This window comes from Neovison vison, chromosome 13 (genome assembly GCF_020171115.1).
Source record: "Neovison vison isolate M4711 chromosome 13, ASM_NN_V1, whole genome shotgun sequence".
NCBI classification, from domain to species: domain Eukaryota; kingdom Metazoa; phylum Chordata; class Mammalia; order Carnivora; family Mustelidae; genus Neogale; species Neogale vison.
In genome coordinates, this window is record NC_058103.1 from 95,721,789 (window position 1) to 95,793,877 (window position 72,089).

A 72,089-nucleotide genomic window follows, 5' to 3' on the forward strand; every position below is an offset into this window, starting at 1 on the left:
AGGTTGGGGTACCAGGTGGTGGGTATTATAGAGGGCACGGCTTGCATGGAGCACTGGGTGTGGTGAAAAAATAATGAATAATGATTTTCTGAAAATAAATAAATTGGAAAAAAAATAAATAAATAAAGTAAATCTTATAAATCTTTCCATGGCTGAAAAGGTCTTATTCTACTTTCATACCTGATTGATGGTTTTGTTCTGTCTAGAATTCTAGGCTGAAAATCAGATTCAGAAAATTTCTACCATATTGAAGGACCCAGTGTTATTATTGAATACTTTAGTGCTTTTTGCATTTTGTATACTTTTTGTGATCTATATTTTTGTCTTTCTCAATAACTTAATAATTTTCTCAATCTCTAAGGTAATAAAATTGCATAATAATGTGCCTTAGTTATTGTTTTCTCATCACGAGGGTGGGCACTGAGTACATCTTCTTTATCTGGAGACTTCAATCTTCCTGCTATGAGTTTTCCTTTCAATGTTTCTTTTAAATTCTTCCCCTCTGTCCTCTCTGTTCTCCTGGGACAAATATGAGTTGAATGTTTTACCTCTTGCTTAGATTTTTCATGTATTTTCTATTTTTCATTTCTTTGATTTTTAAAATTCTACTTACACGAAGAACTTCTTTTTTTTTTCCAATTTATTTATTTTCAGAAAAACAGTATTCATTATTTTTTCACCACACCCAGTGCTCCATGCAAGCCATGCCCTCTATAATACCCACCACCTGGTACCCCAACCTCCCACCCCCCCGCCACTTCAAACCCCTCAGACTGTTTTTCAGAGTCCATAGTCTCTCATGGTTCACCTCCCCTTCCAATTTACCCAAATTCCCTACTCCTCTCTAACGCCCCTCTCCTCCATGCTATTTGTTATGCTCCACAAATAAGTGAAACCATATGATAATTGACTCTCTCTGCTTGACTTATTTCACTCAGCATAATCTCTTCCAGTCCCGTCCATGTTGCTACAAAAGTTGGGTATTCATCCTTTCTGATGGAGGCATAATACTCCATAGTGTATATGGACCACATCTTCCTTATCCATTCATCCGTTGAAGGGCATCTTGGTTCTTTCCATAGTTTGGCGACTGTGGCCATTGCTGCTACAAACATTGGGGTACAGATGGCCCTTCTTTTCACTACATCTGTATCTTTGGGGTAAATACCCAGGAGTGCAATTGCAGGGTCGTAGGGAAGCTCTATTTTTAATTTCTTGAGGAATCTCCACACTGTTCTCCAAAGAGGCTGCACCAACTTGCATTCCCACCAACAGTGTAAGAGGGTTCCCCTTTCTCCACATCCTCTCCAACACATGTTGTTTCCTGTTTTGTTAATTTTGGCCATTCTAACTGGTGTAAGGTGGTATCTCAATGTGGTTTTAATTTGAATCTCCCTGAGGGCTAATGATGATGAGCATTTTTTCATGTGTCTGATAGCCATTTGTATGTCTTGATTGGAGAAGTGTCTGTTCATATCTTCTGCCCATTTTTTGATGTGTTTGTCTGTTTCGTGTGGGTTGAGTTTGAGGAGTTCATTATAGATCCTGGATATCAACCTTTTGTCTGTACTGTCATTTGCAAATATCTTCTCCCATTCCTTGGGTTGCCGAAGAACTTCTTTGACTCAATCTTTCAACCTTCTATTGATTTATCTTAATTTTATTTTTTCATTTTATTTAGTTTCCAAGGCTAATTTTTTATTGTTCATTTTTTAAAGTACCATGTTCTCATTTCATGATTGCAAATATCTCTGATCAATGTGAAGATATCAGTGGTTTCCAAAGTGAATTTTTTCTGCATCATCTCAGATTCCACCAAATTTCTTTGGGTGTTCCAAAAGTCTCACTTTTCATCCCAACTATCTTATGTCTATTAAAGAATTCAGCACCCAAATTCTTCCCAAATGCTCTGGATCAACAGAGCAGATCTTATTAATCAATAGGCTGCTGGCCATAGTTCTAGCACAAAGGCAGCCATTCTATTTGTGATGTCCAAAGGCAGAAAGTGAAAGACTTTTCTCTAAAATAATTTAACTTCTTAATGCAAAGAGGTCAATACTCTGTTTGTGAAGCATATGCCTGTGTGAACATCTGAGAGTGAAAAGAGAGGAACCATGCCTGTCTCTTAATCTCCCTGTTACTAGTCCTGAATCTCCTTTACCTTGTGTCCTGGCATTTCCAACATGTCAAGGATTCTGGAAGATAAATCTATTTCTCCTCAGTCTCCCCCTCAGCTGCTCCTTCAGTGTTAGCCTTTTCTACCCAGCCAAATCAGTTACCACACCTTTGTCTTCTCTTTTCCAAACATTTGTTGTGATCTTTTGTCTGCAGAATCTAACTTCTGTCCTATTTTCTTTGTTACTGTGAGTCTAAATGTATTTCGCCTTTGTGGTTTTTGTTGTTGTCTTACTTAGATCTTAGGAGAGAAAGGGAAAACTAACATAGACCAAAATTTTAAATATAAGTTCAATATATTTATTTTTTAAATAGGTATTTATAAGAAGGATAGTTTAATCCCTTTTCACAGAGGAAAGGTAATATGGAAAATAACCATAAGGAAATGCAACAAAATGTTAGTGGTGATCAGGTATGGAAAGCCTGAGAGACCATTTAAAGAGTTTTCAAAGTCTCACTCACCAACTACTATCAACATCATAGTATCTGCCTCCAGTGAAAAGGAGAGACTGGTAAATGTAATATTTCAGTGGGGTCAAGTCTCTGTTACTGAGGGGGAAAAAAGGAGAAACAACTACTGGGTTTACAACACATAGACTCTCACAAGAATCTATTGTGCATCAGAACTGTGCTAAATATGTGGAGTGGAAAAGAAGCAAGATACATTATATCCTTCCTTATAAGTTGTAGAAATGAGATAAAATCCATTAAAAGAATGAAACCAGGAAAAAATGTGTCTGATACCATTTTATAAACTATATGGAGGTGTGCTTAAGGTGCACAGAAAATAAACACTGGATGAAATTAATCAAGGCAGAATTCTTTATTCTTTTTAATATTTTATTTATTCATTCGACAGAGAAAGAGATCACAAGTAGGCAGAGAGACAGGCAGAGAGAAGGGGGAAGTAGGCACCTTGATATAAAGAAAGCCTGATGTGGGGATCAAGCCCAGGACCTCAAGATCACAACCCAAGCCGAAGGCAGAGGCCCAACCCACTGAGCCACCTGGGCCCCCAAGGCAGAATTCTTGAAAGATGTAAGTCAAGAAAAAAGATCTAAAAATTTCCTTAAAATAAAGTTGCCTTTTCTAAAGACAGAGGCTACCCAGCTATACTCTGATCTTACAACAAAAGGGGCACCTGGGTGGCTCAGTAGGTTAAATGTCTACCTTCCACTCAGGTCACTAACCCTGGGGTCCTGGGATCATGCCCCAAATCTGACTTCTTGCTCAGCAGGGAGCCTGCATCCCCCTCTCCCTCTGCCAGCGGCTCCCCTGCTGATGCTCGCTCTTTCTTTCTAATAAATAAATAAAATCTTGAAAAATAAGATAAATTTATTTAAAAAACACAACAAAAAAGTATCTATTTTGTCCTTTTTAAAAATTGAAAGTACTTTCAACCCAAAATTTATAATACTTCTTTTTGATTTAGTCATTTCAATAGTTCAAATGTCAATTCATTTTAATTGCTTTAATGAATCTATTCTGTGTACTGCAAAAACAAAAGTAGGATAACTTTCAGTAAAAATAATATACTACTGGGTTGATAAAGTATTCAAATTTTCCAATAAGTTCTTTAAAATATTGCTCCACACCAAAATATGTTAAATGTTCCTTTTTTCCCACTTCTACAGAGACCAAACTTTGAGCAGTTTATGGACTTAAATCTAAACTCTCAATTGTATGCAGTGTATATTTCTATGTATGCATTTCTGTATTTGTTGTATTGTGTTTTCATTATCTCTTTATGAATCCATTTCCCCTACCATATTATGTGATATTTGTGGGGAAAGACTAGGAAAGGAAGGAAAGGATAAGGGAGGAAGAGAAGGAAGGGAGAGAAGGTGGGAGGGAGCAAGGAGGCAGTTTCTGGGGAGATACACTTCTGTTTCTAAGAGAAATGGTCAGGGGCACCTAGGTGGTTCAGTTATTAAGTGGCTGCCTTCAGTTCAGGTCATGATCCTAAGGACCTGGGATCAAGCCCCACATCGGACTCCCTACTCAGTGGGAGGTCTGATTCTCCCTCTCCCTCTCCCACTCCCCCTGTGTGTGTTCGCTCTCTTGCTGTCTCTCTCTCTATGTGTCAAATAAATAAAATCTTTTTAAAAAGAGAGAGAGAGAAGTGGTCAGGTTCCTCAGAGGTATCTTTCTCTTGTAACCTCATTCTTAACCATTCATTATAGATTAAGAAAGCTTAATTTGAGTTGAAGAGGTCTATAGCAGTTAAATGAGATACTGAGATAGAGTGTTTATTCTCCTACTCTAAAAGAGAAGATAAACCTTGACAATATGGAAAGGTCTAAGTTTAGCCCACCTAAAGACAGAAAAAGAAAATAGTCTCAAATTACTGCCTGTTCAATGAAAGCTACAAGATAGTTGAATTTTAAAGCCCATTCCTTAAAATCATTAATAAATTACAGACCATTTAAGGTATCAGCTAATTCTCCAATTCTGCCATTCTGATAAGCTAGCCCTTCTGCTTTTCCTTCAAGGAGACCTTGCGGCTCCAAATCCGTTTCATGGCATTCTTTACATCCTCATTCCTCAGAGTGTAGATGAGTGGGTTTAACATTGGGGTGATGGTAGTATAGAACACAGACACAGCCTTATCCAGTGGGAAAGTAGTGGATGGACGCAGATAAATAAAGAAACAAGGGACAAAGAAGAAAGTCACTACAGTGAAATGAGACCCACAGGTAGATAGAGCCTTGCGCCGGCTCTCTGAAGACCGCTTGCGAAGACTAAATAGAATAACAGTGTAGGAGGCCAGAAGAATGAGGAAACACCCCAGAGCGATGAGACCACTGTTGACAACCACTAACATATTTACCAGGGTTGTATCAGCACAGGCAAGGTTTAGGACTGGGTGGACATCGCAAACATAGTGGTCAATGACTTGATTATTGCAGAAAGGTAGCTGAAAGGTCAGGAAGGTCTGAACAAATGAATGACCCAGAGCTCCCAACCAGGACAGTGATGCCAGCACAATACAAACATTGGCACTCATGATGGTAGTATAACGGAGAGGTTGGCAAATGGCAGCATAGCGGTCAAAAGCCATAATGGTCAAGACAAAAATCTCAGCACAACCAAAAAAGTGGAAGGTAAACATCTGAGTTACACAACCCCAGTAGGAAATGGTCTTTTTCTCAGAAATAAAGTCTGCAATCATCTTGGGTGTTGTGGCTGAGGCATAGGCAATGTCCACAAATGACAGGTTACTAAGGAAGAAATACATGGGTGTATGGAGTCGGGGATCAGAAAAGACTGTAAGCAGAATGAGCAAATTTCCCACCATGATCATGATGTAGAAGAGGAGGAATAAGGCAAAGAACATCAGTTGCATTCCAGGATCTTGGGAAAGTCCTAGGAATATAAACTCAGTGACATTGTTAGCCACTTCCGTGGGGACCCAAGTGATACTGGTTTGGTGGCTCTGGTTCCCTGAAAAAATGAATAAAAACCACAAACCACTATAAGCATGATAAAGCCTAACAGGAAGAGTCTTATGAAAATATTTAAGTGATGTTAAGTAGTAAGTGAAATTCTTCATATTTCTTGAACATAGTTAATGGGTATTTTCCTCTCCATTAATCTTTTATCACATTATTGGCTCATATAGGATTTTCTGTTACACTTAAACCTATATTTCTCAAGTGTTTAATGTGTGTAAGAATAGTGTGCCATGGGGCGCCTGGATGAACGCTGTTGGGCATCTGTGTTCTGCTCAGGTAATGATCCCAGGGTCATGGTATCAACTCCTGCATAGGGCTCCCTGCTCCCCGGGGAGCCTGCTTTTCCCTCTCACTCTGCCTGCCACTCCCCTGCTTGTGCTTGCTCTCTCTCTCTCTCTCCCCCTCTGTGTGTGTGTATCAAATGAGTAAATAAAATCTTCAAAAAAGAAAAAAAGACAAAGAATAGTACACACCATATAAGTGCTAGAAGAATCACCTGTGAAGCACTTAGGTACATGACACATTGTAAATGAATATATAATTATCGTCACCCATCTTATTGACTGGAGAACATGCTGAATGAAGACAGAGAAAGTCTGGATAAGAGTCCTCTTAGGACACTAAACTCCTTACTATGCCCATCTCCTAGTTCCCATTTTTATGTATTTCCATGCATTCCATGTTTAGAAAATATATCTACTGCTGACACCCACCCTCTCAAATACATTCTTTGATAACAGTATTACCAGAATATAGTCCATATTCTTGAATGGTTTCCCTTAAGAGTTTAGGTAGGATGACCCAAAAATGTTTGAACGGCTGCTATATTCTTCCTGAATAGTGACAATCTCAATGTCATCTGGGGTCCCCTCGGAGGCTGAGAAAATTATTCCAACTCTAAGGCCCAAGATCTTTCTACTATCTACACTGGAAGAAATATCATAGGATTTAGAGGTAGAACAACATGGCCCGACTCAACAGCTCTGCCTCTTACAGGCTGTGTGATCTTAACATAATTTTTCTCACTTCTATTAACTTCAGTGTCTTCCCCGGGAAAAAATAATGCCACCCATATGAAGATCATATTAATTAATGGACATAAAAGCAACAAGTTACCAGTAAATCTAAGTCATAACCATTTCAGTGAAAGAATTGCAGAAGCATCAGTATCAAATGTCTGAACATTGTGGACCAGGGCCTGTATGGGATGGATCATTTCCAATGGTCCATCCACATTCTTAGGTCAGATTTAGTCTCTCAGATAATGCCAAAGAATAAATACTAGCTATAATGGTGTTAAAGAAACAACTTCATAAGCCCACCTAAATTATTTCAAATCAAACAAATTACAAGACTGCAGTTCCCTAAAATCCTCTGGGAAAGAGATTTAGTCTTTAGTTTCTTCTGTGAGTGATCTGCAAGGAAGAGGGATCAAATACTCTGGATCTCTTTCCTAACATGAAGTTCCCTCCCACAGCAAGCTCTTTGTGCAATAGTGTCCTTGACTTCAATATCCCTCATAGAGACATTAAGACACATGTACATGTTTTCATGTCTCTGGTCACTTGACATCATTTTATTACCTGACAATCTTTTGAACTTATACCTATAGAAACATTTAAAGTCCCAATTTATCCTGTTCCTGTAATTGTCTACAACTGAGGGAGTAACTTACTAAATATTTGTGGAACTAAGAGATAAGGAATATTGGGACGCCTGAGTGGCTCAGTTGGTTAAGCGGCTGCCTTCGGCTCAGGTCATGATCCCAGCGTCCTGGGATCGAGTCCCACATCGGGCTCCTTGCTCAGCAGGAAGCCTGCTTCTCCCTCTGCCTCTGCCTGCCACTCTATCTGCCTGTGCTCACTCTCTCTGACAAAAAAAAAATGTTTAAAGAGTTTGAAGTGGCAGGGGGGTGGGAGGTTGGGGTACCGGTGGTGGGTATTATAGAGGGCACGGCTTGCATGGAGCACTGGGTGTGGTGAAAAAAAATGAATTATGTTTTTCTGAAAATAAATAAATTGGAAAAAATGTTATATAAAAAAATAATAAATAAATAAATACTATATTGTTTATTAGTTTAAAAAAAAGAGAGATAAGGAATATGAATAAGTAAAGTCTTGAAAAAAAACCTGGCCATGTGTACATGTAGCATAACACAGACTATTTATGGTACCATCTATATACACTTCACACAACACCAATATTTATTTATCCTTTCAACTGAAATATTTATGGAGCACATTCACCGTGTCTGGTATTGTGCTATGAACATGAAAAGATAAATAAAACCCAATACCTGGCATAAAGCCTTTCATTTTAAAGTAGTGCCTTTAAAAGATCTTCTCAAATCCTCTTTGACTGGACCATAACTTATGTAAAATCCTATACTAATACAAATGAAAAACAAAAATAAAAACAAAAAAAACCTTAGTGATCACTTGGCTTTATTTCACTCATCAAACCATTGGTGAAAGTAAAGTTCAGGGAGGAAACTGAATTATCTAGGCTGCACTGTTTAGTGTAAACCTGGAACTAAACTCCAACTGAAATAATATTGATACACTTTAAATTACAGTAGACTATTTCCTAAATTACTTAATAATTATTAGAACAGGGGAACTTGGGTGGCTCAGTTGTTTAAGCATCTGCCTTCAGCTCAGGTCATGATCCCAGGGTCCTGGGATAGAGCCCCACATCAGGCTCTCTGCTCAGAGAACAGCCAGCTTCTCCCTCTCCCTCTGACTGCTGCTCTGTGTACTTGTGCTCTCTCTATGTCAAATAAATAAATAAAATCTTTAAATTAAAAAAAAAGAATTATTAGAACATATGTTGTAATTGGTTGAAAAATTTGAAGATTCCTTTTCATCCCTGAATATGATTTGAATATGTTAAAATTGCCCTCGCCTTTCTCTCTGGTTGTTAACTTGTCATTAAAGATGGGAAACTTACTCTGGCCATCTTGAGTCTGGTCCCACGACATGGATTTGGACAATCTCAGATCTTCTTGGATCAATAAACCTTTCTGATATGAAAATGGGCTCTCCATCTAGATATTGATGCCAAAAGATTGAAAACTATATAGTGATGTTCCTCTTATGTGTTTGTTCCATTTCACAAAAGAATTATACCTATAGCCTGAGAAGGTGTTCTACATTATTTGTTCTCTCTCTCTCTTTCTCCTCTCTCAGAGTATTTTATGGCTTCTAGCTGTGCCTTGGCATTCTTACCTTGGTCTGTAATACTTTATTTCTTTATTCCTGACTTCCAAGAAAGAGATTCTGCCAGCAATCTTTATGCATCATCACAGCCCTGAGGGAATGGCTAGACAGGTGATTAGGTAGCATCTGGAGAGTACTGTTAGAGAAACTGCAAGTATAATTCCCACTAAGGTACCCCTTGTAAGACTATATTGGAGGCTACTTGGTAAATTACTTATTAAAAATATGCAGGCCATTTTTACAGTGTTGCACAATTTACTCAAAGTTGGTACAAGGGAAGGTAATTGATGCTCTGTATCACTATATTGCACCACCAGCCCAAGTACAGTAGTTTCTAAAACCATTAAACTGTTTTCATTTAAAATTTCATTTTAAAATTTCCTGAAGCTCAAGTACACAAGCAAAATCTTTTATTTTTTTTAATTACTAAACAGATTTATTTTTTTTGTTTCTTTTCAGCATGACAGTATTCATTGTTTTTGCACCACACCCAGTGCTCCATGCAATACTTGCCCTCCCTAATACCCACCAACTGGTTCCCCCAACTTCCCACACACTGCCCCTTCAAAACCCTCAGGTTGTTTTTCAGAGTCCATAATCTCTCATGGTTCACCTCCCCTTCCAATTTCCCTCAACTCCCTTCTCTCCATCTCCCCATGTCCTCCATGTTATTGTTATGCTCCACAAATAAGTGAAACCATATGATAATTGACTCTCTCTGCTTGACTTATTTCACTCAGCATAATCTCTTCCAGTCCTGTCCATGTTGCTACAAAAGTTGGGTATTCATCCTTTTTGATGGAGGCATAATACTCCATAGTGTATATGGACCACACCTTCCTTATCCATTTGTCTGTTGAAGGGCATCTTGGTTCTTTCCACAGTTTGGCAACCATGGCCATTGCTGCTACAAACATTGGGGGTACTGATAGCCCTTCTTTTCACTACATCTGTATCTTTGGGGTAAATACCCAGTAGTGCAATTGCAGGGTCATAGGGAAGCTCTATTTTTAATTTCTTGAGGAATCTCCACACTGTTCTCCAAAGTGGCTACAACAACTTGCATTCCCACCAACAGTGTAAGAGGGTTCCCCTTTCTCCACATCCTCTCTAACACATGTCATTTCCTGTCTTGCTAATTTTTGGCCATTCTAACTAGTGTAAGGTGGTGTCTCAATGTGGTTTTAATTTGAATCTTTAATTTGAATCTTTAATGGCTAGTGATGATGAACATTTTTTCATATGTCTGATAGCCATTTGTATGTCTTCATTGGAGAAGTGTCTGTTCATCAAGATGTCAAACTCTCTTTGCAGATGACATGATTCTTTATATGGGAAACCCAAAGGACTCCACCCCCAAACTGCTAGAACTCATACAGCAATTCAGTAACATGGCAGGATACAAAGTCAATGTACAGAAATCAGTGGCTTTCTTATACACTAACAATGAAAATACAGAAAGGGAAATTAGAGAATCGATTCCATATACTATAGCACCAAGAACCATAAGATACCTGGGAATAAATCTAACCAAAGAGGTAAAGGATCTGTACTCAAGGAACTACAGAACACTCATAAAAGAAACTGAAGAAGACAAAAAAAGATGGAAGACCATTCCATGCTCTTGGATCGGAAGAATAAACATTGTTAAAATGTCTAGACTGCCTAGAGCAATCTATACTTTTAATGCCATTCTGATCAAAATTCCACCAAAGAGCTGGAGCAAATAATCCTAAAATTTGTATGGAATTAAAAGAGACCTTTAATCACTAAGGAAATGTTGAAAAACAAAAATGAAACTGGAGGCATCACGTTACTGATTTCAAGCTTCACTACAAGCAGTGATCACCAAGACAGCATGGTACTGGCATAAAAACAGACACATAGACCAGTGGAACAGAGTAGAGAGCCCAGATATGGACCCTCAACTCTATGGTCAAATAATCTTCGACAAAGCAGGAAAAAATATATGGTGGAAAAAAGATAGTCTCTTCAATAAATGGTGCTGGGAAAACTGGACAGCTATATGTAGAAGAATGAAACTCAACCATTCTCTTACACCATACACAAAGATAAACTCGAAATGGATAAAAGACCTCAACGTGAGACAGGAACCCATCAAAGTCCTAGAGGAGAACACAGGCAGTAACCTCTTCAATATCAGTCACAGCAACTTCTTTCAAGATACGTCTCCAAAGACAAAGGAAACAAAACAAAAATGAACTTCTGGGACTTCATCAAGATCAAAAGCTTCTGCACAGCAAAGGAAACAGTCAACAAAACAGAGGCAAACCACACAGTGGGAGAAGATATTTGCAAATGACAGTACAGACAAAAGGTTGCTATCCAGGATCTATAAAGAACTCCTCAAACTCAACACACACAAAACAGACATATCAAAAAATGGGCAGAAGCAAAATGTTTTAAATTGGTGACACAGTAAAGATATTGTCTCAGTCATATATATATATATATATATATATATATATATATATTTATTTATTTATTTATTTAAATATATATATATTTAAACAGTGGGGAAGAGAATTTTTTTAAAAAATTTTGTTTGTTTATTTGACAGAAAGCGATCACAAGTAGGCAGAGAGGCAGGCAGAGAGAGAGAGAGGAGGAAGCAGGCTCCCCGCCGAGCAGAGAGCCCGATGCAGGACTCGATTCCAGGACCCTGAGATCATGACCTGAGCCAAAAGCAGTAGCTTAACCCACTGAGCCACCCAGGTGCCCTGTCTCGGTCTTATATTGACATGAATGAGTTTCTAAGGGACTTGGGTCGAGGGATCTTGACAAGATTTGAAGATTATACTTCTGTGATCTAGTAGAAAACTGTTACTGGATTACAGCATGAAATTCCAGGTCATACCTGAAGTTCAGTGAGTTTGAGTGGCACAACCTCAACAAAGAGAAATACAGTAACTCTAATAGCATTCATCTCAGTAAGGCAGAAAGGATTATTATGTTGCAGCACAGATGTACACTTTTGTTGCTGTTGGCAACAGTTTATTATACTATACCTCTCTAAGTTACAAATAAAGGGGCTGTTTAGACAAGGAATGGCCAACTGTGGAAGTACTGTTTTAATAAACTCCCACTCAAATTCTTTCTGAGATGAAAATCTATCAGTGCTTCTCTCTTTCTCTCTCTTATCTTTGTGCTCTTTCCTTCCTTCCTCCTTCCCTTTCCTTTTCCCTAGGTTCCTTTTTTCCTTCACTTCCTACGTTCCTTTCTTTAAAAACACATCTCATCAGACAGAGAAAGTCAAATGGGAGATTTCGTTTATATGTGGAATCTGAAACACCGAACTTATAGAAACAGAGAGTAGAATGGTAGTTACCAAGGGGGGTGGGGTGGGGTTTTAGAGATGTTGTGAAGGAGTACAAACTTGCAATTAGAAGACAAATGAACTCTAGGGATATAATGCATAGAATGGTTCTTATAGTCAATAATTACTTTAAACCTGCTAAGAGACTAGATCTTAAATGTTCTCACCACAGAAAAGAAATGATAATTTCATATGATAGAAGTGTAAACCAAAGTTATGGTTGTATCATGGTGCAATATATAAATACCAAATTAACAAGTTTTATAACTTAACATTACACATTGTTATATTGTCAATTATACCTCAATTTGGAAATAAACAAGAAAGATTTATCAAGCATTTATTCTTGGCTGGGCACTGTGCCAGAGCCTCCAGATTCAAAGACCATTGAATGATGGGGTATCCCAATTAGCAAGAAGAAAATTGCAATAAATATGCTGAGTGTTGTGCTCATTAAAGATAAGCACACCATGCTACAAGAATTCATATGAGAACCAATTAATAACACTGTACAAGAATAAGATCAGAGAAGACTTCCACGAAGACTCTTAATCTGGGTACTAAAGGCAAGAAGTGGGTAAACAACTCTAGTAAAGAAAACAACATCTTTAGCAACATAGAGATATGAGGAAACTGCAAACTATTCAAAGGCTCATACAAGGGGACAGTACTAGGGCAGTAAGTGGGCACCGGGAACAAGACTTGGTCTCAGAACAACCTTAGTCTTTAGAACTGGACCCAAGATTGAGAGTGATAACTATATCACAGTGAATAATGTGGGGACTCCTTGTTATTAACCTAGATTTCCCTATCCCCACACACACTCTTATCCCTATAGATAACCATGATAACATTTGTATCAGACTGCAGGACAAGACGGAATTTGCAGATGAGAAACCATATACCTGAAGAAAAAAATTGGAAGAGACTGATAGAAACAGGAAAAAGTTATTTACTTGAGAAGAAGTAGATTGCACTGTGTTTCCATTATAGATTTCACCATTTTTTCTAAGTAAAAGAATTTTACAAGTTGCCTTCTTTATGGTATAATTACAGAAAGCTTCCTGGAAAAATAAAGAGCATAAGGACAATAAATCAATAACTGGCAAGACTATAAATAAAAAACAGATAACCTGGATAAGCCTATTCATTAAGGAAAAACTGTTGAAATCTAATGTAATAAAAAAATCTAAATAAAATGTGGAGATAGTTAATCATAATGTATCAGCACTGGCTCACTTGTCTGAGAAATACACCACATGGTGTAAGATGCTAACAATAGGGCAAATGGCATGAGCCATACAGAAACTCAGTACTATCCCTGCAACTTTTCTCTAAATTTAAAATTGTTCTAAATATTTTTAAATTATTTAAATTAAAAATGATGGCCTCAAAAGTATGATGTTAAAGCAGACACTTTTTAAAAACACTAAAAATGTGTTTTGAGGATTCATGTATCACCTAAATGCAGTTCTTGTGTCAAGGTTGGTTTCAATATGAATGGAGGAGTTCCTAAGGATTTTACTGTCATATGGCAGGGGTCCAGAGTCAAATGCTCTAATTCATCTTTCTGCACTGCATTTCACTAGGATCAAAGAATTGCATAGCCTTTTATCAATCTTTGTTTCCCTTTTAACATAACATTTAATAATAATGGTAACATAAGCAGTCAATACTTACTGAGTTCTGACCTTATGTAGAAGTGCTTATGAGAGCTTTACAAGTATTATTTTACATAGTTTTCTTGAGAACACTATGAGGTGTGTGTTATTATTGTCCTCACTGTATACTCAAACAAGCGTCAAGAAGTTATGTTGCTTGCACCCTGGTGAGTGACGAGCTGGGCATGATGAAGCTGTCTGACTCCACAGTCCATTGCTCTATTCTCTCCTCTCTGCCCTACTCTTCCCAATTATCTGACTCAGATGTTATCTGAGAATGATTTCACATTTTCCTGGTGTTTACTAAAAGACGTTATATAAAATTAGATACTTAGGTAATCTGTTGATGCCCGGTGGAAAATCCAAATGCCAAGTTGTCTACCACATTTCCTGGCACATAATAGGCACTCAGCAAAGTTGTTGAATTAATGAATGGATAGTAAATTAATAATGAATTAATGGGTGAATGAATATTAAAAGATAAAAGCATCCCTAGGAGTTATTTATTAGAGAAACATCTCCCAGGAAATGTTTTCTATAAATTAAAAGCAAGTGTTTTGGTGGCATGCTGGCATCTCTCCAATAATAACTGCTCATTTCTAAGGTTCTTAAAGGGAGAAATTTGATAATGGGAACTTTGATTTTTTTTACCACCTTTGCCCACTCACATAATGTGTACTTTGGAGCTAGGTGATGATAAACATGTTATTTTCCATGTATTCTGGAAATATTAAGTCAGTTATCCTCAAATGATTTCATGAATAGGACTTGTCTTTGTCTCCTTTCAGTTATTTCAATACCCCTGAAAGGACGCATGAGCTGGAAAGAAGGAGCAGATCTACCTCAAATATCTGTGCTACCCAGAGCAAGAATACAAATGGACCCCATGTAACATATGTCTAAAAGCTTTAAATCAATGTAACAAAATTTGAATAAGTTTAAATTTTCATACTCAGAGAACAATGTTCTCATGTTCTCATAATTACTACAGAACCAGTTTCAATTTTACAATTTTAGGCTCCTTCATTAGGTGTAGGATATAAGTGATGAGTCACTGAACTCTACTCCCGAAAACAATATTGTACTGTATGTTAAAGAACTAGAATTTAATTAAAATTTAATTAAGTAATTAAATAAAATCCTCAAACTCTTTACATTTCTACACCAGACATGACAGTGTGAAAAGAGAAAGCCCTGCCCCTCAGTCCCCAGCCCACCTCTTCTCTTGGTTCTAAATCCCAACACAGGTGGTCTCTCATGTGTGAATATGAACTCTGCCACCCAGATTTCCAGACTCTGTCCTCTCAGTTTACATACAGTGCCTTCAGCCTAAAAGTTCCCATATAAGTGTAGGCATTGCTCTCAGAGGACAGAAATAAAGGAGAGGCTCAGGCAGGCCCTGGAAGTGCGTTCAAGGTATTTGAGAAGGCAAATCTGGAGATGATAGCAATCATGTACAATCTGACAAACAGAAATTTTAATAGCTTATTGATAAAGAATATTTTAATATAGACCATTGATAAAGCAAGATTGGAGAATTGAAATTGCCAAAGGCAATATACATAATTCTTGTTTTTTCTGAATATAATGTTACCAATCCCAGATAACAAAAGGACAATTCAAATGATATCCCAAGACTCTAAATTTTGTTATAAAAGAAGAACATTAGAAAAAGGGATGTGGCACCCTACTGCCTGTCCATTCCAAAACTGCTAGAACTCATACAGGATTTCAATAATGTGTCAGAGTATAAAATCAATGCACAGAAATCAGTCACATTTCTTTACACCAAGTATACAGATGAAAGAGAAATTAAGGAATCAACCCCCCTTACAATTGCACCCAAAACCATAAGATACCTAGGAATAAACCTAACCAAAAAGGCAAAGAACCTCTACTCAGACAACTATTAAGTACTCATGAAAGAAATTGAGGAAGACACAAAGAAATTGAAAAATATTCCACCCTCATGGATTAGAAGAACAAATATTTTGAAAATGTCTATGCTACCTAAAGCAATCTATACATTTAATGTAAATTCTATAAAATATCATCAATTTTCTTCAAAGAAATGGAACAAATAATCCTAACATTTATGTGGAATCAGCTTTGTAGTAAAGCTTGAAATCAGACCATGTGATGCCCCCAGTTTTGTTTTTCTTTTTCAATATTTCCTTACCAATTCAGGGTCTCTTCTGATTCCATACAAATTTTAGGATTGTTTGCTCCAGCTCTTTGAAAAATGCCAGTGGAATTTTGATCAAAATGGCATTGAAAATATAGATTTCTCTAGTCAGAATAGACATTTTAACAATGTTTATTCTTCTGATCCATGAACATGGAATGGTTTTCCATCTTTTTGTGTCTTCCTCAATTTCTTTCATGAGTATTCTGTACAGATCCTTCAATGGATGAATGAATAAGGAAAGTGTGGTCCATATATACTATGGAGTATTAGGCCTCCATCAGAAAAGATGAATACCCAACTTTTGTATCAACATGGACAGAACTGGAAGAGATTATGCTGAGTGAAATAAGTCAAGCAGAGACAGTCAATTATCATATGGTTTCGCTTATTTGTGGAGCATAAGGAATAACATGGAGGACATAGGGAGATGCAAAGGAGAAGGGAATTGGGGTAAATTGGTGGGGGAGATGAACCATAAGAGACTGTGGACTCTGAAAAACAATATGAGGGTTTTGGAGGGGTGGGGTGGGAAGTTGGGTGAGCCTGGTGGTGGGTATCATGGAGGGCACGTATTGCATGGAGCACTGGGTTTGGTACATAAACAATGAATTCTGGCCACTGAAAAGAAATTTAAAAAATAAATAAAAATTTTAAAAAAATTTTTAAAAATTTATATGGAATCAGAAAAGACCCCAGACAGCCAGAGGAATGTTGAAAAAGAAAACCAATCTTGGCAGCATCACAATTCCAGACTTCAGACTCTATTACAAAGTTGTAATCATCAAGACAATATGGTGTTGGCACAAAAACAGATACATAGATCAATGGAACAGAATAGAGAGCCCAGAAATGGACCCTCAACTCTATAGCCAACTGATCTTTGACAAAACAGGAAAGAATGTCCAATGGAAAAAAGACAGTGGTGTTGGGAAACAAATGGTGTTGTGAAAATTGGACAGCCAGATGCAGAAGTATGAAACTGGACCATTTCCTTACACCACACACAATAATAGACTCAAAATGGATGAAAGACCTCAATGTGAAAAAGGAATCCATCAAAATCCTGGATGAGAACACAGGCAGGAACCTCTTCAACCTCAGCCACAGCAACTTCTTCCTAGGAACATTGCCAAAGGCAAGGGAAGCAAGGGCAAAAATGAACTATTGGGATTTCATCAAGATAAAAAGCTTCTGCACAGCAAAGGAAACACTCAACAAAACCAAAAGATAACTCACAGAATGGGAGAAGATATTTGCAAATGACCTATCAGATAAAGGGCTAGTATCCAAAATTCATAAAGAATTTATCAAACTCAACCCTTAAAGAACAAATACTCCAATCAAGAAATGGGCAGAAGACATGAACAGACATTTCTGCATAGAAGACATACAAATGGCCAACAGACACATGAAAAAGTACTCAGCATCACTCAGCGTCAGGGAAATGCAAATCAAAGAACAATGAGACAGCACCTCACACCAGTCAGAATGGTTAAATAAACAAGTCAGGAAATGACAGATGCTGGTGAGGATGCAAAGAAAGGGGAACCCTCCTACACTGTTGGTGGGAATGCAAGCTGGTGCAGCCACTCTGGAAAACAGTATGGAGGTTCCTTGAAAAGTTTAAAGTAGAGCGATTCTACAACCCAGCAATCTCACTATTGGGTATTAACCCCAAAGACACAAATGTAGTGATCCAAAGGGGCAGATGCACCCAAATGTTTATAGCAGCAATGTCTATAATAGCCAGACCATGGAAAGAACCTAGATGTCCATCAACAGATGAATGGATAAAGAAGATGTGATATATAGATATAAATAGATATCTATATCTATATATAGATATGATATATAGATATTTATATCTATATATAGATATAGATAAATATTGAATACTATGCAGCCATCAAAAAGATGAAATCCTGCCATTTGCAATGACGTGGATGGAACTAGAGGGTATTATGCTAGGTGAAGTAAGTCAATCAGAGAAAGACAATTATCAGATAATCTCTCTGGATATTGACTATAGGCAAAGGACCTCTGTGGAAATTTTGTAGAGTGAAAGAGGAGAATATGATCCATACCAGGGATGGTAAGGAAAGTGTGATCCACACAGGGATGCCAAACCCTCCTCACTCATCTTAGTAAGAAATCATCCAAGCTCTTATAAGACCACAGGTATTGCAATATACCTAGTAAATCTTATTATTTGGTGGAGTTTCAAATATTCAGTTCCTGAGTTATGTGTTTCAGCTAAGTAATTTTGAATGCCTCTCCATCACAAATGATTAGGAAATAAGTGAGCAAATATAAAAAAAATAAAAATATAGAAAAAATAAAGTCCATCATTATATTATTATTTAGTGAACAGAATTAATCTTTCTTTAAATAAAAGAAGTAGTGAAGATCCTAACATCAGAAATAGATAACCTTAAATATAAATGTTTTTGTGCATGTTCTTAGTGATCTCTTAAATCTGGAGATCTTCTGTAGATAAAATAGGAAAGATGCAATTAGTCCATCTAATTGAGGCAAAGAATTTCTAGAAAGAAAAATATTAGCTTAATCTTAATTATCCAAAATTTTTAACCTTCCTGTGTGATCATATTTTTTTCTGAATAAACTAATAAAAGTCACTAAAGAAATCTGAGATTGGGGCACCTGGATAGCTCAGTGGTTGGCGGTCAGACTCAATTTTAGCTGAGGTTATGATCTCAGGGTCCTAAGGTTGAGCCCTGCATTGGCCTCTAATCTAAAATGGGAATTTGCCTAAGTTTCTCTCTTTTGTTTCCCTATGCCCCTCCCTCCACTTGCACTCTTCTCCTTCTAAAATAAATAAATAAATTTTAAAAAAATCCCCGTTCACTTGTAAAAGTGAAGAATATTCCTGATTTAGGACCCAAGATGTTTATAGAGCAATGTCTACAATAGCCAAACTATGGAAAGAACCAAGATGTCCATCAACAGATGAATGGATAAAGAAGATGTAGTATATATACACAATGGAATACTATGCAGCCATCAAAAGAAATGAAATCTTGCCATTTGCAACAACGTGGATTGAACTAGAGGGTATCATGCTTAGCGAAATAAGTCAATCGGAGAAAGACAACTATCATATGATCTCCCTGATATGAGGAAGTGGAGATGCAACATGGGGGGTTAAGGGTGTAGGAGAAGAATGAATGAAAAAAGATGGGATTGGGAGGTGGACAAACCATAAGTGACTCTTAATCTCACAAAACAAACTGAGGGTTGCTGGGGAGATGGGGTTTGGGAGAGGGTGGTGGGGTTATAGACATTGGGGAGGGTATGTGCTATGGTGAGTGCTGTGAAGTATGAAAACCTGGCAATTCACAGACCTGGACCCCTGGGGATAAAAATGCATTATATGTTTATAAAAAATAAAATTTAAAAAATAAGAAAAAAAGTGAAGAATATTATTACCTCTTTCTAAAAGTGCCTCCAAGACTTGGAATAACTACTTTAAACCATAGATCATGTCTTTCCCCTCCCCCTTTTTTCCTTTACATGTCAGAGCTCTTAAATATTATGACCAGTTAAAGAGCCAGCTTATACATTTTCCCTTTGCCATAACTCCACTTAAAGAAATAGGATGTCTCTTCTAGAGAAACCCCCAGGAGAGAAAATTGGGAGTTTCCAACACTCAGAACTCTCAGGTTTCCTTGCCTTCACATGTAAACTTCACGAAGAGCATGCTCACTTACCTGAACTGAACTCAGGTGCATTTCTAAAATTTGGCACAATATATAACACAGTCCCTAGGTAAACATTAATAGGTAGGGTGGTTAGTGCTGTTTTCAGGCTTTCATCAGAAGAGACTCTGATGGACATCAGAAGGAACCTCCTGACCTAGAAATTGTTACACCCAGATGAGGAAGACAAAAAAGGAGATAGGATACCTTCTTTCATTTGAAGAGAATTTAAAAGTGAAATGACATAAATCAAGAAAGACTAGTCATAGACAAAGGGTGGAAGGGTTGATCTTTCAAGGTGTCCTCTTGAACCTACTATTCAATTTCTGGGCCAATAAACTCCCCTTCTTAATATTTAACACCCAACAAAGTCACCATGCCTCAATAGCAATCAACACCAATGCATTAAAATTTTGATGCTGGGTTTTATGCCAAAGTCATGGAATTGGTTTCATGCATATACCCATGTATAGAATGAGTTAAGGATGTCCCCAAAAAGTTATGCTTTCTAAATCACCTCCTTCTGTTCATCCTTTAATATGGCAGAAGGATGCCACATGCTTTTTTTTCTCAGCTTCCTCATGGCTGTCTTCATTTCAGCATTTCTGAGTGTGTAGATGAGAGGGTTCAACATGGGAATGATCACTGTGTAAAAGACAGAAAACACTTTATCCACAGAGAAGCTGCAGAAAGGCCTCAGGTAGATGAATACACATGGCACAAAGATCTGGCTGACCACTGTTAAGTGGGAGGCACAGGTAGAGAATGCCTTGCGCTGGCCCTGGCCAAAGTGAGTTCTGAGCGTGATCAGGATGATGGCATAAGAGATCAGTAAGACCAAAAATCATACAAGAGATAACAGGCCACTGTTTGAGACCATCAGCACTTCTACTACATATGTATCCATGTACGATAGCTGATGACCTGTGGGACATCACAGTAGAAGTTGTCCAGTTCATTAGGGTCATAGGACAGCTGGATCATCAGTGCAACCTGTGTGATAGAGTGGATGAATCCCCCACACCAAGAGGGAAAAACCAACTGAAAGCACAGCTGGTGTTTCATGACTGTCAGGAAGTACAAAGGATTACACATGGCAACATACCTATCATAGGCCATGACTATCAGCAGAAACATCCCTCTGGCTCCCAGAAAGAGCCAAGCATCCCTAAAAAGAGATTATCTTGCCTTACTTTAGAAAATCTCCTAATATCTTGGGAATGGTAACACAGCTCAGGCATTGGTCAATAAGGGACAGATGGCCCCAAAAATATTACATAGGAAATTGGAGCAGACAGGCATCAGCTCACAGCGTTACCATTATCAAGAGAATTCCTAGAAAAATGTCATGTAAAATAAAGAAAATATTAAGAAAAGAAAGAGTTGTAGCTCCCAGGAAGATGAAAAGTCCAGAAGAACAAATTCTGTCACCTTAGAATCATTTTTTTAATCAAGTCAAGAATATCAAGTGACCTAGAGAAAAAAGAATGAAATTGAAACAAGTAAAATTCAACTAAGAAAAAATGCAACAAATAAATGAATGAATGAATAAAATAAAAATAAAATATATTTATTTATTATATATTTATACATATATATGTGTATATATGAATTAAAAAATACCGAGTTTATATGTTTATATCATATTATAAGATGAAAAACACAAGTTCTGTGAGGTGGGAAATATACAATCCTGTATAAATAGAATGAGGAATACTTTGCATAACTTTCAACTCCTCATTCCTATAATGTTTTCAAGTTGCATTTACAACAAACTAGGGATGGAGGGAGGGAGACAATGAACCAGATATGAGGTGATCAGAACATGAAAATCATTACACCAATGCATTGACCTCAGGCAAGCTATCAGACCTGAGTTTTATTCTTTGTTTATTCAATCTAATATGAAGATAATAATATCTTCCAAGGCTGCTTCAAGAATCATATATAATCTGATTATGAACAAAATACACTTACATTAAAAAATCACTCATAGGTAGGATTTAAGAAACAAAACAGATGAACATAGAGGAAGGAAGGAAAAATAAAGTGAGATGAAAAAAAGAGTGAGGCAAACCATAAGAGATACTGAACTCTAGTGAATAAACTGAGGATTGCTGGAGGGGAGGGGTAGGGGATGGGGTAACTGGGTGATGGGCATTAAGGAACGCACTTGCTGTAATGAGCACTGGGTGTTATATACAACTGATGAATCACTAAATTCTACCCATGAAACTAATAACACAGTACATGTTAGCTACGTTGAATTTTTTTAATGTATAGTTGGCTTTGAATTTAATAACATATAGTTATTATTGTTATACATTGTAATTATTGCTATGATTTTAAATAAACTACACTGAATTTAAATAAAAAATTTTTAATGACTTAAGTCCCTCAAAGTGAGACAATATTTTTTTATTTTATTTTTTAAAAGATTGATTATTTATTTATTTATTTAAGAGAGAGAGTAGTGGGAGAGGGAGAGGGAGAAGACTCCTCACTGAGGAGATAGCCCAAAGCAGGACTTGGTATCACGACCTGCACTGAAGGCAAACACTTAACCGACTGAGCCCCCCCAGGCTCCCCTGCTTCTTTTTTTTTTTTTTAAGATATAGAGAAAGAGTGTGGGGTTGTGGGAACAGGCAGAGGAAGAGGGAGGGAGAGAGAGAGAATCTCCAGCAGACACCCTCCGGAGTGCAGAATCTGACTTCAGGACCTGCAGATCCTGACCTGAGCCAAAATCAAAAGTCAGAGGCTTAACCAGCTGAGCCAACCAGGTGTCCCACCATGTCCATTTCATAGGAGAACACAGTATGGGAAATCAAAATTATGCTGTTTTTGGACTTTCAACAACCATAGGTACACTTAAAAGAAGTAAAGTTTATATTAAGATATTGTTTTGTCAATTTCCTCCTGCTCTACATTTATATTCATTCCTGATATTGGGCAGGTATATCTCAGATTTTAAATAAAATATTAGAGAACATTGGCACATTCCTTCCCTTGAAGCAGTGAAGAAATAGATGTTTCTCTGTCTAGCTCAGTATATTTTCAATCTACACCTAGCTCTTGGTAAAATATTGAATGAGACAAAATCTGCATTTTTCTCAAGTCAGTCAGGGAAAGTTATATGATAGTTATTCAGATATTCCAAAAAGGGGTGGGAGGTTGGGGTACCAGGTGGTGGGTATTATAGAGGGCACAGCTTGCATGGAGCACTGGGTGTGGTGAAAAAATAATGAATACTGTTTTTCTGAAAATAAATAAATTGGGGGAAAAAAAAAGAAAAATTCTTAATACCAAGAAATTTCACATTACACGGTATTTCAAGAAGAACATGTGATAGAGAGATCAGGGGCCCAAGGAACTTTTGGATGTCTTAATAACACCGCATATGTGACCATCCTCTTCACCTGCCTAAAGACGCAGGTGCCCAGGTACATCTAAAGCTACAATCTGATAAATATGAAAGAAACCACCTCAATGTCTAAATCATTTTGAAAAGAAAAGAAAAGCAAAAAAGACAGGAAACCATTTGCTGTCATATGTACAGCCCTACTTGAGCTCTGAAACAATGGAAATTTTCTAATCTCCTTTGGATATATCAAGGATTGTGAATTTTCATATGGAGATTACATTCTGGTGTTCTTTTCAATGATCTATGATATCTAATTAGATGACATCAAGCTCTTATGTAAAAGAACTTAGGACATACAGAAAATGCTAATACAGTCAACACATTATAAAAATATTTTATAAACAAATGCATCCCAGAATGAAATTGATTATTACATTATTATCATGGGCACTTATTTCATGGGAAGGAACTAGAACTTGATAATCAGATTTCTACTTTTAATAGTTTATTGCATAATACCTATAGTTTGCTGAATACAATCTAAGATCATATACATTTTTTAACAATTTTATTTTTTTCTGTGTTCCAAGACTCCTTGTTTATTCACCACATCCAGTGCTCCATGCAATAGGTGCCCTCCTTAATACCCACCAACAGGCTCAGCCATCCCCCCATCCCCCTCCCCTCTAAAACCCTCAGTTTGTTTCTCTGAATCCACAGTTTTCATGCTTCATCTCCCCCTCTGACTTATCCCAATTCACTTTTCTTTTCCTTCTCCTAATATCCTTCATGTTATTCCTTATGCTCTACAAATAAGTGAAACCATATGATAATTGACTCTCTCTGCTTGACTTATTTCATTCAGCATAATCTCCTCCAGTCCCATCCATGTTGATACAAAAGTTGGGTATTCATCCTTTCTGATGGCTGTTTAATATTTCATTGTATATATGTACCATATTTTCTGTATCCATTAATCTATCGAAGGGCATCTTGGCTCTTTCCACAGTTTGGCAACTGTAGACATTGCTGTTATGAACACTGGGGTACATATGGCCCTTCTTTTCACTACATCTGTATCTTTGGGGTAAATACCAAGTAGTGCAATTACAGGGTCTAAGATAGCTCTATTTTTAATTTATGGAAGAATCTCCGCATCGTTTTCCAGCTGGCTGCACCAAGCTGCATTCCCACCAACAGTGTAAGAGGGTTCCTCTTTCTTTACATCCTCTTCAACACTTGTGTTTCCTGTCCTGTTAATTTTGACCATTCTAACTGGTGTAAGGTGGTATCTCAATGTGGTTTTGATTTGAATTTCCCTTATAGCTAATGATGATGAAAGAAATGGGTGAAAGATCTCAACATGAGGCAGGAATCTACCAAAATCCTAGAGGAGAACATAGGCAGTAACCTCTTTGACATTGGACACAGCAACTTCTCTCAAGACACATCTCCAAAGGCAAAGGAAACAAAAGCAAAAATGAACTTTCAAGATTTCATCAAGATAAAAAGATTCTTCACAGCAAAGGAAACAGTCAACAAAACCAAGAGGCAATACACGGAATAGGAGAAGATATTTGCAAATGACACTACAGACAAAGAATTGATATCCAAGATCTATAAAGAACTCCTCAAACTGAACACCAAAAAACACAGATAATCATGTCAAAAATGGGCAGAAGACATGAACAGACACTTCTCCAAAGAAGACATACAAATGACTAACAGACACATGAAAAGATCATATACATTTCTTGTTTTAATGTATAGGTCGGTCTTTCACACATAATGAGTTCTTTTTCTTCTTCAAATTTCTAATTAATCTCTCCACTTAAAGTATTTCTACATATCATTGATTCTCAACTCAGAGTATATATCAAAATCAATAGGCCAGGCCCTTTTTACAAATTGCTCTTGCTTGAACCCTATCAATTCTAGGTTCTCAGAAGATGAATGATGGGTCTTAAGCATGTCAATTCTGTAACAAAATCTCTATAGATGAGTCATATTTGCACACTCATATGAATATTACTGGGCCATCAAAAAGAATGAAATCTTTCAATTTGCAATTATGAGGATGGAACTAGAGGGTAGTATGCTAAGCAAAATAAGCCAGTCAGAGAAAGACAAATAACATATGATTTCATTCATATATATGGAATTTGAGGAAAGAAACACATGAACATAATGAAAAGAGAAGGAAAAATAAAATAAGATGAAAACAGAGAGGAAGGTAAGCCATAAGATCGTCTTAACTATGGGAAACAAACGGGATTGCTGGTGGGAAAGTGGGTGGGAGGATGGAATAACTGGGTGATGGGCATTAAGAGGGCACTTCAAGTAATAAGAACTGGGTGTTGCATGCAATTATGAATTACTTAATTTTACCTCTGAGACTAATAATAAAGTATATGTTAATTAAATTGATTTTAAACAATTAAAAAACCTCAACTGAACATAATCTCTTCATTTATTAATGATGGACAATTAAAATCAAATTAAATGATAATTATTTGTTTTCCTTGCTTTCATGTCGTCTTCTTATCAACAATATTGTAGAATAAATACCTGGACAATAATATGAGAAGAAAATCCTGTAAGTCTGGGCAGACTTAATTAAGGCAAAGCATATTAGAGGATGAAGAAAAGGAACTAATTGCAGTAAGTGTAGGTAGAGAGTTTATTAATATTTAAGCTAGTCTTCTAGTGTTTCAGGAACTCGGAAGAAATGCAGAATGCCAGCACTGCAGGAATGGATCTTGAAAAAATATATATTTTATAGAGTGACATTGCTTGTTAATTTGATGGGTCTCTAGCCTGCCTATTTCTCTTTCATTCTCTGATGGAATAGAGTGGTGGAATGGATTAAAACAAACAAACAAACAAAAAAAAAGACCCATTTATATGATGCCTATAAGAGACTCACCTCAGATCCAATGACACAAATAGGCTGAAAGTGAAGAGATAATAAAATATTCGCCATGTAAATGAAAGTGGGGGAAAAAAAAGCTTCAGTAGCAATGCTTACATCAGAAAAAATAGACTTTAAAACAAAGACTGTAACAAGAGATAAAGAAAGATATTACATAATGATAAAAGAATCAATCCAACAAAAGAATACACTGTTTTTTCCTTTTTTAAAATTTAAATTCAATTAGCCAACATATAGTACATTATTAATGTCACATGTAGTATTCAATAATATACCAGTTGTATATAACACCCAGTGCTCATCACATCACATGACCTTCTTAATGCTCGTCACCCAATTATCCTATCTCCTCACCACTCTCTCCTCCAGCAACCATCAGTTTGTATTCTACAGTTAAGGATTTCTCATGGTTTGTCTCCCTCTCTGATGACTTCCCATTCAGTTTTTCCTCCATTCCTCCATGATCCTCTGTGATGATTCTTATATGCCACATATGAGTGAAACCATATGATAGTTTTTTTTCTCTGACTGACTTATTTCACTCAACATAATACCCTCCAGTTCCATCCATGTCAATGTAAATGGTAAGTATTCATCCTTTCTAATGGTCGAGTAATATTCCATTGTGTGTGTATATATATAATATATATATACATACACATATATGTAAAATATATATCTCACATCATTTTTACCTGTTCATCTGTTGATATTGTAAATATTTCTGAACACAACAGTGTGACACCTAAATATATAAAATAAATATTAATAGACAGAGAATAAAAGAGAAACTGATGGTAATACAATAATGTTAGGAGGTTTTAACACTCCACTTACATTAATTAGAGATCAGCCAGACACAAAGTAAATAAGGAAACAATGTCTTTGAATGACACATGGACCAGATACATAGAGAATATTCCAACCAAAAACAATAGAATATATATTCTTTTCAAGTACACATGGACATTCTCCAGAATAGATCACATTAGGACATAAAACAAGCCTTAAAAGACTGAAATCATACCATGCATCTTTTATGTACACAGTGGTTTGAAACTAGAAATAAACACACACACAAAAAAAAAAAACAGCTGGGGAAAACATAAATGGAAACTAAATGATACTAAACAACCAATGGATCAATGAAATAATCAAAGATGAAATCAAAAAATACATGGAGACAAATGAAAATAAAAACTCAATGTTCCAAAATCATTAAAACAACAAAAGGAAAGATGGCAGAAGAGTAGAAGACCTAAATTTTGTCTGGTCCCAGGAATTCAGCTAGACAGTTACCAAACCATTATGAATACCTACAAACTCAAAGGAGATCGAAGAGAAGAATAGCATAAACTCTATGAACAGAGAAGCAACCACTCCCCGGAAGGTAGGACATAGGGAGGAGTAAATCCAAGGCAATATACAGGAAGATATATCACAGGAAGAGAGGCAGGCTCCTGGCAAGCAATAGTGCAACAGTGCACAAAATGAGCTTAGAAATAGTGCAGAAGTGCACAAAATGAGCTTAGAAGTCTGGTCCACTGAGGGATGTCACTGCAGAGACTAAGCAGGGGGCAGGGGGAGGCCTCCCTGGACACTGTGGTCTCAGGACCTGCAGGGTCACAGAAAAACCAGGTGTGCTGGAATGCAGCAGAGCTCCCAGGTATCAGAGTAGGGAAGCTGGTTTAAACACAGAGCTGAGGAGGGGAGTCTCAGCTCAGAGTTACTATAATCCAGGATCCAAGGCACAGTTGGGCCACTACTCTTCAAGCAAGGACCTCACAAGTGGCAGATACAAGGAGACACCCCCCTTCTTCCACTGGGAGAAGCAGTCAGAAGTGTGCTGCAGGAAACTTCTGGGTTTGGAAACTCCAAACAGAGCCATGCGCCAGAGATAGAAACAGATGATCACAGGCTGGGTGAACTCAGAGAGAAGCCAGACACCAGAGAGACAGGTGTGATTGACTGCTTTTCTCTGAGGGCTCATTGAAGAGGGGGGACCCCAAACTCTCAGCTTCTCTGGAGCTAGAGATTGGGAGGCTGCCATCTTCATTCTCCTCCTCCAAAGCTGTATGGAAAGCTTTCAGAGAACAACAGCTACCTAGAGCAAACCTGAGCAGATTACATAGCCTGGCACCTGGTAAGGGTGGTGCAATTCTGTCTCAGGGAAAGACATTTGAGAATCACTACAACAGGTCCCTCCCCCAGAAGATCAGCTAGAACATCCAGCCAAGACCAAGTCTACGGATCAAAGAGAACTGCAAAACACCAGTGCTAGGAGAATACAGCACATAGAATTCATGGCTTTTTCCCCACAATTCTTTAGTCTTTCAAAGTTAATTTTTTTTTAATTTTAGTATTTTTTTCTTTTCCTATTTTTTAAAATTTATTCCTCCTACCTATTTTAACCTATTTTAACTATTTCATCTCATCAATATCTTTTTTAAAATATTTTTAAATTTTCATTTTATAGTTATTTTCTATCCCATCATTGTAATTAACCTTATTTTCTGTATACAAATAAGTTTTTCTTTCATTAAAATTTTGGGATACCGTTTCTTCTAACTGAACAAAATATACCCTAAGTCTAGTGCATGGCTTTGTTCTAGTCTCCAGCCTGATCACTTTCCTCTTTTTTTTTTTTTTTCTTTACTCGTCCAACCAGTTGCTTATATTATCAATTCCTTTTTTAAAATCTTTCTTAATTTTCTCTTTACAATCATATTCCTCCATTGTGTTTACCCATATATATGTAATTTTAATTTTAAATAAATAATAGAATAATTTAAATAATTAAATAATTTTAAAGAAAGAATAATATATATTTTAAGAAAATATATTTTAAGGACAAGATGGCGGGGGAGTAGGAGGAGGCGCCTTTTCAGCCTGTACCCCAAAGTGAGCTGATTACCTACCAAAGAACCCCAATCACCCATGAAATCAGCCTGAGATCAGAATTATACACGTCTGGATCTCTACAGGGGCAGAAGATGCCAGTGGGCAGGTAAAGCAGAGTGGGAAGGCGGACTGATATCAGAAGATAAACAAAAGGGGGAGGGAGCCACCAGAGGCGACCGGTTGGAAAGTAATACCCCAATACGAGCGAGAGTGCCTTGCGTCTGGGGACAAACAATAACTTGGAGACTGGTTGAAAGCACTCCAAAAGAGCAAAGGATCGCGGGGCGGGGGTGGAATTGTGGGAATTGGGGTGGCTAGGGACAGGGACTTAAGTCCCCGGTCCCAGGACAGCCTCCCTGGTGCTGAGGTAGAGAGAGTGCGGTGGAGAAACCAGCTTCTTATGAACCCTAAGCCGCCAGCGTGCCCGAGAATGCGTGGGTTCTGGCTCCTGAGAGGGGATGGGAGCCCCGCCGGTCGGTAGAACGCGCGCTATCCCTACCACAAAGCTTGAGATACGCGCACACTTCCCTCATGCTCCCCTGAGTTACAAAGGCCCGGCCGGTGCTCTTTGACCCGCGCCATTGTTTCAAAGCCTAAACCGCATGCCCGAAACTCTTCCCCCGACAGAGGTGTGCAAAAGCCCAGCCTAGGGCTTACGGACCAGCGCCCCATTCTCAGTGCCCAAGACGCGCGCCCGACCCATAGCCGCCTCTGAAAAGAGGTGCGCGCAAGCCAGGCACTCCCTGCCCCAGCCAGTGGCAAAATCTCAGTGTGAAATTGCTGCTTGGAACCTCTCTGGCAGTCGGGAGCTCCCAGACAGCAGCCACTGCCTTGGCTTTGGGTGTGAGCAAAAGATCCTGTGCCCCCAGGGTCTGCAACTTGGAACCTGCTCTGCCAGCGGCCAAGGGGGAATTTATTCAGCTTCTGCACCCAGACTGAGGCTTCTCTCTGAGAGGGAGATCAGAGTGCGGTTTGATTTTTTCTAATATTACAAAAACCATCAAAGGCGGTCAAGGTGAGAGGAAAAAAAAGTGAACAATCATAAAAACTGCCAGAGAGGGCGCCTGGGTGGCTCAGTGGGTTGAGCCGCTGCCTTCAGCTCAGGTCATGATCTCAGGGTCCTGGGATCGAGGCCCGCATCGGGCTCTCTGCTCAGCGGGGAGCCTGCTTCCTCCTCTCTCTCTGCCTGCCTCTCAGCCTGCTTGTGATCTCTCTCTGTCAAATAAATAAATAAAATCTTTTAAAAAAAAAAAAAAACTGCCAGAGAACAAAAGCCTAAAAAAAAGCCAGTTTCCTCAGAGCCCACCCCCTTGAGGGGGGCGGGAGGACTTAACTCAGGAAACATCATTGACTGACAACCCATGTGGCAGCCCCCCCCCCAGAAAACAAACCAAGAAAGAAAAAAAAAAAAAAGGACTACAAGAGAACAACCACTACTTCATAGGAAAACTTGTATTGTTCACTCCTTCCCACTATTCCGGTATATATATATATATATATATATTTTTACACATAGGTAATCTTTTAACCTATTTACCATCACAGCGAGTTGTACAGTACATCAAATTCCATAATACCTTTCTAACCTGAACTTTTTGATACATACACCTATGTTATTCTTCTGCATTTTTATTTTTCTAATTCCTTTTTTAAAATTTTAGTTTAGTTTAGTCTAGTTTATTCCTTTTTATTTTTATCCTCTAATATTCATATAGAGTTAAACTTCAAAGTAATCAATCCCCTTTCCCCAATCAATACTACCCCTATAGGTAAACCAATTTTTTTTAATTTTTTTATTTATTTTCAGTATAATAGTATTCATTGTTTTTATACCACACCCAGTGCTCCATGCAATCTGAGCCCTCTCTAATACCCACCACCTGGTTCCCTTAACCTCCCACACCCCACCATGTAAAACCCATCAGATTATTTTACAGAGTCCATAGTCTTTGTTTCACCTCCTCTTCCAATTTCCCCCAACTCCCTTCTCTTAACTCCCCATTTCCACCATGCTATTTGTTATGCTCCACAAATAAGTGAAACCATATGATAATTGACTCTCTCTGCTTGACTTACTTCACTCAGCATAATCTTCTCCAGTCCATGTTGCTACAAAAGCTGGGTATTCATCCTTTATGATGGAGGCATAATACTCCATAGTGTATATGGACCACATCTTCCTTATCCATTCATGCGTTGAAGGGCATCTAATTTTTTTTTATTTTTTTTTCAATTTATTTATTTTCAGAAAAACATTATTCATTATTTTATCACCACACCCAGTGCTCCATGCAAGCCGTGCCCTCTATAATACCCACCACCTGGTACCCCAACCTCCCACCCCCCCGCCACTTCAAGAGGTAAACCAATTTTTAATCCCCGTTATCTTAGGAAAGTTGAGTCCTTTAACAAAGATATCAAGATACATTAAGGAAGAATCAAAACAACCTTCCTTGCACACACTGAGAATTTATAAGAACTCTCCCATCTTCTTCCACCAGTGTTTCTGTGTTTTTTGTGTTTGTCCTGATAGTATATAAATTTTACACTTGTGGTTCTTTTTGACGAGGTTCTTTCTTTATTTGCATATATATATATTTTCTCTTGTCATATACTTGTATCAGTCTTTTTATCTCTATTTGTTTGTCTACTTCATAAATCTTTCCTTGGGGTCCATCTGGGCTGAACCTTCTTTTTTTTCATCTTCCTTTTCTTTCCTCTCTCTCTCTCTCTCTCTTTTTTTCTTTTTCTTTTTCTTCTTTTCTTTTTCTTTTTCTTTTCTTTTGTCTCTTGTTTGGGTGGGGAATCCCAAATGCTCAGAAGTGTTCCAGGGTGCACCTTGACTGCACCAGAGTTGATAAATACAGCTACATCTGTTCAGACTTCTCCCACCAAAATGACTAGGAGGAGGAATGCCCAACAGAGGAAAAATACAGAGGATGGAACTTCTGCAACAGAGCTAATAGCTATCAACATAGACAATATGTCGGAAAGAGAATTCAGGCTAACAATTATCCAGGCAATAGCTAGGTTGGAGAAAGCCATGGATGACCAAGCAGAATTGATTAGGGCCGAATTGAAAGCGACCAGACAGGATGTTCACAATGTTAGGGCGGAGCTTAAAGCTACCAGGGAGGAGGTTCACAATGCTCTCAATGAGTTCCAATTTAATCTAAACTCTCTCAAAGCTAGGGTAACTGAGAAAGAAGATAGAATTTGTGATCTGGAAGACAAACATATAGAGAGAAAGGATCAGGAGGAAGCCTGGAACAAACAGCTTAGAAACCCCGAAAACAGAATCAGGGAAATAAATGATGCCATGAAGCATTCCAACGTCAGAATTATTAGAATCCCTGAAGGGGAGGAGAAAGAAAGAAGTCTAGAAGATATAGTGGAACAAGTCCTTGATGAAAATTTTCCCAATCTCGTGAATGGAACCAGCGTTCATGTACTAGAGGCTGAAAGGTCTCCACCCAAGATTATACATTCTAAAAAAACATCACGACACCTGATAGCCCAAAAAAAATGAGGAATTATAATTGTAGGTATAATCTCTTGAAAGCCGCCAGGGCAAAGAGGCTCCTTACTTACAGAGGGAAGCCCATCAGAATAACGTCAGACCTGTCCACAGAGACCTGGCAAGCCAGAAAAGGCTGGCAAGATATATTCAGGGCACTAAATGAGAAGAACATGCAGCCAAGAATACTTTATCCAGCAAGATTGACATTCAAAATGGATGGAGAGATAAAGAGTTTCCAAGACCGGCAAGGCTTAAAAGACTATGCAACCACCAAGCCGACAATGCAGGAAATATTAAGGGGGTTCTATAAAAGAGGAAAAATCCCAAGAATAGCATTGAACAGAAATATAGAGACAGTCTACAGAAAGAAAGACTTCAAAGGTAACTCGATGTCAATAAAAACGTATCTATCAATAATCACTCTCAATGTGAATGGCCTAAATGCACCCATAAAATGGCACAGGGTTGCAGATTGGATAAAATGACAGGACCCATCCATATTTTGTCAACAAGAGACCCATTTCGAACCTAAAGATACACGCAGACTGAAAGTAAAGGGGTGGAGAAGTATCTTTCATGCCAATGGGCCTCAAAAGAAGGCTGGGGTAGCGATTCTCATAGGAGATAAATTGGATTTCAAACTAAAGACTGTAGTCAGAGATACAGAAGGACACTACATACTCCATAAAGGGACTATCCACCAAGAGGATCTAACAATTGTAAATATCTATGCTCCCAATATGGGAGCATCCAATTACTTAAGAAAGCTGTTAATCAAGATAAAGAGTCATATTGATATGAATACACTAATCGTAGGAGATCTTAACACGCCTCTCTCAGAATTAGACAGATCATCGAAGCAGAAAATCAATAAAAAAACAAGAGCATTGAATGACATATTGGACCAGATGGACCTCATAGATATATACAGAACATTCCACCCTAAAACAACAGAATACTCATTCCTCTCAGGTGCACACGGAACCTTCTGCAGAATAGACCACATACTGGGTCAAAAATCAGGACTCAACCGATACCAAAAGACTGAGATGATTCCCTGCATATTCTCAGATCACAATGCTTTGAAACTGGAGCTCAATCACAAGGAAAAGTTCCGAAGGAACTCAAACACCTGGAAGCTAAAGACCACCTTGCTTAAGAATGCTTGGATCAATCAGGAGATCAAAGAAGAATTGAAACAATTCATGGAAACCAATGAGAATGAAGACACTTTGGTCCAAAACCTATGGGATACGGCAAAGGCAGTCCTAAGGGGAAAATACATAGCCATCCAAGCCTCCCTCAAAAAAATTGAAAAATCTAGAACACACCAGCTCTCTCTACACCTTAAAGAACTGGAGAATCAACAACAAATCAAACCAACTCCACACATAAGAAGTGAAATCATCAAGATTAGAGCTGAGATCAATGAGGGAGAAACCAGAGATATAGTAGAACGTATCAATGAAACTAGAAGCTGGTTTTTTGAAAGAATCAATAAGATCGATAAGCCACTGGCCACACTAATCCAAAAGAAAAGAGAGAAAGCCCAAATTCATAAAATTATGAATGAAAAGGGAGAGATCACAGCTAACACCAAGGAAGTAGAAACAATCATCAGAAGTTATTACGAACAGTTATATGCCAATAAGCTTAGCAACCTAGATGAAATGGATGCATTCCTGGAAAAATATAAACTCCCAACATTGAACCAGGAGGAAATCGACAACCTGAATAGACCGATATCTAATAACGAGATTGAATCAGTGATCAAAAACCTCCCAAAAAACAAGAGCCCAGGACCTGACGGATTCCCTGGGGAATTCTACCAAACAATCAAAGAAGAAATCACACCTATTCTCCTGAAGCTGTTTCAAAAAACTGAAGCAGAAGGAAAACTTCCAGACTCTTTCTATGAAGCCAGCATTACCCTGATCCCCAAACCAGGCAAGGACCCTACCAAAAAGGAGAATTTCAGACCAATATCACTGATGAATATGGATGCTAAGATTCTCAACAGGATCCTAGCCAACAGGATCCAACAGCACATTAAAAAGATTATCCACCATGATCAGGTGGGATTCATCCCTGGGCTACAAGGATGGTCAACATTCGCAAATCAAACAATGTGATACAACAAATTAATATGAGAAGAGAGAAGAACCACATGGTCCTCTCAATTGATGCAGAAAAAGCATTTGACAAAATCCAGCATCCGTTCCTGATTAAAACGCTTCAAAGTATAGGGATAGAGGGAACATTCCTGAACCTCATCAAACCTATCTATGAAAGACCCACAGCAAATATCATCCTCAATGGGAAAAAGCTTGCAGCCTTCCCATTGAGATCAGGAACAAGACAAGGATGCCCACTTTCACAACTCTTGTTCAACATAGTATTAGAAGTCCTAGCAACAGCAATCAGACAACAAAGAGAAATAAAAGGTATCCAAATTGGAAATGAAGAAGTCAAACTCTCTCTCTTCACAGATGGCATGATTCTTTATATGGAAAACTCAAAAGACTCCACCCCCAAACTACTAGAACTCATACAGCAATTCAGCAACGTGGCAGGATACAAAGTTAATGTGCAGAAATCAGTGGCTTTCTTATACACTAACAATGAAAATACAGAAAGGGAAATTAGAGAATCGATTCCATTTACTATAGTACCAAGAACCATAAGATACCTGGGAATAAACCTAACCAAAGAGGTAAAGGATCGGTACTTGAGGAACTACAGAACACTCATGAAAGAAATTGAAGAAGACACAAATAGATGGAAGACCATTCCATGCTCCTGGATCGGAAGAATAAACATTGTTAAAATGTCTATACTGCCTAGAGCAATCTATACTTTTAATGCCATTCCGATCAAAATTCCACGGGCATTCTTCAAAGAGCTGGAGCAAATAATCCTAAAATTTGTATGGAATCAGAAGAGACCCCAAATCGCTAAGGAAATGTTGAAAAACAAAAATAAAGCTGGTGGCATCACCTTACCTGATTTCAAGCTTTATTGCAAAGCTGTGATCACCAAGACAGCATGGTACTGGCATAAAAACAGACACATAGACCAGTGGAACAGAGTAGAGAGCCCAGATATGGACCCTCAACTCTATGATCAATTAATCTTCGACAAAACAGGAAAAAATATACAGTGGAAAAAAGACAGTCTCTTCAATAAATGATGCTGGGACAATTGGACAGCTATATGTAGAAGAATGAAACTCGACCACCATTCTCTTACACTGTACACAAAGATAAACTCAAAATGGATAAACGACCTCAACGTGAGACAGGAATCCATCAGAATCCTAGAGGAGAACATAGGCAGTAATCTCTTTGATATCAGCCACAGCAACTTCTTTCAATATATGTCTCCAAAGGCAAAGGAATCAAAAGCGAAAATAAACTTTTGGGACTTCATCAAAATCAAAAGCTTCTGCACAGCAAAGGAAACAGTCAAAAAAAAAAAAAAAAAAAGAGGCAACCCGCGGAATGGGAGAACATAGTTGCAAATGGCAGTACAGACAAAAGGGTGATATCCAGGATTTATAATAAACTCCTCAAACTCAACCCACAAAAAAAAAAAAACTCAACCCACACAAAACAGGCAAACACATCAAAAAATGGGCAGAAGATATGAACAGACACTTCTCCAATCAAGACATACAAATGGCTATCAGACACATGAAAAAATGTTCATCATCATTAGCCCTAAGGGAGATTCAAATTAAAACCACATTGAGATATCACCTTACACCAGTTAGAATGGCCAAAATTAACAGAACAGGAAACAACATGTGTTGGAGAGGATGTGGAGAAAGGGGAACCCTCTTCCACTGTTGGTGGGAATGCAGGTTGGTGCAGCCTCTTTGGAGAACAGTGTGGAGATTCCTCAAGAAATTAAAAATAGAGCTTCCCTACGACCCTGCAATTGCACTCCTGGGTATTTACCCCAAAGACACAGATGTCATGAAAAGAAGGGCCATCTGTACCCCAATGTTTAGAGCAGCAATGGCCACGGTCGCCAAACTATGGAAAGAACCAAGATGCCCTTCAATGGATGAATGGATAAGGAAGATGTGGTCCATATACACTATGGAGTATTATGCCTCCATCAGAAAGGATGAATACCCAACTTTTGTAGCAACATGGATGGGACTGGAAGAGATTATGCTGAGTGAAATCAGTCAAGCAGAGAGAGTCAATTATCATATGGTTTCACTCATTTGTGGAGCATAACCAATAGCATGGAGGACAAGGGGCATTAGGGAGGAGAAGGGAATTTGGGTAAATTGGAAGGGGAGGTGAACCACGAGAGACTATGGACTCTGAAAAACAATCTGAGGGGTTTGAAGTGGCGGGGGGTGGGAGGTTGGGGTACTTGGTGGTGGGTGTTATAGAGGGCACGGCTTGCATGGAGCACTTGATGTGGTGAAAAAATAATGAATACTGTTTTTCTGAAAATAAATAAATTGAAAAAAATAATAAAAGCTTAAAAACAAGGATTCTTCTACTACCCACTTAAGCCCCCATGTTGCATCACCACTCCCTCATATCAGGGAGATCATATGGTAGTTGTCTTTCTCCGCTTGACTTATTTCGCTAAGCATGATACGCTCTAGTTCCATTCATGTTGTCGCAAATGGCAAGATTTCGATTCTTTTGATGGCTGCATAGTATTCCATTGTGTATATATACCACATCTTCTTGATCCATTCATCTGTTGATGAACATCTAGGTTCTTTCCATAGTTTGGCTATTGTGGACATTGCTGCTATAAACATTCGGGTGCACGTGCCCCTTTGGATCACTACGTTTGTATCTTAGGGTAAATACCCAGTAGTGCAATTGCTGGGTCATAGGGCAGTTCTATTTTCAACATTTTGAGGAACCTCCATGCTGTTTTCCAGAGTGGTTGCACCAGCTTGCATTCCCACCAACAGTGTAGGAGGGTTCCCCTTTCTCTGCATCCTCGCCAGCATCTGTCATTTCCTGACTTTTTGATTTTAGCCATTCTGACTGGTGTGAGGTGATATCTCATTGTGGTTTTGATTTGTATTTCCCTGATGCCGAGTGATATGGAGCACTTTTTCATGTGTCTATTGGCCATCTGGATGTCTTGGGATAGGGAGGGAGACAAACCATAAGTGACCCTTAATTTCACGAAACAAACTGTGGGTTGCTGGGGGGAGGGGGGTTGGGAGAAGGGGGGTAGGGTTATGGACATTGGGGAGGGTATGTGCTTTTGGATAAATTGGAAGGGGAGATGAACCATGAGAGACTATGGACTCTGAAAAACAATCTGAGGGGTTTGAAGTGGCGGAGGGGTGGGAGGTTGGGGTACCAGGTGGTGGGTATTATAGAGGGCACAGCTTGCATGGAGACTGGGTGTGGTGAAAAAATAATGAATACTGTTTTTCTGAAAATAAATAAATTGGGGAAAAAAAAGAAAAAAAAATAAGTAAATAAAAATCTTTTTAAAAAAAAAAAGCTTAAAAACAAAAAAGAAAAGACTTATTTGTGGAGCATAACCAATAGCATGGAGGACAAGGGGCGTTAGAGAGGAGTAGGGAATTTGGGTAAATTGGAAGGGGAGGTGAACCATGAGAGACTATGGACTCTGAAAAACAGCCTGAGGGGTTTGAAGTGGCGGGGGGTGGGAGGTTGGGGTACCAGGTGGTGGGTATTATAGAGGGCACGACTTGCATGGAGCACTGGGTGTGGTGAAAAAAATAATGAATACTGTTTTTCTGAAAATAAATAAATTGGATAAAAAAGAGTACATTTATCATGATGAGCACTGAATAATGTAGAGAATTATTGAATCACCATATTGTATACTTGAATCAAATATAACTCTGTATGTTAACTATATTGAAATTACTATTAAAAAAATAAAATAATATGAATAGGAAAAAAAAAGAAATAAAAAAGAAAAAAAATAGGACTACCCAATGATCCAGAAATTTTAATACGAGGTATTTATCTAAAGAATACAAAAATATAGGTTTGAAGGGATATACATGCTCTGATGTTTATAGCAGCCTTATCAACAAGAGCCAAACTACAAAGACAGTCCAAATACCCATCAACTGATGAATAGATAGAGAAGACGTGGAGTATAATATACAATGGTATGTTATTCGGCCATCAAAAAGAATTAAATCTTGCCATTTGCAATAACATGGATGGAACTAAGTGTATATTATATGTGTTATGCTAAACAAGCCAGTCAGAAAGGACAAATACCATATGATTTCACTCATGTGTAACACTTAAGAAAGAAAACAGATTATCATATGGGAAGGGGGGAAAGGACAAAAGGAGAGAGGTGAAAAAAGCTATAGGGGACTCTTAATGATAAAGAACAAACTGGGGGGTAATGGAGGGAGCTGGGTAGGGAATGGGCTAGATGGGAGATAGGTATTAAGGAGGGCACTTATGATGAGCACTGGGTGTTGCATGTAAGTGATGAACCACTGAAATCTACTCCAGAAATCAATATTGCACCATATGTTAACTACCTAAAAATTAAATTAAAATATTAAAAAAAGAAATGTTTCTGAACTTCAAAACTTTGGGTGACTTGTACTTTATTTTTCCTCAAATTGTGTCTTCTGGAAACTTTCTGGAATCCATATTCCAGACAAGGAAACTCTGTAATAATGGTGCCTCAAAAGTTATTACTCTTTACTAGTTCCTCAGAGAACATGCAATCATTAACTTTTTAAAGATTCATTGCCTTGGAGGAGAAGAACTTTCCTAATGCTATAGAGGCCAATTCCCACAAGAACATGTGATAAAGTACATTCTTAATTTTGTAAGGCAATAAAACTCTTTATCCAGCTGGACAAAGAAGTATATGGTTCATCAAACATGTTCTTTAGAGATTTGGTAGTTATCAAAATAATGATATCTTTACCTTTTGAGCACTCAGAAGGTCATAACACCTCTGCGTCAATCCCTTTAATTCCAAAATTTCTCAATGTTGATTTATGAATGCTCCTGGTTTAGAATATTTAAAAAATATATACATACTACAAAAAGAAGCACAAAGCTTCCACCAAATCATTCTAAAAGACTTTTCCAAGTGCTGGTGTGGACAATAGGTTGGAAGAAAAATTGCTTTTGAAAATTTCGTGTTTGTGCCCCAAATGTAAGCCTTCATAATTTTCAGAACTCACATCCCTACTTATCACCACACACACAAACAAATAAAAAAATCAGGGAACTCAGATCCCTCACATCTTTTCCATGAGCATGTGAATGAAGTACATTTACTTATAACAATGACAGCAAAAAAAAAAAAGTATTTGGCTTCTGTTTTCTGGTTAAAATTTTTAACTTAAACAATGATATATTTTTAAAAATGCCAAATCTTATGGGAGGGGAAGTCTTCAAAAAATAAACTCCCACACCTAGCTGTTATTTTGCAAACTGTTGCAGGTAAAAGATTAAGTGAAAACTTAAAGCCACTGCTTCCAACAGAAGACACTGCAACGCAGCAATATTAAAAGTCAGTGCTGGTAAGTAACATTGTGGTATGACATTTTATGATGCTTAAGCTAACAGCAATAGCAATAGAAATGAGGCATGTTGGCCTTAAAATTACTTGCTATACAACATGTCTATTTATTTTTCATAATTAAATGATATATTTAAATACTATATATATATCTTTATATATATATATATGGGAAGGAAAAAAGGAGATATATATATATAGAGAGAGAGAGAGAGGTATATATATATAATATAATATATAATACTATATATATACTATATATATCTAGCTTCTTTTTGTAGTATGTATATATTTTTTAAATATTCCAAACCAGGAGCATTAATGAACCAACATTGAGAAATTTCGGAATTAAAGGGATTGACACAGAGGTGTTATGACCTTCTGCAGTGCTCAAAAGTTAAAGATATAAATAGTATTTAAATATAAATAAATGATATATTTAAAAATACTATTAACTGAGATGTAAATAGTAAAATCAAAACCTTCTTTACTGAGTCTATTGCCCTATAAGATGGGTTTAGGATACAAAACTAGTAATGTATTAAGTGTTAACTTTATGTTTTATGCTATCCAGAAACTATCACACATAGTCCCTGCTCCAAAATAATAAGCTTTACAAAATGTGTTTAAGTTGGGGTGCCTGGGTGGCTCAGTTGATTAAATGTCCAACTCTTGATTTCAGCTTAGGTCATGATCTCAGGGTCATGAGATCTAGCCCTGCATTGCACTCCATGCTCAGTGTGGAACCTGCTTAAGATTCTCTCCCTTTCCCTCAGCCCCCTCCTCCATATCTCTCTCTCTCTCTTTCTCTCTCTCTCTCTCTCTTTCTAAAAGAAAAAAAGAATTTAACTTTACTTAGTTCTATCATGGTACCATAATGAGGAAGAGATTCAGAAGCACTCAGATTCTGTGCAGTCAGCTGCCTACTATACCCAAAACTCAGAGTACATAACCAAGAACAAGTAGACTACACTCTCTTCCTAACTGATGATTCTTCTGAAAAATGACCCCATGTTCATTGTCTTTTCTTCATTCTAAAAAGGAGCACATTTAAAACTAGTCCTGACTAGTATTGACTGATAGCAATATGTCTCTTGACCTTGCAGGTTACTGACCCAATGAATGTTTCTGAGTCATACTCCAGCTTTGCTTCTGTAAGAGAATTTATACTCCTAGGTTTTTCTTGTGAGTGGAAGATTCAGATCCTCCTCTTCTCACTCTTCACTACAACATATGTCTTAACTGTAACAGGGAATGGGGCCATTGTTTGTGCTTTGTGGTGCGAATGCCGACTCCATGTCCCCATGTACATTTTCCTGGGAAATTTCTCCTTTCTAGAGATTTGGTATGTCTCTTCTACAGTTCCCAAGATGTTGGTCAATTTCCTCTCATATAAAAAGACTATCTCCTTTACTGGATGTTTCCTCCAATTTTATTTCTTTTTCTCTTTGGGAACATCTGAATGTTTCCTCTTGGCTGTCATGGCCCTTGATCGGTACCTTGCTATCTGCCATCCCTTGCACTACCCTAATGTCATGACTGGACACTTCTGTACCAAACTGGTCATTATCTGTTGGGTTTGTGGATTTCTGTGGTTCCTGATCCCCATTGTATTCATCTCTCAGATGCCCTTCTGTGGTCCAAACATTATTGACCATGTTGTATGTGACCCAGGGCCACTGTTTGCATTGGCATGTACCTCTGCTCCAACAATCCAACAGCTTTGCTATACTTTAAGCTCATTAATTATCTTTGGTAACTTCCTTTTTATCCTTGGGTCCTATACACTTGTCCTATTAGCTGTGTTGCGTATGCCTTCAGCCACTGGGAGACACAAGGCCTTCTCAACCTGTGGGTCTCATTTGGCTGTGGTATCACTATTCTATGGCTCTCTGATGATCATGTATGTGAGCCCAGGACTTGGGCATTCTGCTGGTATACAGAAAGTTGCAACTTTGTTCTATGCTATGGTAACTCCATTCTTCAACCCCCTCATCTATAGCCTTCGGAATAAGGAGATAAAAGCAGCCCTGAGGAAAGTTCTGGGGCATTTCAGTATCAACCAAACTATACTGGATAATCCCCCCATTATCAGGTAAGGATAGTATTACAAAAAGCAATCAGGATTGTATAGTTATTCAAATCTTCAAATATAAGTCTAGTTATGTTAACTCTATCAGCTTATGAAATAAAACATCTATGTGGCCACTTATAATCATAAAGTGGCTGGATTATACAGATAAATGGAAGTACTAGGTTCTTCTTTGGCACTTAGAGTGTACATGAACTAGGCAATGTACACATCTGGGCGTTTTCTGGGTAGTTCATATGGTTCTTCTGTGACAAAAATTTCTGTGTCCTATTTGATGATTTAGATTAATAGTTCTGGGATCAATTATATTATCTCATTTTGTTTTAGTTATTTATAAATAAAAGGAAAATGTATTTATTTCTGTTTGTGGTTCTTTTCTTATTTGACTCTATTAGGATACCCCTGATAAATAAACCCTTAAAGCAATTAGCCAAAATTTCTATGGGACCATAATGTTATGCTAGCCTAATGACATTCAGATATATGTTGTTTGTTTCCTTACACATTATCCATTTCTAAGCTCCTTAAGGGGCTAATTCTTTTTTTTCTCTCTCTCTTTTTTTTAATTTTTTAATTTATTTTCAGTGTAACAGTATTCATTGTTTTTGCACCACACGCAGTGCTTCATGCAATCCGTGCCCTCTCCAATACCCACCACCTGGTTCCTCCAACCTCCCATCCCCCACCCCTTCAAAACCCTCAGATTGTTTTTCAGAGTCCATAGTCTCTCATGGTTCACCTCCCCTTCCAATCTCCCTCAACTCCCTTCTCCTCTCTAACTCCCCTTGTCCTCCATGCTATTTGTTATGCTCCACAAAAAAGTGAAACCATATGATAGTTGAATCTCTCTGCTTGACTTATTTCACTCAGCATAATCTCTTCCAGTTTAAGGGGCTAATTCTAATTCTAACAACATCGTCAAAATATTCAGATATACAGGATTCTGAGTGTCAATATTTTTACCTAAACAAAGGTTCATTAGAGCATGCATGTTTTAGTGAACAAAGGTTCACTAAAAGCTTAATTGGTCATTTAATTGTGATTTAGATAATAGAGTGTCTCTTCCTAAAAAGTGGAGAGGGAAATGATCTACTTTATAATAAATTACTTAAGTTCAAAAAAATAAGTTGACAGTTCATTGCTATTTGTTGCTGCAACAGTATTAAAAGAACAGTAAGAAAATTGTTAAGAAATTGTTACAGTGATACAATACACTTTACATTTTCATTTATATGTATATTTATTTGATATGACATCAAATTTGTTCCTATATTATACCAAGTTTTTATGACCATTGCTTTTTAGGAACTTTTAGGACTTTAATATTCCATTCAACCAGTATGATATGGATTGTAAATTTTTATGTGGTGAGATCAATATTTTCCTAGAAGGAGGACTGTTCTTCCAAGTACCTTGAAACTTACTTTTGCAGGATGAAAGAAAGGGACTTTCCAGAAGGTGGATTAGGAGAAAAATGCATGCCACCAACTACATAATAATGATTGCTTAGAATTATTATCCAAGGATTCAGAAACTCTTCCACCCAACAGCCATCATTTTGTTATACAGTAACTTCCATTTTTTATTGCAAAAATTAATATCTCAATTAAATCTTCATAAAGTTCTATCATGATGATGCTTTGCTAACTAGAATAGGACTCATCATATAATCTAAAACTGCCTCTGGAAAATCCAGGATGTAAGACTACTATATGCATGTATCAATTTTCCCACTGGGGTTTCTATCTTAGAACAGTTTCTTGAGAAAGAAAAGGATTGCTCAGTTTAAAATATAAGGCTGCACTTGTGATTTTTGAAATGGACACACTCTGATTAATATCATGCTTGACTTGACTGAAACTCTTTTTGAATTTTTTTTGCCTCCTTTTGGAGCAACAATTACATAAATTTGATTATGAAGACATTAAAATATTTTTCATTATCACATTCATTCATTTTTCTTAAGTACCACATGAGGTGCTTTGTTGAAGTTTGGGAAACAAATCTATATTTAATTTTTCCATACACGCTTACAAGTTTTGACTAAAATCTTTGGCTTTGTAGTGCTTCATTTTTTTGTTTTCTTGTCCTTTGTTTTTGTCTTTCAAGGATTTTCTAGCCACTGACTCAGTCTCTCTTGTTGTTTATTTGGATATAAATATTTGCTTGAATATCAATCTCCTAGTCTAGTTCTTAATTTCCACCACTGTATTCATTTTCTTATTTTACACTCAACACATGCATGGCAGAGTGTGTTACCTGCATACTTACTATCCATTTTTCTTATCTTACTTTTTTTTTCTCATTGAAATAAAATTTCAAAAAATCATTTTTATTTAATTATGGAAGGAATGTAACATTTTTTCAACTTGAATTTCTGACTTAGATTTTATCAGGTATGTATGATTCAAAAAGAAATCACAGCCCACCACAAAGTCAGTTTAAGGAATCATCATCATTGTTGGATAAACTAACTTGTGGATATAATTGGAGATACAACTGGGAATAATCTGAATGACATCTACGTGTAACTTTATGAAAATCATGTTAAATTTCAATCTATGGTGGGTTTTTTATTGTTGTTTGTTTTTGTTTGTTTGTTTTAGGTAATTGAGCCAATTCTCAGAAAGTAAAATAGAATATAGCCATAGAGTGTCAGTCAGAATAAGCAGAGAATACTTGTTCATAGGATATCAAAACGTCTTAGAGTCTACAGAGATCTTCCTGGCAGTTGCTCAAAAGGCCATTTTCTTTTTTTTTTTTTAATTAAATTGATTTATTTATTTTCAGAAAAACAGTATTCATTATTTTTTCACCACACCCAGTGTTACATGCAGTCCCTGCCCCCTATATTACCCACCACCTGGTACCCCAACCTCCCACCCCCCCCACCATTTCAAACCCTTCAGATTGTTTTTCAGAGTCCATAGTCTCTCATGATTCACCTCCCCTTCCAATTTACCCCAACTTCCTTCCCCTAACACCCTTTGTCCTCCATGGTATTTGTTATGCTCCACAAATAAGTGAAACCATATGATAATTGACTCTCTCTGCTTGACTTATTTCACTCAGCATAATCTCTTCTAGTCCCATCCATGTTGCTACAAAAGTTGGGTATTCGTCCTTTCTGATGGAGGCATAATATTCCATAGTGTATATGGACCACATCTTCCTTATCTTCCTTCTTAATACAATCTCAATTCTATTCTGGTGGCAACATACCCAGTTTGAAAAATCAAATGTAGTGTCCCTTATATAAGAATAATTCTGTGGATGAATTGAGAGAGTATGCCAAAGTGTTCTGCAAGTGATAAAGAGCTTTCCAAGTGAAAAATATTAACTGAAATCAATTGTGTACATACTATGTATAAGATTCTATTCTGATTATCACAGAGATTCTGTGAGGAAGGTATTATCATTAGCTCTAGTTTAAAGATTTAAAAGGCAAACAAGGGGGTTCCCCTTTCTCCACATCCTCTCCAACACATGTTGTTTCCTGTCTTGCTAATTTTAGCCATTTTAATTGGTATAAGGTGGTATCTCAAAGTGGTTTTAATTTAAATCTCCCTGATGGCTAGTGATGATGAACATTTTTTCATGTGTCTGATAGCCATTTGTATGTCTTCATATACTGTTACACTGAAAAGAAATTAAAAAAAAAAAAGAAAAAAAAAGACAGGCAAGAAAGGATAACTTGTCCATGCTTAAGAAAAATTAATGATTTGGATGATGAAAAAATATTTTAATATCTTTATAATCAAATTTGTATAATTGCTACTCCAAAAACCAGCAAAAGTTTTTCAAATAGAGTTTCAATCATGTCAAGCATGATATGAATCAGAGTGTGGGGAACCTTTCCATCTTTGGAATACTAAATTATCCAAACTCAGCCCTGCCTCTGATTTCATGATTTTCTTCCATGAGTTAATGGCTCATATTCTCTGGAAAAGAAGATCTTACCATTCAGATAGAAATCTACCATTTTTTGATGTGTTTGTCTGTTTCGTGTGTTGAGTTTGAGGAGTTCATTATAGATCCTGGATATCAACCTTTTATCTGTACTGTCATTTGCAAATATCTTCTCCCATTCCGTGGGTTGCCTCTTTGTTTTTTTGACTGTTTCCTTTGCTGTGCAGAAGCTTTTGATTTTGACACACGAAACAGGCAAACATATCAAAAAAAGGGCAGAAGATATGAACAGACACTTCTCCAATCAAGACATACAAATGGCTATCAGACACATGAAAAAATGTTCATCATCATTAGCCCTAAGGGAGATTCAAATTAAAACCACATTGAGATATCACCTTACACCAGTTAGAATGGCCAAAATTAACAAAACAGGAAACAGCATGTGTTGGAGAGGATGTGGAGAAAGGGGAACCCTCTTCCACTGTTGGTGGGAATGCAAGTTGGTGCAGCCTCTTTGGAGAACAGTGTGGAGATTCCTCAAGGAATTAAAAATAGAACTTCCCTATGACCCTGCAATTGCACTCCTGGGTATTTACCCCAAAGATACAGATGTAGTGAAAAGAAGGGCCATCTGTACCCCAATGTTTATAGCAGCAATGGCCACGGTCGCCAAACTATGGAAAGAACCAAGATGCCCTTCAACGGACGAATGGATAAGGAAGATGTGGACCATATACACTATGGAGTATTATGCCTCCATCAGAAAGGATGAATACCCAACTTTTGTAGCAACATGGACGGGATTGGAAGAGATTATGCTGAGTGAAATAAGTCAAGCAGAGAGAGTCAATTATCATATGGTTTCACTTATTTGTGGAGCATAACAAATAGCATGGAGGACAAGGGGTGTTAGAGAGCAGAAGGGAGTTGGGGTAAATTGGATGGGGAGGTGAACCACGAGAGACTATGGACTCTGAAAAACAATCTGAGGGGTTTGAAGTGGCAGGGGAGTGGGAGGTTGGGGTACCAGGTGGTGGGTATTATAGAGGGCACGGCTTGCATGGAGCACTGGGTGTGGTGAAAAAATAATGAATACTATTTTTCTGAAAATAAATAAATTGGAAAAAAAAAGAAATCTACCATTCTCTTTCTTCTTCTTTTTCCTCTATGCCCCCAGCCTTCGTTTGAAGGTCAGATTCCCTCTGGTAAGATTATGGGCTCTTTTCCAGTCTTCCTGCTATAGAGAACCTTAATATTAAGACTACCAGGAAGATGGAGAGGGAAGTCATGGAAATGATGGAGCTAGTGGGTTGCTCTTATTGCAAAGAAGAAAGAAACTCTGCTGAAAAATGGAGAAGAGTCTTATTCTTTCAAGTATCAGAAGAATATGGTACAGAAGTAGTGAGAACCAAAATCCCCAAACCAGAATAGGAAATAAGAAATCATGAAGTAGAAAAAGTTGTTAAGGGGGAAAAGAGAGAAAAAATCATGCAGATTTGGGAGAAGTTACAAAGTTAACAAAGCACTCTCCTCTTTGCCCTAGCTCTTCCCAACTTTAGTTTAAGAGGGTGTCACATCTATGTTTGAGGGAGGGCATAGGCCATTGTGGAGAAAAGAATCACAGAAGAAAGGCATTTATATCCTTGTTGCAGGAGATGAGAAAGAACTCTTTCTGAGAAACTTCAACTCTGTCTTATTTCCTCTGCTCAAAAGTAAACTAACTGCTACCCCAATACCAGGTAAGCTTTGTGGACAAGATAGAACAAGTAGCAGAAACTGATAAGGAAGAAAGCAAAAACAGAGAATCCCCCCTACATAGAAATGATGGCCCCCTGTAGGGGAAGCCAGAGGCCTCATGATAGTTAGGCAGTGGCACAGATTAAGGGAAACATTTGGCTAAAACTTTAATTTAACTGGCCAAATGAGGAAATGCCATTTGTGGACAATCTGAGTGATGGCTCAGGTAATTCCATCAAATGCAAATTTCCTAAGGACAAAGGATACTCACTCTGCAGTCCAGAATAGTTCTGTATTCCTAGGATCTCTGCCCAAGTGATGTTATGTCTCCTTGGTCTGAGATCTATTTCAGACTTTGAAATCTCCTAGATACTAGAATAGAAAAGGAATATCAAGAATAACAGGGCATTCTATTTTTTTAAAGATTTTATTTATTTATTTGACAGAGAGAAAGACCACAATTTTAGGCAGAGAAGCAGGCAGAGAGAGGGGGAAGCAGGCTTCCTGCTGAGCAGATAACCTGATGCAGGACTCGATCCCAGGACCCTGAGATCATGACCTGAGACAAAGGCAGAGGCTTTAACTCACTGAGCCACCCAGGTGCCCCACAGGGCATTCTATTTGACACAGTGAGAGACTATAGTGTAAGCACAAGAAACAGCCTTTCTAAAATACAAGGGGGTTACTGAGGAGCCCAAGGAAGAAGGCAGCAGTGGTTGTAGTGACTGAGCAGAGCACAGTGACAGGATGCTTCCTACATCAAAACATCAACTATGTACTTTGATCCATATCTGAAGGAATCCCTCCCTAAAGATGAAGATTGTTCTCTCTCCAGCTGGTGTTGGTATGGAGACCTGTTCAGCCCACCCTGGTGAAACAGTTTGCTGACTGAATTTTAAAAACCACTGGTACCAGTGGACTCATGATCTCTGAAAAGCAATCTGAGGGTTTTGCGGGGGGGGGGGGGGGGGAGGGAGGTTGGGGGAACCAGGTGGTAGGTATTGGAGAGGGCATGGATTGCATGGAGCACTGGGTGTGGTGCAAAAATAATAAATACTGTTACGCTGAAAAAATTTAAAAATTAAAAAAAAAAAGAAAAAGAGAAATCTCAAGTCATCCACAAAAAAAAAAAAAAAAAAAACCCCACTGGTACCTGGAAAGATTCAGCACATTCTCTGTACTGGAAAACTTTGCACCAAAGAGAGGTGTGACTGTCTCAAGACTCTGACCAGTGATGTTCATATAGTAACAGGAGTCTTTCATGAGAATCTGAATTATACAGAACAAAAAGTTGTGACTGCTGGGCAATTCAAATTTGGTTTGATCCATAGGCAACAAGTTATTGCATAGGAGACATGACCAGCTTAGCCCTGTTGTAAGGCAGTTTGATGAGGACATTCTTAACTCAAGATACACATACAAATTTGAAGCATTTGAGCATGAAAAAAATTTTTACATTAACCCAGGTTCCGGCACTGAAGCATTTAATTTCTTAGCAACAAACATTACTCCTTCATTTGTATCAATGGATATTCAATGGATTCAATGGATTGTCCTTTACATGTATCAGCTAATTGGAGATGATGTAAAAGTAAAAGGAATTGAATACAAAAACATCTTAAAGGCAGGCCTGTCCTGCTGGGTTTTTTTTTTTATTCCCCTGTTCAAATCAAGTAATTAAGCATTTATGAACCACAAGATCATGTCATTTTTATGATATTTTATAGCAAAATATAATTTTGCTTTCTGTTAATACAATGTTCTAAGCTTCTTATAAACTATGAAAATATATGACACGTCTTATTTTATTTCTATGAAAAAAATGTCCACCATACAGGAAATGGTCATGTGCTAAGAAAAACGTACTCTTGCAAATACCCTCAGAGTTGATATTTGGAACTTCACTACAAAAATGTAGTGCATGGGGAAAAAGAATCTAGATCTTCTTGTATACATTTTTCTCTTTGGTAATAAACAATTACCTTTCATTTATAAAAATAAACAAATAAAACATAAAATGCAAAGTCAATATACAGAAGTCAGTGGCTTTCTTATACACTAACAATGAAAATACAGAAAGGGAAATTAGAGAATCAATTCCATTTACTATAGCACTAAGAACCATAAGATACCTGGGAATAAACCTAACCAAAGAAGTAAAGGATCTGTACTTGAGAAACTACAGAAAACTCATGAAAGAAATTAAAGAAGACACAAAATGATGGAAGACCATTCCATGCTCTTGGATCAGAAGAATAAACATGGTTAAAATGTCTCTACTGCCTAGAGCAACCTATACTTTTAATTCCATTCTGATCAAAATTCCACCTGTATTTTTCAAAGAGCTGGAGCAAATAATCCAAAACTTTGTATGAAATCAGAAGAGACCCCAAATCACTAAGGAAATCTTGAAAAACAAAAATAAAACTGGGATCATCATGTTACCTGATTTCAAGCTTTACTACAAAGCTGTGATCACCAAGACAACATGGTACTGGCATAAAAACAGACAATAGACAGTGGAACAGAGAAAAGAGCCCAGATATGGACCCTCTACTCAATGGTCCAATAATCTTCGACGAAGCAGGCAAAAATATACATTGGAAAAAAGTCTCTTCAATAAATGGTGGGAATGCTGGGAAATGCTGGGAAAACTGGACAGCTATATGTAGAAGAATGAAATTCAACCATTCTCTTACACCATACACAAAGATAAACTCGAAATAGATAAAAGGCCTCAACATGAGACAGGAATCCATAAGAATCCTAGAGGAGAACATAGCAGTAACCTATTTGATATCAGCCACAGCAACTTCTTTCAAGATATGTCTCCGAAGGCAAAGGAAACAAAAGTGAAAATGAACTTCTGGGACTTCATCAAAATCAAAAGCATCTGCACAGCAAAGGGAACAGTCAAGAAAAACAAAGAGGCAACCCACGGAATGGGAGAAGATATTTGCAAATGACAGTGCAGACAAAAGGCTGATATCCAGGATCTATAAAGAACATCTCAACCTCAACACACACAAAACAGACAATCATATCAAAGAATGGGCAGAAGATATGAACAGACACTTCTCCAATGAAGACATACAAATGGCTATCAGACACATGAAAAAATATTCATCATCACTAGCCATCAGGGAGATTCAAATTAAAACCACATGGAGGTACCACCTTATACCTGTTAGAATGGCCAAAATTAGCAAAACAGGAAACAACATGTGTTGGAGGGGATGTGGAGAAAGGGGAACCCTCTTCCACTGTTGGTGGGAATGCAAGTTGGTGCAGCCTCTTTGGAGAACAGTGTGGAGATTCCTCAAGGAATTAAAAATAGAGCTTCCCTATGACCCTGCAATTGCACTCCTGGGTATTTACCCCAAAGACACAGATGTCATGAAAAGAAGGGCCATCTGTACCCCAATGTTTATAGCAGCAATGGCCACGGTCGCCAAACTGTGGAAAGAAGCAAGATGCCATTCAACGGACGAATGGATAAGGAAGATGTGGACCATATACACTATGGAGTATTATGCCTCCACCAGAAAGGACGAATACCCAACTTTTGTAGCAACATGGATGGGACTGGAAGAGATTATGCTGAGTGAAATAAGTCAGGCAGAGAGAGTCAATTATCATATGGTTTCACTTATTTGTGGAGCATAACAAATAGCATAGAGGACATGGGGAGTTAGAGAGGAGAAGAGAGTTGGGGGAAATTGGAAAAGGAGGTGAACCATGAGAGACTATGGACTCTGAAAAACAATCTGAAGGTTTTGAAGGGGTGGGGGAGTGGGAAGTCAGGGTACCAGGTGGTGGGTATTATAGAGGGCACGGACTGCATGGAGCACTGAGTGTGGTGCAAAAATAATGAATACTGTTATGCTGAAAATAAAAAATAAACTTTAAAAAAATAAAATAAAATATTTTTTAAAAAGTATGAAGATTTCATTTTTTGTTTTACTGCTTTTCCTATGTTTCATTCTCCAATTCACTTTTTCCACTTCCTTTATATTTTACCTAAACTAACTTTTGAGGCTATCTTCATAAACTTGACACAAACAGCAATAAAACTTCACTTCAAATGTTTTCTTAGTCCTACCTGAGAACTTCTGTAGTGGAAAGACCACCATACTTGGAAGCAGGAAACCCAGACTATCAACTAACTCTGTCACTTTTATTTGTGACAATAGTAAGTCACCTAACTTTATTGACATTCCATTCTCTCATGAGTATAATAGGGATAAGAATACATTATCCCACATATATCACAGAGATCACATGGCTAAGGATCAAACAAGAGTGAATGTTCAAGTCTTATGATGTCTGTATCATTACTATTTTTTCTTCTCCAATCTGCCTTGTAATAAGACAAATCAATCTGCTACCTGATCTTGGAAGTAGCCATTCACAGCTGAGGGCTCCCATCAGCTTAGACATTTGAAATCTGCAGCTTAGAACTTAGCCATAGACAGCTTTTATGATATTGAGGTAAAGCATCCTCTATCCCTATATACTGTGGAGAGTTTTAATCAAGACGGGATGCTGTATTTTGCCAAATCCTTTTTCCATTTATTGAGAGGATCATATGCTTCTTGTCTCTTCTTCTATTAATGTGATCTATCAATCACATTGATTGATTTATGAATTTGAACCACCCTTCCAGCCCAGGAATAAATCAGCACTTGGTTGTGGTGAATAATCCTTTTAATGTATTGTTGGATCCTATTGGCTAATATCTTGGTGAGTATTTTAGCATCCATGTCCATCAGGGATATTGGTCTGTAATTCTCTTTTTTGATAGGATCTTTCTCTGGTTTTCAGATCAAGGCAATGCTGCCCTTATAGAATGAGTTTGGAAGTTTTCCTTCCATTTCTATTTTTGGAAACAGCTTTAGTAGAATAGATATTATTTCTTCTATAAATATTTGGTAGAGTTCTCTTGGGAAGCCACCTGGACTCTTGTTTTTTGGGGAGTTTTTTAAATTACTGTTCAATTTCTCTTCTTGTTATTGGTCTGTTCAGATTTTCTATTTCTTCCTGTTTCACTTTTGGTAGTTTATAAGTTTCTAGGAATGCATCCATTTCTTCCAGATTGTCAAATTTGGTGGCATATAGTTGCTCATAATGTGTTCTTAAAGTTCTTGTATTTACTTGGTGTTCGTCATGATCTTTCCCCTTGCATTAATGATTTTTATTGATTTGGGTGTTTTCTCTTTTTTGGATAAGTGTGGCCAGAGGTTTATGAATCCTATGAATTCTTTCAAAGAACCATCTTCTAATTTTGTTGATCTGTTCTACTGTTCTTGTGGTTTGTATTTCTTTATTATTATTATTATTTCTTTTCAGCGTAACAGAATTCATTGTTTTTGCACCACATCCAGTGCTCCATTCAATACTTGCCCTCCTTAATACCCACCACCTGGTTCCCCCAACCTCCCACCTCCCGCCCCTTCAAGGCCCTCAAGTTGTTTTTTAGAGTCCATAGTCTCTCATGGTTCACCTCCCCTTCCAATTTCCCTCAACTCCCTTCTCCTCTCTAACTCCCCATGTCCTCCATGTTGTTTGTTATGCTCCACAAATAAGTGAAACCATATGCTACTTGACTCACTCTGCTTGACTTATTTCACTCAGCATAATCTCTTCCAGTCCCGTCCATGTTGCTACAAAAGTTGAGTATTCATCCTTTCTGATGGAGGCATAATACTCCATAGTGTATATGGACCACATCTTCCTTATCCATTTGCCTGTTGAAAGGCATCTTGGTTCTTTTTGTGGTTTGTATTTCATTGATTTCTGCTCTAATCTTTATTATTTCTCTTCTCCTGCTTGGTTCAGATTTTATTTGCTGCTCCTTCTCCAGGTTGTTTAGGTATTCTTAGAATAGTAGACATTGTTAAGATATCCATGCTATCCAGATCAATCTACACTTTCAATGCAATCCCTATCAAAATGGCATTGACATTTTTCACAAATCTGGAACAAAAAATCCTAAAATTTGTATGAAACCAGAAAGACCCTGAATGGCCAGGGAAATGTTGAAAAAGAAAACCAAAGCTGGGGAGACATCATAATGCCTGACCTCAAGCTATATTACAAAGTCATATCCATCAAGACAGCATGGTACTAGCACTCTTTATCTTGATTAACAGACATATAGATCAGTGGAACAGAAGAGAGACCTTAGAAATGGACTCTCAACTCATGATCAACTAATCTTTAACAAAGCAGGAAAGAATATCCAATAGAAAAAAGACAATAAATAGTGCTAGGAAAATTGGATAGTCACATACAGAAGAATGAAACTGGACCATTCTGGACTTATACCATACACAAAGATAAACTCAAAATGGATGAAGGACTGAAATGTGAGAGAGGAATCCATCAAAATCATAAAGGAATCCATCAGGTCCTGGGCTCTTGGTTTTTGGGAGGCTTTTTTTTTTTAAGATTTTATTTATTTAACAGAGAGAGGTCACAAGTAGGCAGAGAGGCAGACAGAGAGAGAGGAGGAAGCAGGCTCCCTGCTGAGCAGAGAGCCCGATGCGGGACTCGATCCCAGTACCCTGAGATCATGACCTGAGCCGAAGGCAGCGGCTCAACCCACTGAGCCACCCAGGCACCCCTTTGGGAGGTTTTTGATCACTGCTTCATCTAATTACTAGATATTGGTCTATTCAGGTTGTCAATTTCTTCCTGGCTCAATTTTGGGAGTTTATAGTTTTCAAGGAATGCATCCATTTCATCTAGGTTGCTTAGCTTATTGGCATATAACTGTTGATAATAACTTCTGATTATTGTTTCTACTTCCTTGGTGTTCATTGTGATCTCTCCCTTTGCATTCATAATTTTATGTATTTGAGCTTTCTCTCTTTTCTTTTGGATTAGTGTCGCCAATGGTTTATCGATCTTATTGATTCTTTCAAAAAACCAGCTTCTAGTTTCATTGATACATTCTACTGTATCTCTTGTTTCTACCTCATCGATCTCAGCTCAAATCTTGATGATTTCCCTTCTTATGTGTGGAGTTCGTTTGATTTGTTGTTGATTCTCCAGTTCTTTAAGGTGTAGAGACAGCGTCTGTGTTCTGGATTTTTCAATTTTTTTGAGGGAGGCTTGGATGGCTATGTATTTCCCCCTAGGACCGCCTTTGCTGTATCCCATAGGTTTTGGACCAAAGTGTCTTCATTCTCATTGGTTTCCATGAATTGTTTCAATTCTTCTTTGATCTCCTGGTTGATCCAAGCATTCTTAAGCAAGGTGGTCTTTAGATTCCAGGTGTTTGAGTTCCTTCTGAACTTTTCCTTGTGATTGAGCTCCAGTTTCAAAGCATTGTGATCTGAGAATGTGCAGGGAATAATCTCGGTCTTTTGGTATCAGTTGAGTCCTGATTTGTGACCCAGTATGTGGTCTATTCTGGAGAAAGTTCCATGTGCACTTGAGAAGAATGAGTATTCAGTTGTTTTAGGGTGGAATGTTCTTTATATATCTATGAGGTCCATCTGGTCCAATGTGCCATTCAATGCTCTTGTTTCTTTATTGATTTTCTGCTTCGATGATCTGTCTATTTCTGAGAGAGGCGTGTTAAGATCTCCTATGATTAGTGTATCCATATCAATATGACTCTTTATCTTGATTAACAGTTTTCTTATGTAATTGGCTGCTCCCATATTGGGGGCATAGAAATTTACAATTGTTAGATCATCTTGGTGGATAGTCCCTTTAAGAATGATGTAGTGTCCTTCTGTATCTCTAACTACAGTCTTTAGTTTAAAATCTACTTTGCCTGATATGAGAATCGCTACCCCGGCCTTCTTTTGAGGCCCATTGGCATGAAAGATGCTTCTCCATCCCTTCACTTTCAGTCTGCGTGTATCTTTAGGTTCAAAATGGGTCTCTTGTAGACAACATGAGGATGGGTCCTGTTGTTTTATCCAGTCTGCAACCCTGTGCCATTTTATGGGTGCATTTAGACCATTCACATTGTGGGTGATTATTGATAGATATGTTTTTATTGACATCATGTTACCTTTAAAGTCTTTCTTTCTGTAGATTGTCTCTATATTTCTGTTCAATGCTATTCTTGGGATTTTTCCTCTTTTATAGAACCTCCCTTAATATTTCCTGCAGTATCGGCTTGGTGGTTGCATAGTCTTTTGAGCCTTGCCAGTCTTGGAAACTCTTTATCTCTCCATCCATTTTGAATGTCAATCTTGCTGGATAAAGTATTCTTGGCTACATGTTCTTCTCATTCAGTGCCCTGAATATATCTTGCCAGCCCTTTCTGGCTTGCCAGGTCTCTGTGGACAGGTCTGATGTTATTCTGATGGGCTTTCCTCTGTGTGTAAGGATCTTCTTTGTCCTAGCTGCTTTCAAGAGGTTCTGCCTACAATTATAATTCTTCATTCTTACTATTAGGTGTCTCGAGGACTTTTGAGAATCTGTAATCTTGGGGGGAAACCGTTCAGCCTCTAGTACATGAACGCTGGTTCCATTCACGAGATTCAGAAAATTTTCATGAAGAACTTGTTCCACTATATCTTCTAGACTTCTTTCTTTCTCCTCCCCTTCAGGGATTCCAATAATTCTGATGTTGGAACGTTTCATGGTATCATTTATTTCCCTGATTCTGTTTTTGTGGCTTCTAAGCTGTTTGTTCCAGGCTTCCTCCTGATTTTTTCTCTCTATCTGTTTGTCCTCCAGATCACTAATTCTATCTTCTGTCTCAATTACTCTAGCTTTGAGAGAAGATATGAACAGACACTTCTCCAATGAAGACATACAAATGGCTATCAGACACATGAAAAAATGTTTATCATCACTAGCCATCATGGAGATTCAAATTAAAGCCACATTGAGATATCACCTTACACCAGTTAAAATGGCCAAAATTAGCAAGACAGGAAACAACATGTGTTGGAGAGGATGTGGAGAAAGGGGAACCCTCTTCCACTGTTGGTGGAATGCAAGTTGGTGCAGGCACATTGGAGAACAGTGTGGAGATTCCTCAAGAAATTAAAAATAGAACTTCCCTATGACCCTGCAATTGCACTCCTGGGTATTTACCCCAAAGATACAGATGTAGTGAAAAGAAGGGTCATCTGTACCCCAATGTTTATAGCAGCAATGGCCACGGTCACCAAACTGTTTAAAGAACCAAGATGCCCTTCAACGGACGAATGGATAAGGAAGATGTGGTCCATATACACTATGGAGTACTGTGCCTCCATCAGAAAGGATGAATACCCAACTTTTGTAGCAACATGGACGGGACTGGAAGAGATTATGCTGAGTGAAATAAGTCAAGCAGAGTGAGTCAATTATCATATGGTTTCACTTATTTGTGGAGCATAACAAATAGCATGGAGGACATGGGGAGTTAGAGAGGAGAAGGGAGTCGGGGGAAATTGGAAGGGGAAGTGAACCATGAGAAACTATGGACTCTGAAAAACAATCTGAGGATTTTGAAGGGGTGGGGGGTGGGAGGTTGGGGTACCTCCCACCAATCTGAGGTGGTGGGTATTATAGAGGGCACGGATTGCATGGAGCACTGGGTGTGGTACAAAAACAATTAATACTGTTATGCTGAAAAAAAATTTTTTTAAATCATAAAGGAGAACACGGGCAGTAACCTCTTTGACCTCAGTCACAGAACTTGTTGCAAGACACATCTCTAAAGACAAGGGAAGCAAAAGCAAAAATGAACTTTTGGGTCTTCATCAAGATAATAACCTTCTGCACAGCAAAGAAAACAGTCAACAAAACAAAGGCAACCCACAAGATGGGAGACGATACTTGCAAGTGACATAACAGATAAAGGGCTGGCATCCAAGATGTATAACTTCTCAAACTCAACACCCAAAAAACAAACTATCCAGTCAAGAATGGGCAGAAGACATAAAGGGGTACTTCTCTAAAGAAGTCATACAAATGGCCAACAGACACATGAGAAAATGTTCCACATCACTTGTCATCAGGGAAATACAAGCAAAACCAAAATGAGATACCACCTTACACCAGTTACAATGGCTAAAATTAATAAGACAAGGAACAAGTGTTGGTGAGGATGTGGAGAAAGGGGAATCCTCTTCCACTGTTGGGAATGCAACTGGTACAGCCACTCTGGAAAACAGTATGGAGGTTCCTCAAAAAGTTAAAAATAAATAAATTGGAAAAAAAAAGTTAAAAATAGAGCTACTCTATGAACCAGCAATTGCACTACTGGGTATTTACACCAAATATATAGATGTAGTAAAAAGAAGCAGCATGTGCACCCCAATGTTTGTAGCAGCAACATTCACAATAGTCAAACTGTGGAAGGAACAAAGATATCCTTCAACAGATGAATGGATAAAGAAGATGCAGTTCGTATATACAATTGAATATTATTCGGCCATCAGAGAGGATGAATTCCTACCATTTACACTGACATGGATGGAACTGGAGGGTATTATGCTAAATGAAAGAAGTCAATAAGAGAAAGACAATTAGATGGTTTCATGCATAAGAAATCTATAAGAAATAGTTGAGAGGACAAAAACTGAATGGGAAGAAATCAGAGAGAGAGAGACAAACCACATAAGATTATAGACTCTGGAAAACAAACTGACCCTTGCAGAAAGGGAGGTGGGTGGAGGGATGGGGTAACTGGGTGATGGGCATTAAGGAGGGCACGTAGTGTGATGAGCACTGGGTTTTATATGCAACTAATGAATCACTGAAACTCATCAAAAACTCATGATGTACTATATGTTGGCTATTGAATTTTTAAAAATTTAAAAAAGACTTGGAAACAAGGTATTCATTCAGAAAACAATTCTGATTCCTACTGGTCCTCTCAACACTAGGCATCCTTTTATTTTTAAAATTTTATTTATTTGAGAAAGTGAGTGAGAGAGCATGGCCCAGGGGAGAGGCAGAGAAGCAGACTCTCCACTGAGCAGGGAGCCTGATATGGGACTCTGGGGCTATGACCTGAGCTATAGGCAGAAGCTTAACCCACTGAGCCACCCCGGTACCCACAAGGCATCCTTTAAAAAAGAATACACAAAAATGTTTTCTAGAATTACAGCTGCATTTTTCATAATGAATTTATCCTGCCTGCTGAAAGTGATGTTTTTACTTGTTTGCTTTTAAAAAAAAATCTACTTTATTCTAGCAGAATGGGGCAAGAATCTATGAGATCTTTGTTAGTTCTCTGAAACTACACTGAAAAAAAAAAAACCATGTTTGCAATTTATCAGAGGTCAAAACATTCAAAGAGTTTCCCTAACTCATGAGGCTCTGACAAGATTACATGGGGAATCTAAGCACATAAATGTTAAATGGTTTATCACCCTGGCACAGCTAGAATATCATAAAGTTTGGCCCAAGGACTTCTGAATCACAGACCAGTGCTGTCTTCCAGTTATCTCCAACCCATGACAATTTACCTTGCTGCAAAGTTAAAATAGGCAAGTAAGTGTGTGCCAAACCTCTTAAAAATACACATACATATGATCTAGTTCCAATACTTTTTCTAAAGAAAATAAATTCTCAGAAAATTTGCATTAAATTTTAAGTTCCCCAGCCAAAGCAATCTTAAAAAAGAAGAACAAAGCTAAAGGCATTATAAGTCCAGATTTCAAGATAAACTAAAATGTATTAGTAATCAAAATAATATGGTACTACCACAAAAATAGGCACATAAATCAATAGAACAGAATAGAGAGCCTAGAAATAAACTCATGATAATATGGCCAATTCACCCATTAGGTAAGAATATACAATAGGGAAAAGACAGTTTCCTCAAAAAGATGATGCTCAGAAAACTTGACAGTTACATGGAAAAGAATGACATTGGAACACTTTCTTATACCATACATAAAAATAAAGTCAAAATGGTTTAAAAACCTAAATGTGAGACCTAAAGTCATAAGACTTCTAGAAGAAAATATAGGCAGTAGTTTCTTTGACATCAGCTTTAGCCACATTTTTCTAGATAGGTCTCCTCGGGCAACTGAAACAGAAGCAAAAATAAATTATTGGGACTACATCAAAATAAAAAGCTTATACACAGAAAATCATCCACAAATCAAAAAGGCAAACTACTGAATGGGAGAAGACATTTGCAAATGATATATCTGATAAGAGGTTAATGTCCAAAATATATAGAGAACTTACATAATTCAACACCAAAAAACCCCCCATACAATCAGATTTTAAAATGGGCAGAAGACCTGAATATACATTTTTCTAAAGAAGACACATAGATGACCAACAGAGACATGAAAAGATGCTCAACATCACTAATCATCAGGATAATGCAAATGAAAAGCACAATGAAATGTCACCTTACACCTGTTAGAATGACTAGCATCAAAAAATAAGAAATAAGCATTAGTGAGGATGTGGGGGGAAAAGAACACATTCTTGTTCTTTGTGGGAATGTAAATTGGTGGGAATGTAAATCGGTGGAGTCATTGTGAAAAACACTATAGAGGTCCCTCAAAAAAATAAAGATAGAACTACCATATGATCCAGTAATTCTACCAACAAAGAAAACAAAAACACTATTTCAATTTACCTATGTCAATTGCAGCATTATGCACACCTATGTCAATTGCAGCATTATGTATAATAGCCAGGATACGGAAGGAACCCGTGTCCATCCATAGATGAATGGATAAAGAAGAAGTGGTATGCATGTGTGTATATACATATATATGTGTACACATATACATGAAAGCATGTAGAGAAAGCATGAATTCTGAAGTCTGAATAAACACAGAAAATAGAGTAAAAAGCCATCACAATCTATTTCAAAGCCCATCTGTTATATAAATGAGCCAATGTTGGCTTCCGTACCTTGGCCCCTACATTGTTTACTTCTTTACCTGGTAGCTCAAAGCCCACAGGTACTAAAATTTTCACATACCTAATTATTTTACATATAGCCCGAAGATATAGATTTTTAGCCATCCAGAGCCCGCCCACCTTGCATATCCCAGGAAACTGTACCCAATATCTGCTAGCCATAGATAAGATAACTTCTGCCTGCTATAGGTAGAGAAAAACCCCCAAGTTATTGCTGCCCTTTGGAACTTTCTGACATAGAGTCCTCGCCCCTCTCCAAGCTAACTCATAGCACCTAGTCAAGTAAGCTTACTCTCTGATCCCCTTCTTTTTCCTGGGTGTTAGCCCTTACTCCTCCTTCCCTTCTGAGTAATGGCCTGTAAGCCAATAACCTCTGAAATGTCTCCTGAAAGGTGAGGGATTTCCCCAGCAAGCTGTTCCAAGCAGTGTCCCCAGATAAAAGTTGTTGAAGCTACTGCCACCTCATGGTCATATCTTTTACTTCAGAACCACCAGAACCACGTCCTCCTACACCATTCTGGCAGAATAGCCTGTGGCCAAACTAAAGAACAATTCAAATTTTTGCTCAGAGAGTAAGTGTCCTACACACATTTTTTTTCCAGGAAAAAAAAATAACAATTTCTTCAATTAATAGAATCGGATTATTTGTAGTTTCACAACATAACTCTGGGGTCTTACTGACTACAATACAGTCCAGAATTCCCTTTTTTGCCCCCTTTGTCTAATGTCAACTTATGACCTTTAGAAAATACTATTCATATTTACCAGTGTTAATGAAAACTTCAAGTTCTCACTAACCTTTGTACTTCCCATTACACCTTTTTTTATGTCATTGAGGTTACGTGGGCAAGTTCTTTTTTTCCTTGACATATCTTAAATGCTTATCACAGAGTTTCAGAATTGAAAAAAAAATCGCTTTTGATGCTTACTTAAATCCCTTCTACCACTTTCTCAGCCTACATCTGACAAAATCCATGATAGAAAGTATTCTTCTAAAAAAAAAAAGAAAGAAAGAAAGAATTCTTCTGAAGTAGCTTGGTCCATCACTGGACAGGTTTCTTTTTTTTTTAAGATTTTATTTATTTATTTGACAGACAGAGATCACAAGTAGGCAGAGAGGCAGGCAGAGAGAGAGGGGGAAGCAGGCTCCCCGCTGAGCAGAGAGCCTGATGCGGGACTCGATCCCAGGACCCTGGGATCATGACCTGAGCCGAAGGCAGAGGCTTAACCCACTGAGACACCCAGGCACCCCTACTGGACAGGTTTCTCTGTTAGAAAGCTATTCTCCATATTCAATTGTAATGTATCTCCCTATAACTTTTAACTATTATTTTTAATTCTGTATTTTGGAGACAAATGGGACAAACTGAATTGCTGTGTTAAATGATCACCTTCTCTTTTCCTCTGATACAGTCTTTGTCTTCCAATTTAAATATGCAATCTCCTTCCACTGTTACTCATTTTTCATAATTCCAAGCCCTTCTAAATTGTTTCCTTCAAAATCACTGCCATTTGCCCATGTACTTCTTAAATTATGGGACGAGAATTTATGAAGGACTCTTTATCTGACCTCTGCAGAGTCAAACAGGATTAGAGTATTACCTCCATTATACATTCCAAAGTCACAATGTTAGTTGTAGCAATTATAATGTTGATGTAATGTTGATGTAAATTTTTAATTTACTTTACCCAGGCTAAAGTGAGACTTTAGACCAGTAGGACAATACTTAACAGTCAAGTAATAATGGAACAGTTGTTACTGATCTAAAAATCCCAGCATTCCCAGCTTGTACATGTACTCAATTATAGAGAGAAAGGAATAGATCAAATAAGCCTTTGAAGGGTTTTGTAAATTCTTTACTAAAATTAAACTCTGTCTTTATATCCTTTGGCTTTATAGAACCCTTTGCTCTTACATTTTCATCCTAAATCCAGGTCGTCTCTTTTGTGGAAAAACACAGCTGCATTACTATAAAAATATATGCAGATGCTTCTGGTTATATGTAACATTCTGATCCAAGGCTTAAAACCAACTTATTCTTCAGCTTAGATCCAGGACTCACCATCTTTCCCTTTTCCCCTAGAGGCTGGACCAATTTAAGCTTCAGTTAAAGAAATACTTTCTGAGATCTAGCCAAAACTTTCTCATTGTTATTCCTAGATGAGGCCACTGGGAAAAGTCAGATAATCCAGGAGGGTCAGAAGCAAACCTTGACACATTTATTTAAAAACATACAAGGGACTGGAACTCAGCAGTAAGGCCTGTGTAGATAGAGTGCTCTGGATCACCACACTTCCAAAATGGACTGTCAAGAACAGAAAAATCATGATTCAGAGTGTGTTTGCTACATACCCTCTTTTAGAGGCAGGGCTGTAATCAGTTGTTCCCAAATCAGGAGAAACTATGGTGCCCTGTATAACTTCATGTAACCAGCATGAAAGGTCAATATAGTCATTGTGTGGGCTTCAAATAATTTCTATCCTTGATAATATTACTCTTCCAACACTCAACCCCTTACAGAAGCGTGAATTGGAGAACAACTTTGTTTGACATGGCTACACATTTTTTCCTGCTGAAATGAGAGAACAAGGAGATCAAGGCTGACTCCAGGAGAGAGAAACCTATACTTGGATGTCTGGCCTCTATTGGATTCTACAATCCTCACATAATAGCGTTAGGTAAGGTACAGCTCAGATTTTCTTGGTAATGTCTTTTTTACTTTCCTCTAACCCTTTATTGTATTTTTTCCATATGAAAATGTAATTTAAAATAGTTTCCTCCTAATGGAAATTGGTTATACTCTCAAACATATAACATGGCCTACAACATCAGAACTGTTCTAAATAAACATTGTCATATGTATTTTATTTATAAATATATTAATAAATATATTTAATAAAATAATAGTATTTTACTTAAATTGAAATGTTAGCTGAACTCCCAAAAATATGCACCAAGAATAAATTGTGGAATGACAACTTCATTCTATACCTTATTACTTATTCAAATCCCATATACCAGATTTCCTGACCCTGAATATGGGGTAGAAGAAAACATTCGGTCGTAAGAGAAGGACATTTTTCTGTTAAAGGATATTGACTAACTACATAGAGAATATATATCAGCTATGGACTATAAACACATTTTCTTCAAGAGGGAATAACCTAAAACAGTTCACTTATCTATTTAAAATAAGAGGGAACAATTATAAAAGCCATTTAATAAAGATATGGACAATTAGAAACAGAAGACAGCAAGAAACAGTGTACACACACATACACACACACACAACTTTAGAGAAGATTAGAACTTAGTGACAATAAGAAAGACCACAGCACAAAGCAGCATGGATGAAAGAGACAAAAAGAAAGATGAAATGATTTAAACAGTATTGTATTGAGCAGGTTCCTGCCATGGATATCCTCCTGTTTTCCGGGACTAATGATGTATCCCTATGAAAAACAAAATCTTTGTTGCCTTGCTTTTGTTTTTAGCAAAGTGGAGTTTCCACTCTTCACATTTTTCCACTCTTTTTTCCTCTGGCTACAAGCAATTATTTCCCTAACTGGTTACTATTAGGGCATGTTCATTAATTGAGATAACAAATATTTAGTAAGCACTTATAATAAACCAGATAGTGTCCTAGATTCTACAAATACATTTGTGAGCAAAATAATGTCTTCCTCTTACATTCAGACTGTTGAGACAGAAAATACACACTAAGTATATAATACAATGCCAGGTAGCTATAGGCACTTTGAAGAAAACTAAAGTGGGATTGGAAAACAGAGTAGCAAAGATGGGCTAAAGTAGGGAAAGGCCTCTGTGAGTTTCTGATTTTTACCAGAAATCTGAATAAAGTAATAGATTAAGACATGTGAATACTGGCCAGGTGGAGAGAGGGATAGAGTGAGGGGTGATCCAGGCCTGTATATGGGCCACCCCTGGCATAGTCAAGAATCAGCACAGCTGGAGTGAGCCCAGTAGGGGGAAGAGTGGTAGGAAATGAGGACATGGAAGAAGGCCTCATTGGCTTTCCTAGCTATGGTAAGAAACTTTTTTTGTTTGTTTGTTGTTTGTTTTTGTTTTTGTTTTTTTAGATTTTATTTATTTATTTGACAGAGACCACAAGGAGGCAGAGAGGCAGGCAGAGAGAGGGAACCGGGCTCCCTGCCAAGCAGAGAGCCTAATGTGGAACTTCATCCCAGCACCCTGAGATCATGACCTGAGCCGAAGGGAGCAACTTAACCCACTGAGCCACCCACGCGCCCCAGGAACTGGAGGGTTTTAAGTATATATAAAAGATTGAAAGCTAGTAGTTGACATGGTCAGATTTTCTAAAAACTGTCATCTAGCTACTATATGGGTAAGTCTCTAGGCATATAAAAATGGAAACAGGCAATTTAAAAGGCTTTTGTAGTGGTCAAAATGGGAATAACATGCACCGGGTGAAAGCTGATAGGAACGCTAAAAATTGTTCAGATTCTGCATGTTTTGAGGCCTAGAACACTTGTTGATGTAGAGTATTGAGAGGAGTGGTAAAGATGTGGCCAAAGTGTATAGTCTGAACAGCTGAGTGATTGGTGGTGCAATTTAGTGGTATGGCAGTAAAGGAAGGATTGGCCAGTTTGAGGGGAGAAAAATCAAAAAAAGTTTAATCATAAGCATGTTTCATTAGATATCAAATGGAGATGCTGAGAAAGAAATTGAGCAGATAAATCCAGGTTATGAAAGAGACTTCACAGCTAGGGAGAGAAAAATATGGCTTCATCTTGCATAGATGGTTGGCTTTTATATCAAGGGGCTAACTGGCAGGTCACATGCAGAAAGAGGATCAGTGAAGAAGGAAAAATATCAGGGATTAGGTCCTGGGGACAACATGTACAGATCAAGTCAGTCAGGAGAAACTCTGACATAGAAGCTTGAGATAATATATAGAGAGAAATGAGAATGACTAGTCTATGCACAGATCTCCAATTAATATAATTCAAGTCTCACAATGCTTTCAGTGATATAATACCATAGTTATTTTTACTTTACATGACAAAATGTATATAGAATACTATCATGAGGTACTTTCCCTGCATGTGATAAATTTCAACTGAAGACTGAAGCCTGTGTACTCCAGTTAGGGTAAATCTCAGTTAAAAGAGATCGTTAGTGTTTAGTCTAAACCTCATTCGATTAGGGACACCTGGATGGCTCAGTTAGTTAAGTGTCTGCCTTTGGCTCAGGTCATGATCCCAGGCTCCTGAGATCAAGCCTTGCATCAGACTTTCTGCTCAGTGGAGAGTCCGCTTCTCCCTCTCCCTTTGTGATCTCTCTCACTTGCTCTCTCTCAAATAAAGTCTTTAAAAAAATAAAAAAAGAAAATGGGAGAAGATACTTGCAAATGATAGTACAGACAAAAGGTTGATATCCAGGATCTATAAAGAACCCCTCAACCTCAACACACAAAACAGATAATCATATCAAAAAAAAAATGGGCAGAAGACATGAACAGACACTTCTCCAATGAAGACATACAAATGGCTATCAGACACATGAAAAAATGTTCATCATCACTAGCCATCAGGGAGAATCAAATTAAAACCACATTGAGATATCACCTTACACCAGTTAGAATGGCCAAAATTAGCAAGACAGGAAACAACATGTGTTGGAGGGGATGTGGAGAAAGGGGAACCCTCTTCCACTGTTGGTGGGAATGCAAGTTGGTGCAGCCTCTTTGGAGAACTGTGTGGAGATTCCTCAAGAAATTAAAAATAGAACTTCACTTTGACCCTGCAATTGCACTCCTGGGGATTTACCCCAAAGATACAGATGTAGTGAAAAGAAGGGCCATCTGTACCCCAATGTTTATAGCAGCAATGGCCACAGTCGCCAAACTGTGGAAAGAACCAAGATACCCTTCAACGGATGAATGGATAAGGAAGATGTGGTCCATATACACTATGGAGTATTATTATGCCTCCATCAGAAAGGATGAATACCTAACTTTTGTAGCAACATGGATGGGACTGGAAGAGATTATGCTGAGTGAAATAAGTCAAGCAGAGAGAGTCAATTATCATATGGTTTCACTTATTTGTGGAGCATAACAAATAGCATGGAGGACATGGGGAGTTAGAGAGGAGAAGGGAGTTGGGAGAAATTGGAAGGGGAGGTGAACCATGAGAGACTATGGACTCTGAAAAACAATCTGAGGGGTTTGAAGTGGCAGGAACAACAGTGGGAGGTTGGAGGAACAAGGTGGTGGTTATTAGAGAGGGCACGGATTGCATGGAGCACTGAGTGTGGTGCAAAAATAATGAATACTGTTATGCTGAAAATAAATAAAAAATAAATTTAAAAAGTGGTGGGTATTATAGAGGGCACGGCTTGCATGGAGCACTGGGTGTGGTGAAAAAATAATGAATAATGTTTTTCTGAAAATAAATAAATTGGAAAAAAAACATGAAAAAATAAATGCAAAATAATTTTTTATTTTTTATTTATTTTATTTTTATTTAAAATGTTCATTCAAGGTGACAGAACAAGAAGCTTACTCCTCTTCAGCAACAAAATTTTAACTGTAAAAGGAACAAATCTAAAAATAAAGAATACTTTAAAGAATTGTGCCTATCACCAAACCCTGAGAGGAAGTAACATTGCAAATTGTGTGATTTCAGGAGATCTTCAAAAATAAGAGGTCACAGGTGGCCTCACTGATAGCAATGGTTGACTCTAAGTTGATGTTTCTGAACTTGGTTGAAATCCTCTGAATGACAAGAAGCATCTATCTTAATTTTATGCAGTGCTGAGGACACATAAAAAGGCAGGGGTTTAATGGCCCATGATGAGCATGTTAATCATGATGGTAAAGCTGTAACAAGCACCCACAGCCCCAACTTCCTTATTTCCTCCCAATATCACTGGGGCAAAGAGCACTAAATATCTTCAAGTAATCTAAAACTGTGCTGTCAATTGAATCATAAAGAAAATTGAAAGACATCTCAAGATGTAGTCATTTGTTACATGGTGATGTCTTACTATTGCAGTTTGAAGAGAAAAAAAAAAATGAAAACCCCAGTTGAAAATAACCACTCTGACCCTGTGAGTGAATTCATTCTTCTTGGATTCCCTTGTTCCTGGGAGATTCAGATCCTCCTCTTCTCATTCTTCTTTGCAATCTATGTCCTGACACTAACTGGAAACCTGTGCATTATCTCTGCAGTGTGGTGGGACAACCATCTCCACACCCCCATGTACATCCTGCTGGCCAATTTTTCCTTCCTGGAGATCTGGTATGTCACTTCTACTGTCCCCAATATGCTAGCCAACTTGCTCTCTGAGACCAGCACCATCTCCTTCTATGGCTGCTTCCTCCAGTTCTACTTCTTCTTCTCCATGGGTACCACTGAGACCTTCTTCTTGTCTGCCATGGCCTTTGACAGGTACCTTGCTATCTGCAGGCCCCTGCACTATCCCACAGTAATGACTGTTCAGCACTGCATCAGAATAGGAGCTGGGTGCTGGGTGTGTGGCTTCTCCTGTTTTCTCCTCCCAGTTTACCTCATCTCCCAACTTCCTTTTTGTGGTCCCAATATAATCGATCATTTTTTATGTGACCCAGGGCCCCTTATGAAGCTGTCCTGTGTGCCAGCTCCTACTACTGAGATCATCTGTGCCATTTTTAACTCAGTCCTCATTTTCTCCACCTTCCTCTTCATTACCAGCTCCTATACTCTGGTGATCAGATCTGTGCTGAGGGTCCCCTCAGCAGAAGGTCGGCATAAGGCCTTCTCCACGTGTGGCTCCCATCTTGCTGTGGTGTCCCTATTCTATGGCTCTATCATGGTGATGTACGTGAGCCCAACAGCAGGAAATCCAGCAGGGATCCAGAAAATTGTGACTTTATTTTATTCTGTGATGACTCCATTTTTCAATCCCTTGATCTATAGCCTCCGGAATAAGGAGATGAAGAAGGCCCTGAGAAAACTGTTTCAGATTATGAGATTTGGTCAAAGACAGCCTCTCAAGAACTAGAATCCATATGTGTATAGGACATATAGTGATATAAAATTACAGGAGGTTAATGGTCTTAAGCAAATTTGAGAGGCAAATATGTCTCCCATATTCCCTGGAATATTTTTAGAAATGTATATCAATGAGGCAAATAGCAAATGAGGTCTTATAAGAACTTGCATAAATCATTTGTACTAGACTTTATTATATTAGTACTACTGTGTGTCTTATATGCAAACAGGAAAATGTGAAACGTTCTCAGACCTCTGCAGAAAAACCATATATAACCCAGATATCACCTGGTCAGCTTCTATCTTTTACATATATAGGTAAATTTGTCTCTGATCCCGTTTCTCAGTGATCACCTGTTTAAAGTACCCACTGCTATCTCCCTACATATCATACAAACATGTTCATGTGTGCTTCTTTTCTCCCACTCTTGAATCTACCTTGTGTCTTGTTTTGATTACATCAATCTGCATGTGAGACTCACCCCTTCAACATTTTATCCAAAAACAAAGAAAATCCAGTTTTGTGTGGGTTTATTAACCTGACTAGAGGTTGGGGTTAGGGAGAGTTACAGGAAAGGCCACTGTGCTGAACACCCAGTCAATCTTTCATATTATACCTGGTCTGCCTCTTTCTCTTCTTTCCTCATCCTCTTCCCCACCACCTACCAGAACAACCAGAACATCTTTCTCTTTCTATTCAGAATAATTATTTTACACATGTGGCCCCTTGCAATTTTCAGTTGTTCCTCAAACTGGGCTTGCCAAAAAGTTTCTCCTCAGCAAATCTAATTCTTAAATAGGATTTTGTGAAAATAATGTTTTTCTCCCCAAGTGTTTACTTTTTGGGTTGTTATAGGTTCTTATAACTTATCGTATTCCTTATTGTACTATCCCTAGTATCACTCAATAAAAAAGAATAAATGTACTGAAACAGAGATGAGACCAGGTAACAAGATTACTTGGGAAAAACTTAATGAAAAATAATGATTCATAATTTTAATTTTTCTAATGATTCATATTTTAAGTGCTTTATGATTTTAAAGGGTTTTTCTCACTTTTAGTATTAGAATTAATACTAACCATGCAGCAATGATAGTGTGTATGAGTCTGAGGATAGAAATAAGATAGTATTTTAAAAAAAAGAAAGAAAGAAGATACTATGGCTACTCTTCAACAGATCGTGTTGGGAAAACTGGACAGCCACATGCAAAAGAATGAAACTGGACTACTTTCTTACACCATACACAAAAATACTCGAGATGGATTAAAGACATAAATGAGAGACCTGAAGCCATAAAACTCCTAGAAGAAAACATTGACAGTAATTCTTTGATGTCAGCCTTAGCAACATACCTTCTAGATAGGTCCCCCACAGGCAAGGGAAACAAAGGCAAAAAGAAAGTACGGGGCCTATACCAACATAAAAAACTTACACACAGCAAAGGAAGCCATCAGCAAGGGGAAAATACAACCTAGTGAATGAGAGAAGATATTTTTGAATTATATATCCAGGAAGGGTTTAATATCCAAAATACATAAAGAACTTAAAGAATTCAACATACACAAACAACCAATCTGATTTTATAAATGGGCAGAGGACCTGAATAGATATTTTTCCAAAGAAGACATACAAATGGCCAAAAGATACGTGAAAAGATGTCACCATCACTCATCATCAGGGAAACGAAAATCAAAACTATGATGAGATATGTCACCTCACATCTGTCACAGTGATGTAAAAATCAAATAGACAAGAAATTTACACGTGTTGGCAAAGATGAGGGGGAAAAAAGAAGCCTTGTGCACCATTGATAGGGAACATTCCTGAACCTCATTGATAGGAAATGTAATTGATATAGCCACTATGGAAAAGAGTATGGAGGTTCCTCAAAAAATTTAAAAATAGAAATACCAAAGATCCAGTAATTCCACTTGCCAAAGGAAAAAGCAGTAAATGGACATGCAAAATTGATGAAGGGAAGTGGGAGATACAGGTTTCTAATTATGGAATGAATAAGTCACAGGGATAAAAGTTACATCATAGAGAATAAAGCCTATAGAATTGCAATAATGTTGTATGGTAACTGATGGTAGGTACACTTGTGGTAAGCACATCATAATGTATAGAGTCACTGAATCACTATGTTACACACCTGAAACTAATGTAACACAGTGTGTCAACTATACTTTAATAAAATAAAAATAAACCAATTTTTTAAATTTTTTATAAAGATAGGCAAAAAATTGCTATAGTATGATTAGAAATAAATTAGGAATGGGGAAAATGGGAAAATGCAACACAGATTAATAACAATTTGATTTAGAGGGACTCATAGTGCCATTAATAATTTTTCTATATTTTATCATATTTGACAATTTTTTCTTAGATTTTCTGAAATAGTGATTTTAATTGTATATAATTTACTAGCACAGTGTATATCCTCGTAACCAAACAAAGAGCAAATTTCCTATGTGGTATGCAACTTAAAATAATAAAAAGAAAATCTTTATGTAAGTGCAAAAGCTATTAAAGGTGCTTCATCCAGGATAAGAGTGCATGAAAAGAGATATTTTGGGAGAGATTTAGGCAAGTGAGTCTCAGGCCTTCAAAGTTGTCTCCCTAAAACAAATGAACAGTGTTCTTTTTTTTTTTAAGATTTTATTTATTTATTTTAGAGAAGGAAAGAGAGAGAGACAGACAGAGCATGAGAGGTATGGAAAGGAAGAGGGAGAGGGAGAAGCAGACTCGCCACTTAGCAGGAAGCCCGACACTGGGCTTGATCCTGGGGCCCTGAGATCATGACCTGAGCCAAAGGCACGTGCTTAACCAACTAAGCCACCCAGGCACCCTTCCTCCCCAGGGTTCTAATTATCTGCCCTGTGTGTGGGAAAATGACCTGATCTGTATACTCTGATAAGCTTAATTTCTTCAGTAGTTCTGTCTTTAGTTTTCCCCATATCCTTTTGGGCCTCTCTATCAATATACCCAGGATATTTTCCGAATTTCCCCTTGAATTTCATCCCCCAATGCAACGTGCCTTAGACTGTTTTTAAGATCTTAGGTTCAAATGCATGGTTTTATCAATCCTGAAACCACATCCCACCCTGGAAACAAAATTCTGTTCACATTATTCTTACAGGAACTCCCCCAGGCCATGGGCTTACTACTGACAAATGTACATTATTTCCCCATCCCAAACACACTCAATGGTGCTAAAATTAAATTGTCAGTATCTATTATTTGGATATTGTACTATGATGTGTTTTCTCTTTCCCACATTTTTCTTTTCCTGCTCTGAAACATTCCTTCACTCATTTATTCATTTTTTGATATACTCATCCTCCAAATATTTACTGAGTGTCTCCTATGTGCTAAGTATTGATCCCAGGTTTGGGGAAAAAAAGAAGTGCAAAATACAGACCTTAGAGACTTAAAGTTGTTAAGAGAATAGATTCTAAGAGTTGTCATCTCAAAGA

At 37.7% G+C, this 72,089-nt stretch overlaps 4 protein-coding genes and 1 pseudogene across 4 annotated transcripts; 3 read left to right on the plus strand and 2 right to left on the minus strand.

Annotated features, from left to right (window-relative positions):
* Positions 1-4,642: 4,642 nt before the first annotated feature.
* LOC122893860 (olfactory receptor 4S2-like) lies at positions 4,643-5,578 on the minus strand. Its single transcript, XM_044231149.1, has one exon. It carries the CDS (start codon positions 5,519-5,521, stop codon positions 4,643-4,645), a length of 879 nt encoding a protein of 292 aa, XP_044087084.1. The 5' UTR covers positions 5,522-5,578.
* A 14,699-nt stretch (positions 5,579-20,277) lies between these two features.
* LOC122893959 lies at positions 20,278-21,199 on the minus strand (annotated as a pseudogene).
* A 19,889-nt stretch (positions 21,200-41,088) lies between these two features.
* On the plus strand, positions 41,089-42,096 carry LOC122894630 (olfactory receptor 11H12-like). The gene has a single exon (XM_044232393.1). The coding sequence runs from the start codon at positions 41,116-41,118 to the stop codon at positions 42,094-42,096; it is 981 nt and encodes a 326-aa protein (XP_044088328.1). The 5' UTR covers positions 41,089-41,115.
* A 6,791-nt stretch (positions 42,097-48,887) lies between these two features.
* On the plus strand, positions 48,888-49,419 carry LOC122894631 (vacuolar protein sorting-associated protein 29-like; the record flags this gene model as incomplete). Its single annotated transcript, XM_044232395.1, is given in 3 exon segments — positions 48,888-49,083; positions 49,086-49,112; positions 49,115-49,419. Coding segments are annotated over 3 exon segments (528 nt in total), but the record flags the coding sequence as incomplete, so codon positions are not given.
* Positions 49,420-67,653: 18,234 nt separating this feature from the next.
* LOC122894632 (olfactory receptor 11H6-like) lies at positions 67,654-68,622 on the plus strand. Its single transcript, XM_044232396.1, has one exon. The coding sequence runs from the start codon at positions 67,654-67,656 to the stop codon at positions 68,620-68,622; it is 969 nt and encodes a 322-aa protein (XP_044088331.1).
* The last annotated feature ends 3,467 nt before the right edge of the window (positions 68,623-72,089 follow it).

Bases quoted from the DNA above. Each gene is read 5' to 3' on its own strand.
- LOC122893860 (XM_044231149.1), bottom strand. From the start codon at position 5,521: ATGCAACTGATGTTCTTTGCCTTATTCCTCCTCTTCTACATCATGATC.
- LOC122894630 (XM_044232393.1), top strand. From the start codon at position 41,116: ATGAATGTTTCTGAGTCATACTCCAGCTTTGCTTCTGTAAGAGAATTT.
- LOC122894632 (XM_044232396.1), top strand. From the start codon at position 67,654: ATGAAAACCCCAGTTGAAAATAACCACTCTGACCCTGTGAGTGAATTC.